The sequence below is a fragment of the Castanea sativa genome, chromosome 12 (genome assembly GCF_040712315.1).
Source record: "Castanea sativa cultivar Marrone di Chiusa Pesio chromosome 12, ASM4071231v1".
Taxonomy (NCBI): domain Eukaryota; kingdom Viridiplantae; phylum Streptophyta; class Magnoliopsida; order Fagales; family Fagaceae; genus Castanea; species Castanea sativa.
In genome coordinates this window covers 8,856,969-8,929,057 of record NC_134024.1, presented here as the reverse complement: position 1 = coordinate 8,929,057, position 72,089 = coordinate 8,856,969, and the positions used below count along the sequence as shown (strand labels likewise).

General features: G+C 34.2%; 3 protein-coding genes across 9 annotated transcripts in view; all 3 read right to left on the bottom strand.

Moving 5' to 3' along the window:
- The window catches only part of LOC142619964 (putative trehalose-phosphate phosphatase D), a 14,836-nt gene extending 959 nt beyond the window's left edge, over positions 1-13,877 (bottom strand). The window contains exons 1-10 of one of the 3 annotated variants that reach the window (XM_075793376.1): positions 13,739-13,877; positions 3,393-3,462; positions 2,948-3,109; positions 2,642-2,782; positions 2,361-2,432; positions 2,130-2,255; positions 1,808-1,861; positions 1,403-1,504; positions 164-241; positions 1-75 (exon numbers count right to left, since the gene is read on the bottom strand). The exon at positions 1-75 is cut by the window's left edge and continues 69 nt beyond it. In XM_075793376.1, coding sequence (XP_075649491.1) covers positions 1-75; positions 164-241; positions 1,403-1,504; positions 1,808-1,861; positions 2,130-2,255; positions 2,361-2,432; positions 2,642-2,782; positions 2,948-3,106 — 807 coding nt within the window. In that variant the 5' untranslated portion in view covers positions 3,107-3,109; positions 3,393-3,462; positions 13,739-13,877. The remainder of the gene's footprint in view (positions 76-163; positions 242-1,402; positions 1,505-1,807; positions 1,862-2,129; positions 2,256-2,360; positions 2,433-2,641; positions 2,783-2,947; positions 3,110-3,392; positions 3,463-13,738) is intronic. The other 2 variants (XM_075793377.1, XM_075793378.1) reach the window with 2 other exon arrangements.
- Positions 13,878-32,019: 18,142 nt separating this feature from the next.
- Positions 32,020-40,001, bottom strand: LOC142621160 (uncharacterized). 3 transcript variants are annotated; one of them, XM_075794477.1, is made up of 3 exons: positions 39,871-40,001; positions 33,748-34,672; positions 32,020-33,666 (listed from the first exon to the last, which is right to left on the bottom strand). In XM_075794477.1, exons 2-3 carry the CDS (start codon positions 34,562-34,564, stop codon positions 32,225-32,227), a joined length of 2,259 nt encoding a protein of 752 aa, XP_075650592.1. In that variant the 5' UTR covers positions 34,565-34,672; positions 39,871-40,001; the 3' UTR covers positions 32,020-32,224. The 3 variants fall into 3 exon arrangements, with proteins under 3 accessions (XP_075650592.1, XP_075650589.1, XP_075650590.1); XM_075794474.1 differs by adding an exon at positions 35,469-35,654 and having other exon boundaries at positions 32,020-34,672; positions 39,871-39,987; XM_075794475.1 differs by having other exon boundaries at positions 32,020-34,672.
- An 8,097-nt stretch (positions 40,002-48,098) lies between these two features.
- LOC142619613 (putative protein phosphatase 2C 76) lies at positions 48,099-56,163 on the bottom strand. Of its 3 annotated transcripts, none has more exons than XM_075792772.1 (9): positions 55,831-56,163; positions 54,558-54,853; positions 53,835-53,962; positions 52,987-53,085; positions 52,538-52,696; positions 52,242-52,328; positions 49,251-49,342; positions 48,892-48,966; positions 48,099-48,560 (listed from the first exon to the last, which is right to left on the bottom strand). In XM_075792772.1, exons 2-9 carry the CDS (start codon positions 54,809-54,811, stop codon positions 48,402-48,404), a joined length of 1,053 nt encoding a protein of 350 aa, XP_075648887.1. In that variant the 5' UTR covers positions 54,812-54,853; positions 55,831-56,163; the 3' UTR covers positions 48,099-48,401. The 3 variants fall into 3 exon arrangements, with proteins under 3 accessions (XP_075648887.1, XP_075648888.1, XP_075648886.1); XM_075792773.1 differs by having other exon boundaries at positions 55,843-56,129; XM_075792771.1 differs by lacking the exon at positions 48,099-48,560 and adding an exon at positions 48,582-48,754 and having other exon boundaries at positions 55,831-56,129.
- Between the last annotated feature and the right edge of the window lie 15,926 nt (positions 56,164-72,089).

Below are 72,089 nucleotides of genomic sequence, written 5' to 3'. Positions count from 1 at the left end.
AAAGCCTAAAGTGTCAAGTAAATATTCCAATGCATGACCTTTGTTCCATTCGATAGATGGTCGTACCTCCAAAACCTGTAAATAAAATTACATGCCACATTGAGAACAAGAAAATCTATGGCAAAGCAAGGGAAAATTCAAGATTTAAGGTTAATCCTCTTACCTTTTTACCCTCAGTTACGTGAAATTCTTGGTATGTTTCAACTACAGACTTGACCGTCTCTTCCAACATGCCATAATCCTGCTCGTGGAAAAATAATCCATATTTTGTAAATGTCCCACTATATTTTTTTATTAAGCTTCAACAATTTCAAATGTTCTTAAACTACTAGATAATCATAGTCGGTGATAACTTCATTGTTATTATTGCTATTGTAGAACCGTACACAAGAAAGCTACTTTCAATTAAATTTTTATATTATTAAATGTAATATATCATTATAAAAAAATAAAATTAATTAATTAAAAAACCTTCGCTCAAGAGCTTTGGTCTCTACTTGGATCCAATGAAAAAAATGGAATCACTTTTTATCATTATGGACTCGTTGTGAATAATTCTTGAAATTCAAATGAATTTTACTTATCTATGTATCATTACATTTCATCTTTCTCAAGTAATATTACTCCCTCCGCTCCACTTTGTTTGACTCCTATTTCACTTTGCGATGTCCCAAAATATTATTGTGTTTCTAAAAATAGAAGTCATTAATTTACTAATGTTCCTATTATGCCCCTAGTTTATTTTCAAAACTATTTGAAAAGAAAACCCCTATTTTTGATATTATGCCCCTATTTTATTTTCAAAACTATTTGAAAAGAAAACCCCTATTTTTGATAAATTTATTTAAGGGTAGTTTTGGAAACTTATACATTTTTAAAAGGTTGACAAGACAATAAATGATTTTCCCTTAAAAAGTTTGACTTTTCAAACAGGTTAAATGAAATTTACTTATCTATGTATCATTACATTTGATCTTTCCCAAGTAATATTACTCCCTCCGTCCCACTTAATTTGTCCTCTATTTCATTTTAAGATGTCCCAAAATATTATTCTGTTTCTAAAAATAGAAGTCATTAATTTACTAATATTTCTATTATGCCCCTATTTTATTTTCCAAACTATTTGAAAAGAAAACTATTATACCCCTATTTTTGATAAATTTATTTAAGGGTAGTTTTGGAAACTTATATATTTTTAAAAGGTAAACAAGACAATAAATGATGTTCCCTTAAAAAATTTGACTTTTCAAATAGGACAAATAAAGTGAAAAGAAAGAAGTATTACAGAGTGACGCTCTTCAAAAACATTAATTAGGTTTGTAATAGGTAAATTAATAGGTAATTCTTGTGATCTTTAAAAAATAAAAATAAATTTATGAGGATAACAGCCAAGAATCTTTACCTCTTCTCTCACTTGCCGATAATGTACAGATATGCAGAACCTATTATCCTCTACCCTGGCACCTTGTATTGTCTTTGTTTTTTCCTCTAAAATTCTGTATATCTGTCAGGAACAGAAGAAATTGATCTTATATATGAAACTTAGTCTGGCAAAGTAAAAGAAAAAATAAAAAATAAAAACTTGGGATGGTTTTTAACAGAATATCTAATACACTACTAGTTTGAACGATTTGATGGTGTGTAATTATTTCTATGTAACAAAAAATATAGACACGCTCAAACATGCATATACACACATGTATTGCATAGAAAACTACCCGATGGCATAAAATCTACTTAGATGTGATCAATCTTCTTTGCAGTTGGTTCATTGATTAGGAGAAATAACCGTAGAAAGTTAGCTAACCTTTTGAATTGCAGGCAAGAATTTCTTAGCGGGTTGGAAGAGAACTTCACTTCCCTAAAAGATGGGAATTTCATGTTATTCGAGGAAAAAATAAAATAATTATTACTTTATTAAACACTATTCAAATTAAAATGATATAGAAATTTTTTTCATCATATCAAATGTTACAAAATTTTAGAAAATTGAACATGTTGGTTGAAAGGGCTAATCATGTTACCACTCCAAGTATTCCCTTAATCATGGTGTTACCTTGGGAACCCTATCACTTTCTAAAATCATGAAATGCGTATGTAGAAGAAGAAAAAAAAAAGAAAAGACTGACCTTTTTGTCAGGGGCTATGTTATGGTTCTTGCCATCACTGGACTTAGCTGCTCTTGGTGGAGCCATTATATCCATCCCATGGCTCCCAGCATAATAAACATCATTCAACTGAACAAATTCTTTTACCTAAACAAAAGAGATCCAAGTAGAAAAACACAGTTATAGAAACCTCAAAGAGTGCACAATTAGATTGGCAAACAATTAAAGTATTTGTAGTGATTAGATTACTACCTTGTCTCTGCACCTTCCACTAATAATGGCTGTTGGAAATCTTTTTGCAACTTCACATACTGCTTCACGCATCTGTTATTAATTATAGTAAAGGATAAGATAAATAGTAAAAAATTGGTCTTGTAATTATTATATTATGGTAAAGAATAAGATAAAGAGTAAAAATTAGTCTTGTAATTTTTATATTATAGTAAAGGATAAGATAAATCTATGTCACATAGAGTGAAGTGCAGAAGTAGACTTGTAAATTGTAATGTTTCAATTCTTACAGTGCTATTTACCTCTTTAGACATGATAGCGAGATCAGGGTCATTTACAATAGGAGAGAGGGTCCCATCATAATCTAAAAACACGACAATTCTCTTCCCTTTTATGGCTTTCATCATACGATCAAATGAGCGTAGTGCAGAAGGGTGTTTCACCTAATATTTTGTATTCAACCAAAAAAACAAAAACAAATTAATTATTTAAATATAAGACTGAGTTTTTTTCTTTTTCTTTTTTTTTTTTGAGTGTAGGGAGTACAACTTTCAAGGTCATATAAACTGTGCCTAGTTCAAGTATACAGTAAAATTTTAATAACGTACACAATTGAAGCTTACCACCCAGGAATTATAACTTGAATCCAAGAATATAGGTTCATTTGTAGTAGAATAGCCATTGACTTTGTTCTCTTCATTTTTTGTTTCTGGAATAGGTTTAGGTTGGACGTTTGGTTTATTGGAAGGTGATCTTTGCAATCCCATTGCCTGTGTAAGTGTCCAAAATTTCTCTTAATCATCACCAATAGAAAAATTGAAAGGAAGAAACTAAAAGGAACTATAATATTAATTGTTGAATTTTGTTTTTTGATGCAAATCAATTAGGCCGAAATGTAGTGGCCCTGGTGGGTATTAGTTCATGTAATTAAAGCCCATTAAAGCCTTGGGCCTAGGAGCCAGAAAACCTAAGCTCAAAAGTCCATAATCCATATATGCCTATGTCATCTAACCAATCTGAGAAAATACAGCCCAGAATGAATTTGATAGGTACCTGTAATCCAAAAAAAAAAAAACCGCTGGCTGATCTGGTCAGTGTTGTAAACTAATAATTACCTCCAATCCTGCAACAAAACCCAAACTATTAATACATAATTCCAAAAGGGAAAAGGAAAACCATCGTCAACTTTTCAAATAGGTAAAATGCAAGTCCAAAACAAAAGATCAAAGAACTAAGAAAAAGGAGAAAAGTTAAAAACACTAAATCCATTTTCAAATAAGCAAAATGCAAGTCCAAAACCAGAAAAGTAAAAATAAATAAATCAAAGAACTAAAAGAAATACTAAATGGGGATTGTTAGTGATTATTAGTCATGAGCTTAGGGCAACTCAAATGGCCAATAATCTCTAGCTACTATACTATACTATGAGAACCTTATATGAGAGATTGATGATGACCCAGATGATAGAGCTGAAGCTTAGCGAGTTGGAGTGTAGCTCGCAAGCTGTTTTTATAGGCATCGTTTCTATTTGTATTAGATCTTATTGGCCCACAGTATCAGGTGGTGCGCATGACTATCAATCAACTCGATGTTCCTGCACTTGATGCTTATTTTTTCTTGTTTCTTTTTGGTTAAACTTGGACCATATTAATCATTAATAGTACTACCCTGATGGGAATGGGAGACAATTACAATTTACTAATCAGAGTTTAATAACCACACAATAGTGCTTTTCAATGTCACTATTGCATGTGTGGTTTTATCTGCTACAGCTTGGTTTAATTAATTAGTACAATTTTTTTTAACTTCTTTTATTTGATATAATTATATTTTTTATTCAATTTATATTTTAAGTACAAATAAACTAGCCAAATTAACAATTATATGTTTTCCATTATATGGGTAAGCTTTGATTCAAATAACGCAAGTCTAGTAAAATTAAGTGATGAATTCAAAACCCATAGGGTATATGCGAAACTTACTTCTTCTTCTTTTTTATCATTATCATTATAACTAACCGGGAAATAGCTAGAAACTTATAAAAAAAAATTTCTTTGTCGAGTATAATTCATAACAAAGACTGAAAAGTCTCATCAATCTAATTCTGTATGCATGTTCCATGTGTTATAGTGCCTCTATTGTTTCCAGGGTCATTCTTAATAATAGGACTGACTTGTATCTAATACTCAATAAATTTGACATAGACACAACACAACACGTGTTTAAAAATATTCACGCCTGACAAAAACCTTACCCCATAAGAATTGAACTTCAATCTTCTATCCATCCTTAAAAAAACTAATTACAATAAGTTGGTTAATCAACCTCAAACTTAAATTATTCTGTTTTCACATACTAATATAATTCATGCTTAGAATACTGTCTAATCTTCTCTTAAACATTTTATTTTAATCCCTCTCTCATGTAAGGAAAATATTCAAGCTAAGATTTCAATGGAGGTTGGTGGTATATACCATTACACGTGGTTGTAAGAATTAATTGAATATCATGAATTAGTTTAACAAAGTACTAGACTATCACAATTTTTTCTTTTTAAATCAAGGTCGTTTTCACCTAAATTTAAGTTTTTTTCTTTTCTTTTCTTTTGGTAAGGGAAAAATAATAAATTTAAAAACACAACCATTTTGACAAAATTTATCACAATTACTGACATAACAAATTGTGATTAAAATAATATTATTTTCAAATAAATCCACTACTAATATTTCTTTTAATAGCACCAATCACAAATTATCAACTCAAATTTGTTAGGGGAGTAATCTCCTTAAACCAATTTCAGTGCAACCAACCATATATAAAGTGACATGTATTATAACTAGTTTCAGTGGGCTCCGTTAGATTCATAGAGTTAAAGAAAGGTCCTTTTCCAAATATAACATTTTTAAAAAGAGCAACACACAGAAACAGTAGGAAAACAAGGGGAGCAAATTTCATTTTCGACCATAATTTTAAAGACGCTATGACTTGACTTTATACACTTCAGACAAATGAGGTTTTGTAAGGTTTCAATCAGGCTGATTCAGATGACACTGACATTTGCTAGTGTTAAAAGAGTGTTAGGCTCTTAGTTAACATCGAAATAACTTAATATACAATGAATGGGAGATTTGTTGTCTCCACGTTAGGGTCCGTTTGGTTGGAAAAGTGAAAAAGTGAGAGAATAGAAAATAGTAGGAAGATAGAAAAGTGGGAGGATAGAAAAGATTTTATTTTCTCTCCTATTTGTTTGGTTGGGAGTGAAAAAGTGGAGGGATGGAAAAAATAGGTTTGAATAAATTTACTCGTATACCTTTGTTAAAAAATGATGTCCAATTAAAACAAAAAAGTGAAAAATAACCACAAAAAGAGCAATCATCCAAATCTAGTAAAAAATAAAAATCATGTCCCAAAAAAAAGTCACGTCTAGTTAAAAAAAAACTATCATGCCCTGGCCCTAGAAAATCAATAAAAGAAAAAAAAAAGAAAAGGCAACAAAAAAAAAAAGCAACATTGCTGCCCAGAAGAAGAAAAAAAAATGAAAAAAGAAAAAGAAAAAGACAGGCCTAGAAATATAAAAATAAAATAAAATAAAAAAAGAGGCAACGTTGCCCAAAAAAAAAGATAATAACATGAGCCAAAGCATAGAAGAAAAAATAAAATAAAGGCAACTTGAAGAAGTGTGTATGCACGTGTACTGGACAATTTTGTCAATCAAGAAAATATTCACTCTTACTTAGTTTTCTCTCTATTTTTGAAAGAAAACATTTTAATGGACTCGGGAAGAAAATACCTCAGCCCCGCCATTTATTTTCTTTTCTCCCCACTCAACTAAACACACTTCAACAAAGTTTTCCCTCATGTTTGCTCTCCAAAATTTTCCATCCACCCTGTTTCACCTCCAAACAAACACACCTTAATACCACTATGCCTCAATCTAACTCCTTCCGCCAACTGAATTAGAATTTAATGAATTGTTTAAACATAGCCTAATCAATATTTCTCTCATTATTACTCCCACTTGATTGATTAAAGGGCACTAACTAAATAGATTAAATTTTAAATTGACTAGTGGGGGCTCATGGGAATAACAGTAAGCATATGCATGAGGAACAGAGTTTAAAATCTAGAAAATCATGAACAATGGAGCTAGAAATTGACTAGTGGGGGTTCATGGGAATAACAGTAAACATATGCATGAGGAACAAGGTTTAAAATCTAGAAAACCATGAACAATGGAGCTAGTTTACATGACAAGCAAGGACAATTTCAACATTGAGGACTCCAAGGTTTTCTAATTTTGTGAAAGGATCAGTACATGAATATGTTGCTCGAGCATAATAGGGTGTGTATTACAATGACCTTATTAGGGTTTATAAAGTGGCAATAGTGTCTAGGGTTAGATGTGGATGGATTTGTTACATCATTGGATTCCTTGGGCCAATACACAAGAAATATAAAGCCCAATATCTTTAACAAGACAATACGAGAGAAGTTATTAATAAGTATCTTTACCATTTAAGACACTAATTCTCATGCTCAAATCCACAATATGTCGATTTGGGTCGAAAATACTTATTATTGCACTAAGATCCAACCTTTAGCTACCATTGGACAATGTAAATTTAATATAATAACTACAAAGAGTTTTTTCATTTGAGGGACATTAACATGAGAGAGAGAGAGAGAGAGAGAGAGAGAGAGAGAGAGAGAGAGAGAGAGAGAGAGATTGTCTAATTTCAAGTAAAGACTTTCATGAAGACAAATTAAGCCCTCATTAAATAAAGACAAAATTGATTGTGGAAAAAGATAACAAGAGCATTAACATTATTTTAATGAAATTTAGGATGTGATATGCAATAAAAACTAAAATATTACTACCTCCAAAATTGACCAAAATAATTTTTAATCATATGGGGGCATGCATCTAAAAAAGTTTTTTTTGTCGTTTCTTCATAAGATATTTGAATCTAGATTCTCTTTTATGGGATAACAGAATATGACATGTAATAAAAACTAAATATTACCTCCAAAATTAACCCAGTTTTTTATTATTATTATTATTTGGGGTGCATGCATCTAAGAAAGTTTTCCCCCCTTAAAACGAATTTGAATCCAAATTCTCTTTTATGGGAGAAGTAGATTATGTCATTGAGTGGCTCTCGGTGCATCTAAAAAATATTAAAATATGAGTTAGGTTCAAGTTGTATCTAATATGATTTTTGTCAATATGAAATCAATAATAAAATTTGTTTGACAAATTTATCATTAGATTACATATTTTGCTCATAAAAAAATAATTATATATTTTCCTATAATCTCTATGTTTATCACATATTAAGGTAATTAGAGATTAAGAACTTTTTCATCTTTAAATTATAGAAAATTTTATAGGTTGAGTACAGCTTATTCAATGTGTTGTTTAGGATTCAGGTTTATTGGACAAGTTCCTTTATTCTCTCTGTAAAGGTAGTTAAGGATATTGAAAAAGCTCTTTAATTCATACTTGTGAAGTGGTTTTGATCAAGCTGTTCATAAGGCCAAGGTTTCTTGGAAACAAGTTTGCTTGCCTAAATCTGAAGGAGGTTTGGGGTTAAAAAGAATTAGAGACTGGAATAGATCTACAGTCACAAGTCACATCTGGAATTTACTAATTCAAGCAGGATCTTTATGGGTGGCTTGGGTTCATAAATACCTCCTAAAAGGGCAAAACCTCTGGGAGGTTAATATACCCCAGAATTGTTCCTGGAGTTGCAGCCAAATTCTGAAACTCAGGGAACTGTAATAGGTTTTTTCAAATAAGGGTTTGTGATAGTAGCAAAATTCATCTTTGGTATGAAAATTGGCATCCTTAAGGGGTGCTTAACTTTAAATTTGATGTTCAGGCGATTTTCGCTACAGGTAGTTATCCTTCTGCTAAGATATCTAGTGTCTTGGTGGATGGGCAGTAGCATTGGGGACTCCCTAGAACTCTTGATCAAACGATTTCCATCAAGATTGCAAGCTTGTTCAGACTTGTGAGGAAGAAACCTTGGTTTGGGTCCCTACAGCCAATGGTTGTTTTTCTTGTAAATCTACCTAGGAAGCTATTAGATATATGTGTGCTGAGGTAAATTGGTACAAGTTGGTCTGGGATGAAGCTATTATGCCTAAGCATGCTTTCCTTGTTTTTAATTAACCATACAAGAAAGACTCTACTTGTGTCAGATTAGCAAAATGAGGCTGGCAGGGTGATTCATTGTGTTTTCCGAAGAATCAATGTGAAACAAGAGAGAATTTATTCTTGGGTTGTGTTAATGGGCACTGCAAGGTGCTAGTTAACCACAATATTTTTTACTTTTTTTTGACAAAAATTTTGTTTTCTTTTACAGTTTGTCATTTTTTCAGTTTTGTAGGTACTATTTGGTGTCTTTATTGATTTTTTTTGACAAATTTTTTTGTCTTCTTTTGTAATTAACAAACATCAAACGATGCTTGTCAACATTTCCCTTTATTCTTTGAATGTTCTTTCTCTGGTAGGATTTGGAAGAGGGTGGTATATATGGGTGTTAAAATTATGTGGTTAAATGATTAAATTTATCATATCACAATAGTTTAAACTTTCAGGACAATCGGTAATTTAACGTAGTATCAAAGTAAGAGGTAGGTAATTTAACAATAGGATTGTCTTCAGCAGTGAGTGTCCACTGGCATGAGGTAATCAATTGGGGTCAACAGCTAGGAAGGAAATGTGTTTGATCTAGAGCGGGAAAAAATTAAAATGTTAATTAATTGCTGCTGGTGTGTATCATTTATGGAGACAGAAACAATGTTAATTTTTTTGACACTCTCTGATGACTGAAGACTAATGGCAAAAGGCATTAAGAATGAGATAAAATAGAAAATTGAGGGTGACTATTTGAAAGAAAAAACCTACAGAGTTGTAGGGCCATCTTATTAGCCTTTGTTGAGTCTTAGTTGGTTGTTAGTGTGTATGTTTATTTGTAGTGCTGCTAATAGTTTTGTATTGTGAGTTGTTTCTGTAGGCAGGTCTGAATGTACAGCTTCTTGTTGCAAGTTTAAGTGGTTTGATCTATTGTACTCTATTTTATATTCTTTATATATATACTGGTTAGAAATGATTTTACTGCTACCCAAACCCCCCTCTCCCCTTCAACTTAGTACCTAGGCTAGGGAGGTACCACTTGGACCAAGTGTCCGGTTCTATGGGAGGTAATTATATTCTTAAAAAGTACAAATTAAAGTTGTATAAAATAGTTCTATATATACATTTGTGTGGAATCACTTCTGACTTCTTTAATATTTCCATTAAGACATTCCAATTGTTTAGAAGGAAACCACAGATTGGTTGGAAAGAAAGAGAGAGTCAAGAAATTTCGAGGCACACAGTTCTCTACTTTATATATATATCAAATTATCAAGCAGCTACTTAACTAACCTATTGGTGTCTAACACTGAGCCTGTTTGGTTAGGGTGTTTGATTAACCGTTTTCAGCGTTTAAACACTAAAAACTGTAGGCCAAAAAAAACAATGCATTTAATAAGGGTGTTTTTAACTAAAGTGTTTGAGTTAAGTTGCTCGTTTTAAGGTGTTTAAACACTAAATTTAGAAAACTCTTCTTACCAGTTTTCAATTTTCAAATAACATTACTCAATGACACTTTTGTTAATATGTTAAAAATTATGGGATTCACTTGATTAGACAACACATAAACTGACTTCTCTTTCTCCTCAAATAAAAAAAATATAAATTTGTACTGTGCTTGTCAATTTAAAAAAAAACACACACACACATACCAAACACACAATTATATTTTTTTCACACACAAAAATATGTTATTTGAAACATAATACCAAAACATTTTTATTTTATAAATATAAATACTGAAAATACATATTCTCACAACCCATTTTAAATCATAATTTTCACATTATTTTAAATAATAATACTAAAAATTTCTAACGAAACGAACACGAAAGACGCAAAACAAAAGAGACTCAAAACAAGTTCAAAACAAACCAAACTCATGTTCAATTAAAAAAGCAACGAAAAAGGCAAAACACAAAGCCAAGGCAGACAAAAACCCAGGAAAGCCCACACCGCACATGACACGTATCAGAAAAACACGTACAAATCCAACTGTCAACTGCCATCTTAACCAACTAATAATAAAAGTTAAAGTGTAACTGTAACCCTGATAGCCTGACTTTGAAACCGAAAGTGCTAAAGACTTGGTGGACAATTAAAAAGGTTTCAATTAGCAGACAAAGTACAAAAGACACAAATCACGTGTCAATGGGGTAATGGCTAATCCAACAGCTTTGGACATCTGGGTTTTCTATGGTGGACGCGTCTAGAGTCTAGACACTGTTCTAGACTCGTAAGAAAAGCCCAAAAGTCGAGGGCACCTTCTTTTTTTTTTTTTTTTTTATAACTGTGCCATGAAAATGTGTTATTTTGTATAAATGATGATTAACGATTAACTTACGGTTTAACACGACAAAATTATAATAAAATAATTTGTGATTTTCAAATTAAGATATTCAAGACACAAAGGACAAAGTGTCAGTTCAACTCCGAAGAAACCACCTAGAAGTGATGTTGAATATTCGTAGGAAACAGTACCTAATTTCAGAAAGCTAAAAACATATAATATTACGTTTATGGAAGTATTAAGTCATTACTGTATTAATTTAATAATTAGAAAGGGTGATCAATGCCTGTTTTTTGTTTTTTAGTCACTTTTTTGTGGGGTTATGAAAATTTTTATACTAAATCTTATTCTGTTCACTCACACCTAACTATGAAGTGAAAATTGATTATGGACCAAGCAAAGTCTAACATTGAATATTTTAAAATTATATGCAAACGAAAAAGAAAGGTTGAATAAGGTACATTACCTGGTATATATGCTTGTCTCTTAGTTCAAAAAAATAGTGACCACCACCTGGTAATGGTTTTGATTTTGAAAACCGGATTTAGAGCCGCTGATTAAGATGTTACGATGCTATAAGTACTTTTAAAATAAGTAATTTTTTATGAGTGAGTTTTGATCCAAACCAATGTGATAATTACGTCAATCAAATTATAAGAAATTAGCTTATAGTCTTTAAACATATATGGCTATGGTAGTAATAGGAAAAAACAAGCAACATAATATTCAATAAAGTTTGGCAATTTACCACTCCATTAAGATAAAACCAACAGATCATACAAGCAACCCTTTTCTTGTTCATCATTATTTACAAGATTGGGATTAATTGAATATTATTATTGTTATAAGAGCTAAACTTAAACGGTTGCTTGTTTATCATATAAGCAATCTGTTAAGAAGCTTATTAAGGAGGATAAGGTGTTATCAAAATCGATTTGAAGGAATTCACTTTTAACCTATTAGGTGGTGATCTCAAACCGTCATTCATATAATTTATTTTTTTTATATAAATAAAATAGTATTTCAAATATATAGCATTCATTCTATAATGATTGTTTTTTATCATTAGACTAAAATACCAATTAAATTTTAATATAGGCAAAATATACGTTGCTACTAGCCAGCACTTTCCTCTTTCCAATGTCATTACATATGCTTTATGATGGAAAAGAAAAGTCTGAAATTTCAATTAAAATATATATAAAAATGTCTAAAGTTAGCAAATGCCTCTTTTAAAAACAAAGAAGTTAGCAAAATGCCAGCCTAGGAAAATGTATGTTCTAATATTTTCCATTGCCACCAAACAACTCCCCAAGTATTATACTGCATCTATATGCTTTAAGCCTTTAACCCCTTTTCAGGTACCAGTGCAATCCTTAACTGGAATGTGACCTTCCAAGGGGGGTGCTAATGTCAAAAATAGTAATTTTAGATCCGACTAAGACAGCTTTTCTCTCAACTATTTTACATAGTATATTGTTATTAACTACCTATCACTTTTATATGAACTCGTCAATTTTTCACTACCACTCACAATTTGTTAGCTACATAATTGCGGCAAAATTGTAACTTAGTTTGTGGTACTAAAATTTGTTTCAAAAAATATTTTCACACTTTAATACAACGTCTCTCACAAAATTTGTATCCCTAGCTAAATTAAATTCTTTCTTAACACAAAATAAATAATTCAAGGAATATGGTGGACCCTAGAATCTAATTCGTACACATGGCACTTCCCAGTTCCCACGGATGACAGCTTCTTGGTTGTGTGATGCAAACTGGGCCCAAGGTCTTTGACTGAAACCATGGGCTTATGCTATATTGTACGTACGGCTGGCTCAACTGGGCCCTCTTGCCCAGTCAACTATGGGCCTTAAGAAGAGGCACGTGTTCGGTCGTTAACCATACACTTCTAAAACAGACATAGAAAAAGACCATTCAGTAACCGAAAAGACTATTCAAAAACCCACCTCAAGGGAATTGACCAGAGAAGAATACTTCCCTTTGTTTTGTTTGGTTGGAGGGATAGAAGAAAGACAAAGGGAAAGTATAGAGATAGCCCCATCTTATGACCCATAAGTTAGAACTGTAAGGTTTGTTTCGTGATAATTGTTTTTTATCATCAATTTACTCCTCGGTTTAAGGTTGGCAAATTTCAACCTCGAGAGTCTTTTATTTTATTATAAAAAATTTTACCAATTGAAATAATTAAAATGATAGCTTCTACCGTAAGAGTTAAATCTCTATAATTTTTTATTCTCTGTTTTATATAGAATAAGATCATATAAAATTAGAGATGGTAAAGTCTGTTATTGTGAAATTATTCTAAAAAAATTTTAAATTAGAAAAGCTACCAAACATATCAAACAAACACACCATCCTGCAATTTTCTCTTTCTTTTTTCTTCCCCGTTCCCTTTCTATTCAACTAAACAGAGAGTAGGGTCATGACCATCGTATCACGCACTTGATCTCGCGTGAGAAGATACAGCAATTCATAAACAGATCTTCCGACAACCTTTTTCGATTCCTTCGCCCCCAGAAAATGAAAAATAATAATTATTAGGTGTTCCGAAGTATAGTAACATCGTATATTATCTCCTCAAATATTCCTACCGTCTACCGAAGTTCAAAAAAGGAAAATTATGGCAGTTAAAGAAAGAGAGACGTGAATGGAAGAACTTGTCCACCGATTTCGTCAGTTACTAGAAACGCACATTTTAAAGTAGATTCTATAAATGGCAAAGAATCCAAAACTTTAACATCTTTGACACAGTTTCTAGCTATGTGAGTCAAAAAGGCATGCAGGAATGACTGTGAAACATAGAAGAGAACAAACAAGATGATGATTTACAAAATGGGTATTATCAAAAACATAGTATTCTCTGCCTAAAAGCTTCAAAAAAGTTTTAACATAAAAAGAATTGAGAGAACAAAAGATTGCAATGAAAATGAAAAAAGAACTCACCAAATTAGATGCAACTTGATGTGAAATATTCTTGATTGCTTTGCCTAGTGCTTGAGAAGGAAAAGAAATGAGTTAGGGAAGCTTTTGGGAACAAAAGAGAGAGTTTTCTGTGTGCTGGAAAAAGTTTGAGTGGTGAATGTAAAGGTTGTGGAGATATAAATGGACAGCGAGAGAGGTCAGGGGTTTTATTTATAGAGGCAAGAAATTGAGGGGTTTAGAACTTTAGATATGTATTGGAAGTTGGCCAGGTGCCACATGCACAATGAAGCCATGCATCTCATTGCATTAAAAGATCCTCAAAGCTTTTTACCATATTTGAAATTCAATATGTCTAATTAGCGAGAAATGATTTGTTCACAATATTTTTGTAATATTTTTACAATAAATTTTAAGTGGCAGGTTGTTACTAGTTATTATTGTCGAGACAAAAAAATAATTTTCGTGTTAGGTTCAAATTTGAACTAATAACAACTAACCACCTGTGATTTGTTATAAAAATGTTGTGAACGTAGTATCTCTCCTAATTACCTAACAAATTTCATAAAAATCTTTTAAATTATTGAGGCAATAAGTTGTAATTTGTGATCATCAAATGATTTTGTAATTAACTCCTCCTTTATCAGGAAATTCGGGATTCAAATTCTTTCTCCCATAATTGTAATTATGGAATTATTTTTAAAAAATTGTAATTTGTGTAGAATAAAATTGATGTTAATAATTTTTTTATAAATACGATAAAATTTTAATATACGGCTTTGCTCTATAATAACCAACATATAACCCGTACATATGCACAATACAATTAAAAATAATCATAATTACACACATATATGGGTTCAAATTATACTTAGTGTAAGAGTTACACATTTTTTAAGCCATAGATATATACATGAGTTTTACTCTTTTTTGTTTTGTTTTTTAGATATACATGAGTTTACCTTTTTATTGGGTTTTTTATGATTTATTTATATTAGATTTCTCGTTTTTCGCATAATTAACTCATTTAGAACAAATATATATATATATATATATATATATATACACACACACACACATATACACACATGCGCATACTAGCATGTAACCATGTATAAATATGGATGCATTTTAAAATTAAACACAATTTTTATCATAAAAATATAAACAATTAGTCAAATTATGTTTTTTTTTTTTTTAAACAGCATGTTACACATGAATACACATAGATGCATTTAAAATTAAACACAATTTTATTGTAAAAATATAAATAATTAATCAAATTATGTTAAAAAAATTAAATGTAATTAGTACACAGCGCAATAAGAACGTGTGGTGATCTTTATTGTGTGGTGATTTTTATTGAGTATATGTGATTGGTTTTTTTTTAATTTTATAGTTTATTAATATTAGACTCTTAGTACTTTGTACTTATTAACTCACTTAGCACAAAGATTAAAAAAAAAAATGAAGTGGACACATGGCACAAAATTAGCTCACAATTGAGTTCTAATTTAGAATCTAATTGAATTTTCTCTAAGATTTGACTTTAATTATATTTATTTATTTATATATATATATATATATATATATATATATATATATATATATATATATATATATATATAAAGAGAGAGAGAGAGAGAGAGAGAGTTTTTACAACTATTGATATGGCAAATTCTTACTAGTTCTAATATGAGTCCACCACTAACATTACATTTGTATTTACCAATAATTATTTGGAAAATACTAAAGTCACATCAGAAGTTTGTAAAAATGATATAAAATAATGTGAAATGCTAACGGATGCCCTTAGGGCAATGATTAATAATCCATTTAAAGAAAAAATTTTATAGGAAAAGGAAAAAAAAAAAAAAACACAACCAATATTTTGACAGCTTTTTCATTTCCCATAAAAGTGATGTCAACACTTTCCAAAAATGGATGGTTAATTATTGCCTTAAGGGCACCTATTAGCATGACCTAAAATAATTTGCGTCAGTAACATTACTCATATATAGATTAGACTCTTTGTCTTTTGCACAACATTAACTCACTTTAAAAATTAAAAAAAAAAAATTTAAATAGGACATATAGCGCAAAATTAGATAACAATTGGAATCCAATTTAGAATCTAATTTGATTTTTTTTTCAGCTTTGACTTTAATTATATATATAGGTTATTGTTCTTTATCATCAAAGAAAAATACCAATTGATTTTTTTGGTGTAGGCAATATTTGAATTTCAGATTTTTTTAATTTAAGGACAAAAGACTTTATCATTTGATGTTAAAATTATTAAATATAAAAATAATTTTATATTAATTATAACCTACCGCAAATAATTTGTTGTATGTGAGGAGACAAAATTTGCTGGAGATAATTGAAATGACTAAAATAGATCGTAGCGGTCGTGTAGCATGGCCTGTGGCCTGTGGCTATGTGCCTGTGTGCCTGTGGAAATGGCTTTAAAAATTGCCCTTTGTTCCTCGAATTCTTGTCCTTTTGTTCCCAAAAACTACTCTAACCGACGTCCCCTTTGGTTTTCAAAGTCTAATATAGACCACCCAATTTGTGGATCATGTGATGTAATTTTTACTATTATATATGGAGTCAAAGAAAAATGAACCTAATCCCCCCCCCCCCCCCCAAAAAAAAGAAAAGAACCTTTTTCAACAGCCCTTAGATTTATATTTTGTTAAGCCATAGTTAGATTATGTCTTCCACGTTAATCCAATATAAATGGCTATTTGTTTCGCAGATGTTTCAATTAAAAAAAAAAAAAGTGAATTCTTTAATAGATGTGGTTTATTTTTTTTAGAAATTTATTAGATGAGGTGGATCTTAGCTTTCAATTATTTAGATTTTGACAAGCATAATGAGCACATATAAATGTCGCTAAACCTGGAAACATGTCGATTTTATATAAGTTACTCAGGTTTTTTAGTAAATAAATAAAAACATATAAGTTACTCAATAATGTAAGTGAAAAGAGGTCCATCAAATGTAGGGATGGCAAAATTTGACACAACCCGCTAACCCGACACGACACGACACGAAATTAGCAGGTTATGGGTTGATGCTTAACGGGTCCGTGTCATATTCGGGTTGACACAGCTGACCCGTTTAATAAACGGGTTGGGTTAGTGTTGAACACATAGAACCCGTTTGATCTGTCTGACCCGTTTAATTAAATGACATTTTACCAATATACCCTTCAAACTCTAGGTATATAAACTTATTAGTTGTTGTGATTTATTTTCTTTGACATATTGTGATTGATTATTTGTGATATTGGGATATGCTTTAGTTTTGAATGATTATTTGTAATGCAGTTACTCATTAGTTTTGAATTTTATATTAAAAATATTTATTTGTTTGTTTTTTCATTAATTTTTATTTTTCATTTTGATAAAATCTGATAAATAGGTCGACACGACTGACCCGTTTAATAAATGGGTCGTATTAGGGTTGAGAAATCTTGACCCATTTAATAAACATGTCAGGTTAGTGTTGACCTATGCAGTCGAATACTCATGACTTGACACGACACGAACCCGGCACGCGAACATGAATTGCCACCCCTAATCAAATGTAATTTAAATTTGTCTCTTATATATGTCCTTTTTGCTTAATGAGATTTATTTGTATTTTCAACAGAAATATCAAGAACACAAAAATGCTTAAAATCTCTTTTAATTTTCCCACTTAAAATGTATTCAAAAATAATTTGTTAAATTCTTTCTTTTATTTTAGTCCAAAAATATTTTTACAAAATTTGTTCAGCTTAAACAATTTCATATTATCTAGGTTTTTGAGATAAAAATGTGTGTGCGCGCAATATATATATATATATATATATATATATATATATATATATATATATATATATATATATATATATTTAGTTCATTTTTAAGATTAATCCAATTGAAAAAATCAATCAAAACAGCAAGCACAATTTTTTTTTTTTGAATGACATTTGTGGGGTACAAGAATTTTTTTTATAAAAAGGGGTAACTGCGCCACGTATCATACCCACGGCCGAGGCGGCCATTATCTCACCGAGGAGGTCACACCCTCAGGCATTAAGGCCACATCAATGACACGTTACCAGAGGAGGTCATACTGTGGAGAAAGAGTTTCGGGAAAAGAGTTAGTCCTGACATGACTAAAGGGATGGTGACTGCCACCCCATTTAATGCATCCCACCAAATTTCTTGGCTACATTTATGTGGAGAAGACCCCTGAACAGTACTGTCTTGACTGTCACAACTCACAAGCGATTTAGGAAGGTGTTTAATAGGACAAACACTTAAGTAGTGGCCTGGACGATCAACAAATGAAAGGTCAAGATCATTTAAAGGGAGCTATATAATGTAAGAGACCCTTCAGGGTGAGGGGATCGGAAAATTTATAGAGAAAAAACTATAGCAACAAGAACTGAAATTGTATCCCAATTTAAAAGAAACATAGATAAGGACCACTCTCCTTGGATTTTCCCAAGGAAAGTTTTCTTTGCGCAAAGCTTATTCTTCTTTACTTTCTTACTATTTTTGATTCACTGTGCGTGTTGTGTGATCCATTGAAGCCTAGTTTTTAAGTCCACTCTTTACAAATTCATTGCATTAGGCTATTTGGGCCTTAATCCATTCATCTTTTGGGTTTAGGAATGAAGACCTACCCTTACAACATCAAAAGACAAATATATTGTAATTGAGAATGCAATCTAGGCTGCCATTTTCCTTGATTTTTCGACTTCATTTCTCTGGCTAATTTTTTTTTAAATTAAATTCCATCAAACATCTTAATTTTTCATTATCAGAGATAACAGAAGTTGTAATCAAACAAAACATAAGCATAAGAGCACTAGCATTGGGGGGTGTAAACACCCCCCAATTGCTATTTTACAACCAAAACTTCAAAAAACACTTCACATCTGGGTATGGGTTTCTAAAAAATTTTGTAACCTGTGAACACTTGGTTCTTATATATAGAACCAATTGTTCACTTGGATGTAAGAGAAATAATATTATTTTAATGGAATATATCTTTTCTTTCTCTTCATTCACGCTACAGACCACTCCTCCCTCTCTCAACCACTCTTCTCCCTCTCTCAATCAAGCCAAGTCTCTGCACCTTACCTTTTTCTTTTCTTTTTCTTCACTCTTCTTCCTATTGCTCTCTCCCTAGACCGAAGATGGTCATCTCGCAGTAGAATGGGCGATGATAGATGGGTTCGGATTGGCGGCAGATGGGTTTGAATGGTTTGAATCAACGGCAGTTTTGATTGGGTTTGAATCTTTTATGGTTGAATGAGTTTCGGGTTGCAAGTTGTATTGCTTTTAGGGGTTTTGGGTTTGAATGGGTTTCGAGTTGTAAGTTGTTTGGGTTTTGGGTTTGAATCAGCAGGTTTGGTTGTGAGTGGTTTGTTTCTGCCTCTTGGCAGTGGTGGTTCATGGTGGATTTATGGGTCTAGTGGCGGCTGATTTGTGGGTTTTTGTGAGTTAAAGGTGGTGGTGGTGTGTGTATGGTGCGGTGGTGGTGGGGACCATGGGGTTGCTAGTTTTTTTTTGGTTGCTAGGGTGTGTGTGTGGTTGTGGGGTGGCAAGTGGCTAAGCTCGGCTTTCTCATATGGTGGTTGATGTAGACATAGAGATAGAGGAAGAGGAAGAGATGCTGTAGAGATTAAGTGAGCGTTTGGGAAGCGCATTTTGCGCTTCCCATGTCCACGTTTTTTTTTTTTTTAAGTAGTGCCTGGTGCACTGTTCATAGGATATGAACAGTGGAACAAGGCATATGAACAGTAAAAAAAAGAGTGAACAATAATTTTTTATTATTTTTTTATTGTTTTCAGTTTTCAACAAAATAAGTGGTATCCAAACAAACCCTAAGACAAAGAAAGAGAGAAAAGATAGAGATGAGAGAAGAGAGAGAAATGAGTTTTTTTAGTATTATTTTATTAAGTAGTTTATATTATTTTATTGAGTTGCATGTAAAAATAGAAACTGGAATGTAGATTGAGTTATAAAATGAGATGGTATAATAAATAAAGTAAGTTTAAGGTTATAAAATAGAACTTTTTTGGCCACCTGACTACTAATGCTCTAAGGGCGTGTTTTGTTGGGGTGAAAACAAGGAAAATGGAAAATAGGGAGAGGAAAATAGAGTGAAAAATGACATTTTTCACTGTTTGGTTGAGAGGGGGAGGGGGAGAGAAAAGTAATGGGACCCACAAGTTTTCTCTCCTCCCCCTTTAAAATAGTATCTCTCCAAATTGGAGAGAAAATTGAAGTGAAAAGTGAGAAATTTTTTTTGACAAAATTACCCCCACTTTTCTGGCTCTTTTTTTTCTTTTGACTTTTTCACTGTAGCGGTTTTTTTTTCCTCTCTTTTGACATTTCCGTAACGTTGGTTTTTTTTTTTTTTTTTTGCTTTTTGCTTTTTTCTTTTTTCTTTCTTTTGTTTGGTCCGGTGGTGGGTTCTTTTTTTTTTTTTCTCCTAATTTTATTTTTATTATTTTTTAAGAAAACATTTTTGGACGATTTCTTATACTATTTTTTTTAAAATGTCCACTTTTATCTATACACAATTTTTTTTTAAAGTATAATGTATTACTTTTTCTTCTATTTAAGGGGGATATAATGATAAATTTATACAAATTTTATTTTCAACTAAACCAAAAAATTTTCCATTCATCTATTTTTTCACTCTTTCAACCAAACACAACTGAGAAAAACTAGAAACTTTTCTATCCTCCCACTTTTCTACCATCTCTCTATTTTTTATCCTCCACTTTTTCATCTTTCAACCAAACTGACGGTAAGAGTTTGGCTTTTCACTCATTTTCTTTCCATCCCTGATGGATGACATGACAGTAACAAATAAGAGCCTACATCAAGCACAATTTTTCTTTCCCTCTTTATTTCTTTATGAATAATTTTTCTCTTTCAAACACTTTACCCTCCCTCAGACAACTCAACCACCACCACCTGTTTTTCACCGACCATTAAAACCTTGACTACCAATAATGTCAAATGAAGTATATTTTAAAGAGGGTTAAGAAATAAATTTTTTTTTAAATAATAATAATGATAAAGGTAAGGTAAGAGGTAATTAACAACACCAAATATTCCATACCCAAGAAATTTAAAGGAAAGTTGGCACACCCCCAAATCAACCAAAAGATTCAATGAATCAAAACATAACCTTTTTCAAAACAATCTTTGCTGGTTCTATAAAAAAAATCAATGCACGCTGACATGATATATAATAATTAATAATTTGCAAGATTTGGCATATTGACTATAGGTAGCTAGGGTTGTGTTGTTTCTTGGTCATTATTCTTGAAAACCCAACCAAAATATACAAGGTAAAGTGGAGGGTCGGTAAATGAAACCAACAGACACGTAATTAGCTAGGCTTTAGGGGTCAATGACTCAAAAAGCCCTATAACTGTGGGGTCTCACTCAGAGGAAGCAACTGTGGGGTCTCACTCAGAGGAAGCAATTTGCGTTTTTGTCATAACACTATGACAGAGATTCCAATCTGCACTGGTCTTTGTTCTAGAAGTGAAAAAAAATTTAAAAAGCTCTCTCTTCAATTCTTTGAATTTGACCCATAGCCCATAGGGAAATGCCAATGAAACTTCGTTTAGGACTTTTATATTAGCTTGCAGTCTTTGGCATCATATATGCATATGCATTTAATAAATTAATTAATGGTATAGCAAATGCTTTAAGATTCTTTGTCCCATGTCGACGGCTTTGCATGAATGTCTTCGGCGAAGTTACGTGGTAATTAACTAACTACAGAAACAAATTTCGATAAAAAAAAAAAATAGAAAAACATGTATCAATCCCTAAAAACAAAAGCCAAGATTGTCGGTAAATATGGTATGAACTAGAATTTGTCTTCATAAAGGAATCAAAACGAGAAAGTTATTATTTTATTTTATTTTATTCATTATAGTATCTACTAGTTGTGAGAAATTTTTTACAATTTTTGAGGTAACACGTTATAATTATTAGTGCATAATAAAAATTATTTAAAAGTGATGGTGTACCAACTATAATTTATCTTCTTCTTTTTTTAAGAAACTATAATTTATCAACATATTAAGTTATAAAAGAGAAAAATAGTTACGTTAACCGATACTTTAATGACATTGGTTTAAGAAATTTAAAAAAAAAAAAAAATTTATGGGAAAAAAAATTTAATTCTCTTTTTTTTTTACAACTTTTTTATATTTTTCATGAAAATGATATCAATTTTTTTTAAATGGTCAATTAACAAATGTTTTAAAGGCACCTGTAAGGACAGGTTTTGGATCCTAGGCCCAAAAAGCAACAGGACTAGGGCCCAAAGAGCCCAACGTAATGAATTTGTAGAGAGTAGATTTATAGGCTGTGTGCTTCAATGGAATGACCAATGCGCACAATGGATTAAGGATAGTAGGAAAATAAAGAAAATTAAGCTGTATGTGAAGAAAATCACTTCTTGGCCAAAATCATAGGAGAGTAGTTCTTAAATATATTTCTTTTAAATTGGGATACAATTCAGTTCTAGTTGCTACAATGTCTTCTCTACCAATTTTCTGATCCCCTTCCTCTTGAGGGCCTCTCACATTATATGGCTTCCTATAGATGATCTTGGCTCTCCAGTTGTTGGTCGCATAGGCTACCACTTGAGTGTTTGTCCCATCAGACACCTTTCCAAACCCCTTATGAGTTACATCAGTCAAAGCAATACTGTTTAAGGGTCTTCTCCACATAAATGCGGTCAGGAGATTTGGTGGGAAGCATTAAATGTGGTGACAACCACCGTCCCTTAGTGAGGGCTGGCCCTTTTCCCAAGGCTCCTTCTCTTCAGTATAACCTACTCTGGTAACGTGCCACTAAAGTGACCTTACCGTCCAAGGGCATGATCTCCTTGGAGCTACAGGCCTCCTCTGCCTCAGGTATGACACTTGGTAATATAGCCTTATCAAATTTCTATTCCCCACAGCACCCGTTAACTGAACTCAAAAAAAAAAAAAATCAAATCTTAATATAGTTCAGCACAAAAATGTTTGTGACCCTATTTATAGCAAAATCTTGAATTCTTGCTTTTTCATTAAAAAAAATCTTGATTCTTTTATGGGCATGAAGAATTATTGAATTTTTTAGTGTAACACTTTTTCTCATATCAGATAAATGACAAGTCCCATCATAAACTTAATTAGTGAAACGGACATTTATATGAGAGGAATAAACATTATCAATGGAGTACTCAATAATTGCTCGGACTCTTTTGTGGGTATGAAGAATTATTGAATTTTTGAGTGTAAGACTTCCTCTCATGTCAAATAAATGGCAAGTCTCATCATAAACATACATTTATGTAAAAGGAAGAAAAATTATTTACGGAGTACTCAATAATTACTTGGGTCGTGACAGAGCCCTTGATCTATAGAAAGGAGTTACATGGTTCCATTAGGACAAAATGTCACAACCCAAAAAAAAAAAGAGCAAGAGAGCAAGAACAAAAAGACAAAAAAACAAACTATTTCTGCTGAATCTGAACCAGTAGGACAGTAAAGAAAGCATCCTGCTTATTTGATCAACCCTAAACCTATTCACTGAATGACAGGAGTATTATTAGATCGCAAAATTATTGGTCATTAAAAAACAACAAAGATAAATAATAATGCAATGGAACTGTGCCTTTTCGAAGAATAAAAAACACTGGCAAGTCATCTTCATTGAATGCACCATTTTCCTAACATGTCAGAGTGATTTTCTTCTCTGACCAAGAAAAAGAAATTTGATAATTTCTTCTCATTATCAAAGCCTCCACTAGCTAGGTTAGGTTAATATTATGAAGTGGACTGAAAATTGTCTTTAATTGAACATTTTCGAAGAAACTTGCAAGAAAGTGCGAACAACAATTGGAGGGTTCATGCTGCTGGAAAAAGTGACTATTATTCTTCAGTCTTCACACTGTGAGAAAGTTTTACTTGTATCTCTCAGAATCAGAGTATTATATTTTCTTTAACAGATATACCCCCATACACATTAATTGAACCACGTAGAAAGAATAGACATATGGTCAATGGTGAAGAAACAAAACAAAAGATCTTCCTCGCTTTCCTTAGATTTTTTTTCTTCTTTAACTTGCATCGTAGTTTCGAGACTGTCAGTTTGCACAAGTTTCAATTTGTCAAGGTAGAAGGTACGTGTTATTTGTAGACTTGTAGTTTTCATTTAATAAATTATTTTATAATACTTTTATAAATTATTAACGTTGAAAAGTCTTACAGGTTTTCGTATGAATTCATTGCCACCATAATATTTTTATTTGTCAATAATTACTTATAATATCAGCAGTTTACAACATTCGTAATTTATAAAATAATTTGTGATTTTTAGCATTTTTTGAAATATATATATATATATATATATTTCTGACAGTTCACTTGGTGTATAAAATACTAGTGAATGTTTAGACCTCCAATTTCAAAATTATCAACACAAGCTTATATTCAAACCATGTATATGCGGAATAATAAATATAAGTTATACCCAAACAAGTAAACTACTCTAAATTATAATTTAATCACAACATAACAGTAATTAAAAGTAAAGAGTAAAGGTTAAAGAGATGCAAGCACAAGATAATATCGACACGTGTTATCGAAGAGGAAACCGAAGAACTCGGGGAAAAACCTCTCCGCCATCCTCCAAGCAGTAAAATGATCCACTAGAAAATTAGTTGGGATACATGAATAACAATAGACCCTCCAAGCCTAATCTACCCAATGCACCTAAGTTCTCAAAGCTTCTTGCTCCAACAAGGTTAATCCTAACCTTGTCTTCTCTATCTTACTGGATCCCGCAATAAACTCATTGCATCAACCAAATGAATTGGTCCTCTCTGAACTGCTTCCCAAGCATTAAATAACATTTTCATTGATATGGGTATGATGAGATAAGGATTTGGCTAAATGCCTTCTCAAGGGTATGTCAATGGAGAGGGTAAGATTAGAAGAATTTGAGAATCAAAAGTATAAGATTGTGAATGAGTCAATCTTGTGTTTCTCTAGGGTTTCTATCTCAAAATTCTCTCTAGAAGCTCTCTACATTTCATGGGTATAAGGGTATTTATAGTAGGGTATGTAAAAAGTCATTTTTCTGCATAACAGGGGGTTTTGGCAACTTGACTCGCAACTGGGACTAGTCGTGAGTTTCAGTCGCGAAATAACTAACTGGCTAGACTGTTCTTTTTGTCCTGTAGTGCTCCAGCTGTCATGACCCTTCAACTTCCTGCATACTTCACATGTGTGACACTTCTGGCGAGTCACCACTCGCGAGATCTAGTCGCGAGAATCCTCTTGATTGCACATACACTTGAATTCTTCACACTCTCTCACACACAACCCTTATATGATTCCCACCTAAATACAAGGTATCTAATTGCTGAAATACAAGCAAATTTGATATGGAATAAAGCCAATAAATAGTTGAATAAATTCAACATTACAATCTCAAACAACAAATCCAAATGGGCTAAAAGCTTTGACTTGGGCTTGTTGACCCAACTCTCCTAACCATAGATTAAGCCTTAGAAAAATCATAACGCTTCCAAGTCAAATCGAATCATAAACCAAATCAAACATAAAAGCAAGCTCCACATGACCCAACACAAAGTTAATTATTAAAAAAATAATAAATTTAATCATTTAATATAACACTCCCCCTTAACTTATGGGCCGATCTAAACCACCCTTATTAAGTGGAATGGAACATGCGGAATTTTTTTTTTATATGGAAAGTAAAATAGAGAAATGGTTTGAATTCAGGAACTCCTATTTTTAATACTATAATAAATTAATTATTATAATTCCAAAATATTATGAATTTAATCATTTAACCTAACATCTTTCTTAATCAATTAAAAGGCTATACATGGAAGAGTGACAAATGTAGCAGTAAAAATATTTTATGACAATTTTTCTATTGGCAGTCGTCAGAAAATTGATAGAGGTAACATGAGGGGCTCGAGAACTGTAGTATTTAATTTTCAAGTTCCAACCCAAGCCAACAGAGTGGAGTAGCACAACTTATGGACAACCATAGAGTCAGTTAAGATAGAGAGCTTTGTTGAGGTTGATTTTACTATTTCTTTTCTCTTTTGTTCTTTCTTGCGTATTTGAACAAGTTGAAGAATTAAAACAAAACAAAAAACAAAAACAAAAAAAAACAAGTTAAAGAAGACCAGGATATATATATATATATATATATATATATATATATATATATATAACATTGGGATTTGGGACTGTGGCTGTTTGACTTTGACCATATATGCACCGGCACCACGTTGATTGGCTGAAGCACAATTAATGTAAGCAAGTGCAAGGAAACCGTATTCAAAAAAGTGATTGGAAAAGAAGAGAGCATGCAGAAAATAATCTTAACATTGCTACCTGCCAAGTGCCTAGCTAGACAATTTAGCAACCGTGCATGGCTTTATTTATTTACAATTTACATAGTCTAGTATTACAAATTATTTCACAATTTTTAGGTTATATTTGGATATGGTAGATTGTGAGTAGTTATCCATTATTTATACATAATCTTACTATTTTTTTTCACCAATCATATTCTGTCACATTATAATTGTAGCAAGAAGTTGTGAAAAAAATTTGTAGTCTAGAATTTTTTTTCTTTACATCACCCTTTCTTTCCTTAGACCCAATATCCACCACATGATTTTGGTTTGAAAAATTGAGATATATTCAAGCTCTCAAACTCCACTAATTAATGGTTTTTATTAGATTCTTTAAAACCCCACCAGAATTTTCAATTTTCTAGTCAAAGAATCCAAGTGGTTTGTGATGGATTTTGAACCCTCTACATCACCTTTGTGAATATGCTTGTTTACTAACCCTCCCTGGTATGATAGGTAAGAGCCAAGATATGTGACCTTTGAAGTGAGGTGGCCTTGATTAAGTCCCATATTTGCAATGAGCAAATTTCTAGTTTAGGAAGAACATTGCTGCTAAAGAAAAACCTGAAGGTTAATAAAATTTATGAGTTTAAACTTTCTTAAATGGGACGAGCATCTTTCTCAATTGCATGAGCAAACATAATTTTGTGCCATAATATTATTATTTATCTTTAATATTTCCACATAGATATCTCATTTTGCAACGACTAATGACATAGAACCACAGTCGCAATGATGAAATTATATCTATTTTCAAAATGGAAAAGGATTATCACTCTTGGGCGCAGCTTCTATCCAGTGCCTCCAATGCACTAGATCCGCTACGATCATGACATGTGTCCATTTTTTAACATGTGCCATGGCCCATGATCACAACAAGTCCAGTATCAGAGGTCACTGGGCAGAAGTCACACCCATCACTCTTAGTAAGCCCAAAACAAAAATGACTAATCAAGAGAACTGATTCAGAAAAGCAATGTGGAAAATTCATGATATACACAGTCAAGCACAAACCACTTGGATTCTTTGACTAGAAAATTGAAAATTCGGGTGGGGTTTTAAAGAATCTAATAAAAACCATTAATTAGTGGAGTTTGAGAGCTTGAATATATCTCAATTTTTCAAACCAAAATCATGTGGTGGATATTGGGTCTAAGGAAAGCAAGGGTGATGTAAAGAAGAAAAATTCTAGACTACAAAATTTTCTCACAACTTTTTGCTACAATATTGTGATGTGATAGAATGCGATTGGTGAAAAAAAAAAAGTAGGATCATGTATAAATAATGGTTAACCACTCACAATCTAACATGTCAAAATTATGACAAAAAAATTACGAAATAATTTGTAATACTAGACTACTATGTAAATTGTAAATACAAGCACATATTATATTTCATTATAATATTGAGCAATGTCATTTACGGAATGGAGGCGACCCTCTTATCTTAGCACACTACTTTTTGTCTAGAATAGTATGCTTACAATAGGCTCTAACAAAAAAGCTAAGATTTTCTCTTCTTCTTCTTTTTTTTTCTTTTTTATATTGGGCTACTCTCATGGTTAATCACTTGCCTATTAGGCCAAACACAGTGCATGCATTTGTGGGCAAAAAACTCTAAAACCACTTCCTATATAAGAAAACAATAAGCCAAAATAATGGGAGACCATGAAATCAAAGGTATTTTGGGGAATGCAAGTTCTTCACCAAGCCACAAATGTCAAAGATTGTCAAGAACTTCTAATGTTACTTGTGTCATTCAATCACACTTTCACATCTTATGGACTGCAAAAAAACCCCCTAAGTCAAACCAAATGTTAGCATATTGACTGCTTTGAAGAAAGGAAGCGAACAACCACCCTTTCTTGCCCCTTTGATTGGATTGATGAAGGCATCTTCATCTTCCTTAACGGAAGAAAGGATAGTGAATCTCGCACTTCCCGAGCGTAGGAAAGAGACAATAACCAAAAACCTCTGACTAAACTTTTGTCTTTCAAAGCCCTTTTTTTTCACCCATTAAGGTTTGCATAAAACTCTTACGTGAAACCAAGTGTTAAACACTATCGAAAACCTCGGACGCAACTCATGTCATTCAAACTTACGATTCACTCATTCACATCATAGGGACCATCGAAAACCTCCAGCACAACTTGTGTCATTCAAATGCATGCACTTGTCACACGTTAAATACCGTTAATAAATCGATGCAGCTTGGATGGAAAATGATACTCCCCCATAGATGACTAGAAATCAATTTTGATGTTGCTAAAAATTAAAAAAAAAAATCTTTTAATAAGGACTAAAAAATCAAATGCCTTCCAACTTGTGTATTGAGAGATTATACTTGTATTTACTCTTCCAGATCATTTTTAGCTATAAATTTTTTCAAAACTATGCTTTACAATAAATCGAAGATCATTTTCTGACAAACTCTTTAAATTTGTATTACAAAATTTAATACAAAATTAATTATATATGACTCTTACGATTTTAAAAAAAATTAGAATTCCATTTTGATAGGTGATTGTGTTGAAATGTATTGAAAATAATTACTTTATGTCTTTTTCTTTTATTTATATTTTGTTAGTAATGAGTTTGTGTTAATTTTTATTAAAAAAAAAAAGAGTATCCAGATCATTTCTTCAAATAATTTACTATTCTTTTGAGTGTACACATTCCCCCAGTTCTATACACACTAAATTATTGAGGATGATCCCAAAATACAGGGACATAACTAGCTTTGGACTGAGGGGCAATGGCCCCCCCCCCTCCCTAAAGTTTTTTTAAAAAATATTATTATATATATGTGTACTAATTTTAGTAATTTTGTTCTATAAAATTACATTTTTTTTCCATTAAATAATATCATTGATTCTTTGAAGAGTAATGTTATACTCACAAATTTTTTTACAACATTTTTACAATCTATTTTGGTAGAAAATTCTTATTAGTTCACACATGGACCTACCACTTACATCATTTTTTTACTTACTAGTAACTACTTATTACATCAATAATTTATAAAAAAAGTTTGTAGTGCTAGCATTTTCCTCATTTTAGTGACTATAAAAAAATTTATAGATTTAAAATCTAAAACAAAATATACAAGCCAAAAAAAATAGTTCAACAACAAAAATTACTAATAATAAAACTTTTTAAAAAATTAAGCTCAATTAACCAATTTTATTTAAAATAAACAACCCTGTCATTTAAAACAAAAATAATTTTTTTCTTACCGACACAAAAAAAAAAAAAAAAAAAAAATTCAACATCTATATAGTAGCAAAGTCAAAGATTAAAACTGCAGCATACAACCAATAGTAAAGCTACCCTCCTTAACTCAAAACTCTGGCTCTGTCCCTAGCAAAATACTAGGTAAAGGTTTTGAACCCAAAACCTATATATATATATATATATATATATCATGAGGCCCTAAATCTTAATTTCTAGTTTGATAGATTATTGAGTTGAAATTTATTTATAAGTAATTATTTTGCGTCTTTTTCTTTTGTTCATATTTTTTAAAAATATAATCAGTAGTCTTTTTTGTTTATATTTTTAATACAAAGTCTATGTTACTTTTATTATTTATTTATTAATTTAATCTTGAATCTTAAGGTGTGTTTGGATACTGTTTATTTTATTGAAAACTAAAAACACTGTAGCAAAATAATTTTTAAATGTGTGAATAGTGTCGTGGGACCAATTTTAATGAAAAAGAGGTTTATGGGTCCCGTGAACAGTGCACAGGACCCACTAACAGACACATTTTCTGTGAAATATTTGCTGGTCAAAGAGGCAGTGGGTCCCATGCACAGTGCACGGGACCCACTGACAGAACCGTGTCCCACGTGAAACACGGGTCTCAATTAAAAAAAAAAAAAGGAAAATGCAAATGTAGCATGGAGAAATGCAATCCAAACGCATACTTAATGTATTTCTTGTTTTTAAGGAATTTTTTTTCATACTTCAAACCGCAAAGATGAAATTTTGATTCCTTCCTTGCCCCTCTCCCTTTTTGTGGCGGTCTTAAAAAAATTGTATATTGAAGGGTGCGAGAGAGAAAGAAAAAAAAAAAAAAAACAACAACAACAACAACAACAATAACAACAACACTATAAGCGTATGATGAACAAGAGTGCCTTAACCAAATCCAATAGTCCCCAAAACCAAAGAAAAGGTCATCTATAAAAATTTAAAAAAAAGAGAGGCAAAAGTCAGTTCATTCTCCTATTCAATAAACCTTTCAAGATTATTTTTGAGAGAGCAATAATTACCTTATGCATTTAATAATATATATAAATAAATGTCCTCTCAATTATATGAGCCCCCAACTATATAGACCATATATATTGTAAGAGAGAATCTGCATAGAACAAACACAAAATGCCTTATTATCGGGGAGGAAAGAGAGAAAAGAAAAGTATTGAAAAATTTGAAATACGACCTCACAATCATTTTTCTTGTTCCTTTTCATTTCTCCCACTTTTTAATTGTACAAAGTACAAACCGTCCATAAAGTTTTCAATTACAGCCACCAATGAACTCTAGCTTAACTGGTCGGCACACACCAAAATATATATACTTTAAATATAAAAAAATAAATAAACCCCTTCAATCACGGTCATTTTTCTAACACCTTTGACAGTTGAATATAAAATTAAGATATTGATCCAAACAGATTGTTGCAAGCTACACCAACGTGACAAGTGTAAGGCCTCACATATGTTGGGGGAGGGCCTGGCCCAATAAATAAAATAAAGGTTGTTCCTAAACTAGTAATCGTTTTTTCCCTTTTTAATTTTTTTTTAAAAAATACCAGATAAAAATTTTACTCTAAATTAATCTAAGAGTATATGTGTATGAAACTCCCGGCCCTTGCCTCCTACACTCCACAAGCACTTATATTTATGGAGTAACCATCGCACCAATGGTATGCGATAATTTCCTCTCTATTTTTAAGTTTATATATTATAACCTCCTTATTTTTAAGTCTATATATTATGAAAAATACAACATTCACAATATTTTCACAATACTTTCACGACAAATTCTAAGTAGTAGACTGTTATTGACTGTTATTAATGGGTAAAAAAGTCATTTAAGTATAGATTCAAATTAGAATCAGAAACAACTAATCACCTATAATTTGTTATAAAAATGTTGTGATAATATTATGGATATAACATTTCTTATATATTATTTAACCCATTCAATAAGCTTCCGAAAAACAAGATATTGATCAAAACCGGTTGCATGGTACAAGAACTTGCCAAGTTGCAACAGAAAATCAGCTCTCTATGATCTATCACACACACTGCATACAAGTTTGAATTTAAGTCATTAAATGTGTTTTTTAACAAATTCACCGTTAGAATAGATTATCTTTTAATGGTACATATGCATGCAAAATATCAAGATAATAAAAGATTAATAATTATGCCATCTATAAATTTTTAGATTTTTAAGCTTTTGACTTTAAAATTATGTACAAAACATGACTTTATAGGTCAAAAGGTAAATGACATCCAATTGACATGAAATTTGGTATATATGTAAGAACATATGTAATCCAGTAATGGCATTTTCAAAATATTAATATAATAAAAAGTGAGGTAACATTAAAAAAAAGTATACTAAACTGGAGGGAAGCACCCACCTTTGGCTCATGAAATGCCCAAGAACTCTGTACCATTTTCTACTAAACTATCTTTGGCTGGCAGAAAAGATCTGATGTTGGTATTCAGTATGGTCATGCATGATCTTTATATGAAATTTAACTGCCACAGTATTATGCAGCTAACAAAAACCAAAACAAAAAAAAAATCTGGACCATTTCAGATCCATCAATAGCCAAAGAAGCAATTTCTGCAATTTCCCTCAGGTTTACAAAATATTAAAAAAAAAAAAAAAAAAAAAAACTCACCTAAAGGGGGTGTATCCAGCACTATCCACATCCTAAATCTTAGCTTTCTCAAGCATCAGTTACGCATCAGCTTCCTTGACTACCCTGCCAGCACCACTATCTATCATCATGTTTGGTTTGCTCACCATCTTTTACTATCATCTCTTCTTGTTTATCTGTTGAAGAAATCTCCACCATCTCATCTAAATCTATTATCGGGGTACTCTTTAATATTTCTTCCTCTAGTTTTCCACAATTCTCCTTTGCAGGCTCCTCATTAGCTTCTGTCATAACCTGAAGGAGTTCCAAAGGGGTAGCTGCAGGATCCAACTCCCTACAACCCTTCGGAGCGTTATGAGCTTCTTGGCCCGTAAGCAAGTAATTAGGGACCTGATGAGAAAAGCAAAACATTTCTTCCTTGGAAATCCTCCTAACTTCCTTGGGGTCCATGTGCTTATTAAACACAGTCCTGAAACCAGCAACCTTGACAAGGGGGACAACAGACACACCTTGTTCCACATTAAAGTCATCAAGCACTTCCACCATGTCATATTTGTGTATCACATCATCTGACGTATGCTCATTCCAATCTGAGGACCAGTTTCTATAAAGAGCCCAGACTTCTCCCTTTCTAGGATATATGCAAATGACCCCACGAGTGCCTTTTGTCCATGCAACCTTGTGCGAGAAAGAATTTAATGTTTCAGTAGTTTCCTGTTTGCCAATCCTGAAATCCCCACAAGTTTTGGAAAAACCAGAACCTATCCAGTCTAGTGGACCCAATTCACGGTTGCTTCTTGAGTTAAGCCAACTAATCCGCATCTTAAACGGCTTTAAAGAGATCACCTTGTGAACTCGAGCATAGTAACGAGGCATACCATCATCATTATCATACGCAGCCCAGACCTGGTCATCCCCAAAGGATCTTTCAGTTCTGTCCAGGTCAAAATTGTGAAAATCAGGATCTGGAACATTGATTGTCATTGGTGCAACAGCACCTTGAACTGTATCATTATCCGTATTGTTAGACAGAGACTTCTTTTTTTGCCATCTATTATTGGTAACAACTGACTCACGATCCTTGTGCAAATCATGTGTGTCACCATTCACCACACCCAGTTGTTTCTTAGTCTCTTTGTCTTTCACCTTCTGTTTCTCTTTGTTCGCAGCCTTTGCTTCAGTTAGTGAGCTCCATTCTTTAAGTTTCTTGCGGATTTCAATCTGAGCCTTCCCCATCAGCATGTGTTTTATTTCAACTATTGATAATTCTCTCACACTGTTAGCCTTATTAAACATACCAGAAATAGTCCTTTCTGTTCCAAAATTACCCTTTGCTGGTTCAGATACACCTCCCAAGACAGCTCGTCCATTTCCCATGTGACCTCCATAACCATCAATACAATTATCATCTGGTTTTCTCTTCTTCAAGGAACTACCCATTCCCTGATACATATGACTCTTCCCCCATTCGGTAGTGGCTGACTGTGCTTCCTCACGTTCTCTCTTCACTTTCTCACTAGCCTGCTGAACCACAGTTGCAGCTTGAGCAGCTGCAGAAGCTGATGTAACAGTGCAACCAAAATTAGGTGCTGTGGGGAAAGGTCTCCAGGTGTAATTTGTGTTATTGAATGAATTGATACCTGCAGAACCCCCAGGTCCTGAATTTTGAGCAACTGAGGAATTTCTTGCAGTGCTGTAAGGGTCACTACTTGCAGCACGATGTCTTGAATTCTGATGCTGTTGGCGAGAAGAGCAATTGGAAGACTTAAAAACATTTGGAGGTGGAGGCTTCTCTAAAGCCATAAAGGCCTGATGACAATTAGGACAAAGCAGAGTGTGATTTAAATACATCCTGAGATACTCATAATGCGTCTTGCATCGATTGCAAACAGTCCAGAAAGTATCTGCTTTAACCTGTGAAGGAGGCGGAACGGAGGTGGGACCAACCCGAGTATTGCTATGGGGATTCCTTGTAGTTGAAGCAACATTATGAAAGCCGTTTGCTCTGGGTGGCACTGATGGACCACTCCGGTGTGAAACTTTCTGCTGCTGGGATCCTTTCAAATTCCTCTTCTGGTTATATGCTAGTCTCTGAACCCTATCAGATAACAAACTCCAGGCCTCAGAAACCAACTTAAATGCGCCTTCTGCACCTAAGCACTTGTTTTTATCAGGATGAAGAACAAGAGCTAGCTTCCTATATTGTTTCCTCACAGTCTCTTCGTCAGCCATGGGATTTACACCAAGTACACCATACCAATCCACCTCTCCACTTATTTTATTTTCGGCAGCAATATAAACATCAAGTGTGGTCAACATTTGGGGGAGCCCATCAAGCCCAGGATACAAATTTTGGGCCTTCAAAGCAAATTTTTTTGCACCCGAATAATTTTTTTCTGTCAACTTCCTCTCAGCAATTTCTTTAGACCTGACCGCCTCATCTTTATTGCACTCCATAACACTTTCTTCTTCAGCTAGCAACTATATAACCAACAACCACGGGTATCAAATTCTAAAACCTGGCACTCTTTTGCTTAAGATGGTACCTTCATAATAGATATAAACCTGACCAAAAAAGAAATAAAAAGTATAGCATTGTCATATTTAATAAAGAAAACAAGATATTCTTTTCTTTTCTTTTTTGATAGGTAAGAAAACAAGATATTCATATTAACTCATAACCAACAGTATTTGAATGCAGCATTTGAAATCCTTTCAAAAAGAACAATCAGATACAGATCTCTTTATTTTTAATTAGACTTTGAGGTCCATGAATCCCAAGAAAGCTCTACTATTTTGAGCAGGACAATAAGTACAAATATTCTTCTCATTTAAGTAGATGATGTAGTGATACAATTTAGTAAAATTCAAATATTTAATTGAAAATTTTGAGTAAGCCACAAACCACACTATCCTTCTGCAATGACAATTTTCCCTTTGACTTCTTGTCAGAATTAAGCACTTCTTATTAGACCACTATATCCTTCCTCAAGGTGAACTTGGGCTCAAGACCATAGCAGTTTATTGGTTAGGTTTTTCTTATTGGGGGGATGAGTGTTTATTGGTTAAACTTCTTATCTGCAATTTCTATTATTGTCCAAAAAGAAAGGGGGTGGGGGGGGTGGTTGTTGAAGCCCATGACATGCCATTGACCTAATTGAACTCTTCTGCAGTATCAGCCCTTTTTAACAAAATACCTTGGGGTTTAATGACATCTAATGATAAAAAATAAAAAATAAAAAAAAAAGCCAGCCAGTTGGTAACATACATGGAGGGAGAGAGACAGAGAGAGAGCATATAAAAAATAATAATTAGTTCCCAAAATCATAAAGTAACTGAATTCAAATTTTATAAGCCTTACCCATTACAGTATGTGACAGGGAAACATATCAAAGAGAGAGATGCAGATAAGTTTCATTTGATAGATTTGAGTAGCTTTGTCTCCCCCGCCCCCCCTCTCTTCTATTTTTCTTTATGTACTTGTTTCTTTCAGTAGTCAAAGAGTAACTTTGTCATGAAATATCCATCTTATGAACCCAAATACTCTCTGCCATCATTGAATTTTACAAAAGTGAGAATCTGGTACCAACCAAGGGAGGCCAATGATATTATTTACAATACTTAGTAGTGAATGCCAATCATTCATGAAAGTTGTAATTTGACTAACACAGCCAGCTCCCCAGGTTCCGGACATGTGGACAATGTCATAGGTGTTTTCAGGTAAAAAAAATATGGAAAACATAAATTCATTCATGTCTTGGTGTGAAAGTACCGAAGCAGTCATCTTTTTTTACAACAACATATAAAGAAAAGAATGCCACTAGGATAACAATCCATCAGGACCTGACAGTTCAACAAGCACTGCCAATTGAGACAGCAAATATCCTTGTTTGTTCAAGATGCTAAATGCTAATATTAGCAAATGGTTAGAATACAGGACTCCTAAAATTATTTCATAGTCTAGGAACAATAAATTAGTTGTAAATGTCATGGTATTTTCTTTTACAGGATGTACTCTAATGTTGCAAATAAATCATAATATGATACTCCTAAATTTTGTTTCACCCACCCACATATAAATCCTTTTTTTTTTTTTTGATAGGTAATAAGAATTTTATTGATAAGAAAAGATCAATGTGTTTACTATTGTAAACTCACCCACATATAAATCCTTCACACAATAAATCTAATACAGCCCATCCTGGAAAGTCGGACCAGGATACAGCAAGGTCAATCTCTCTTCTTGTTTTTTTTAATAAGTAAAAAATATATAATTAGAAAAGGAGAAAGGGAATGGCACATATATAGATGTGAACAGGCCCAATTCAAAGAATACAAATCACAAGGAAATCCAATAAAATCTATATAAGACATCAAAGGGATGCTGCCTAGTGCATGCATCAAATCTCTTGTATACTAAGCATTTTCAACTCAACTCAACTAAACAGTAGCCACAACTAATTCAGGTCAGCTATTTGGAATCTTGGATCCCTTAACCACTCAGCTATATCCATGGTCCTGTCCCCAATTACCTCCAATCCACATCATATTTTTCCTCCCTTTTACTCTTTTTGCTAGTTGAACTCTAATATGATCATTCTTTCTTATGGGTGTATTTGTAGGCCTCCATTGTACATGTCCGTCCAAACCACCTCTCCCTTGATTGTCAAACAGTCTGACCCATAAAACATAGATGGCCTTATGAGAATTCCATAAAGTTTTCCCTTTAGTTTCACATGGATCCTGTGATGGCTAGAACCCAAATGCACCTCCCAACTTCATCCACCTTCCCTTAGTTCTATAAGAAACATCCTCCTCAGTCTTCCCATCTATATGTATAATTGAACCAAGTTATAAAAATATGACCATGTTTCATATCTCGACCATACTGCTTGTATTTTCAAATTACTTATAGTAAATTGAAGGTAAGAGCCTTACGTATGATAACTTACCAAAGGGAACTTCAAGAAAAAAAAAATCATGCAAATATCACACCTACCAATTCCCACAAAAATAGAAATGAAAAAAATCACAAATCAAAAACATTAAGTAATCATTGCTACAAATAAATAATATAAGGGGGCAAAGAGAACCCCTTTTTTTGTAAAAATGAAAATATAAAGTAGCATTTCATGACATTTGTACCCTGTTTTTATAAGTACAATAACAACAACAATGACGACAACAAAAACAAAAGCCTTAGGCCCAAACTTTTGGGGTCAGCTATAAATCCTCAATAAATTAGCTAGGGTATGTATTCTTTTCCTCCATTCAATTCTATTTGAAATCATGCTCTCCGTTACTGCTTTAATTGACATGTCATTTTTTTATTAATTCTACTAATGTTATTTTTGGTCTTCCTTTACCTTTTTTTGTTTTCTCAACTTGGATCAACTTACTCTTTCTCACCCGTGCATTAGTCGCTCTAACATGACTAAACCATCTCAAGCGAATCTCCCTTATCTTTCCATCAATAGGGGATACCCCTATCTTTAAGCGGATTTCCTCATTTCAAATCCTATCTTTCCTTGTATTTCCAGTCATCCATCTTAACATTCTCATCTCAACTACAATCATTTTATGAGCATATTTCTTCTTAACAGCCCATCTCCATTCCATTTTTATAAGTAACAAAGAAATTTATCAAAGAAAGGAAAGCTCAAATGGTGAGCTTTGAGCTAAATGAGTTACAAGATACCCCCAAGCATAGAACAACATTCATATAAAAGGCACTAGAAGATAGAATTGATCACAATGATAGATCTCTCAACTCCTTTGAAAGTTTGGTTGTTCTACTCCCTCAAAATTACCCACAGCAGACAATGATGAGCCACATTCCACCCATATAACCCTTTCCAGCAAGACTAGACATCTATCATCCTTTTCACATACCAAATGCACCATAAAAGTCACACAAAAAAGGACCACAAATCACGAGCAACTGAGCAAAAGCAAGAGATGATCCAACACTAACCTTGTACATAAAACAGCAATTGATCAGAACTATATTCCGCTTAATAAATTTGTCTATAGTCCATGTCTATCCAGAGCAACCATCCTCACAAAAAAGGCCACATTCTTAGGCACTTTGCCACTCCAAATACAATTCCACAGGAAATGTTTTCTACTAGCCTTTTATAAAGTATTTACACCCTCGACTTTTAGGTGTTTCTAATCTTGGAAGGATTCTTCTTTGCCAAGTCTAAAATCTCAACTAAAAAGGAAAAACAAAATGAACACTAAAAATCTCCCCTGGACAAGTGCTAACAAGGGGGAAAGAACAAATGAAAATAAACTATGTCTTTGGAAATCCAAGTTTCATGCGCTTAACAATAGCCATGAACCATATGACTAAAAGTGTTAATAATTTGCATCAAATTTTAAACACTCACTTTCTGCTAATAGTACCTTATATCATCCACCTCCACAATGTCCTTTATAGAAGATAATCTGATAATTCATTGTTGACATGAGCTTGCCCTTGAATTCAGTTAGGCTTTACAATTCTATTTGTATAAGGATTCCCCAACTATGCTGATATATTTTCACTTATAGAAGTCCATAATGCCAACTCTAATCATCTATTTATACCAGGCCAAACTTTAGTTTTGAAGAGCCTTTTTAATCTCCTATTTTCTTAGTGAAACTTTCTCCTCATTGCCATCTATGGATGGAGGCAATTTGCCGAACCACATAAATTATTGTGCTCTCTATGTATGTGCTTGTTGATTTGTTTTTGTATTCACTGTGATTAGTTTAAATCTTGGGAGTGTCATTGCACAAAATACATTAAAATCACAACAGTTCAATAGACTAAAATAACCAGTCGAAGAAAGGTTCCATGGTGTAGTGGTTAGCAATCTGGACTTTGAATCCAGCAACCTGGATTCGACTCCCGGTGGGACCTCTTTCACTTTACTCATTATTTTTACTTATCAAAAAAAACAAAAGACTAAAATATCCAATCTCCAACACATCAAAACTTAAAATCGCAACAGTAACCCAAAATTCAATCTAAATTATGAGAAAAGATAAAATTAATCCATTCATACAAATACACAAAACGACCCTTTTTGTTTTATAGGCACATACACAAATCTATCATCATTGCAGGATTTTTCTCAGTCTTTGTTATATTTAGAATTGGATCACAAATCCAATCAGAAAACAAAGATTAATAAATCAGCTCACTACCCTAGTCCTATAAACTCAATACTCAATCCTCAACTCCAAAAAGTTTTTGAAATTACAACCAAAAAAAAAACCCAGATAAGACTGAGAATCATATCAAAAAACAAGTAAATAATTATTTTACACAGAATTATAGCAACCATGCAAAATGCCCACAAAATGTACCAAATCAAATCTCACTTTTTTCTCTTCACCATTTTACTTTCCCACACACCCTTTTCAACATACTCCCCAAAACCACACAAAACCGACGAGTAAAGAAACAAAGCTAAAAAGCATTTCACAGACTCAATTCACCAACTTCAGACTCAAACTTTTTTTTTCCAAAATTGAACAAAAATTAGTTGGCCATGGATCTACAGGAGCAGAGGATTCAGAATACTCTTAACGGTCAAATTTCAGTAACACAATTTGAATTCCAATCATTCAATGCTTTTCAAAAAAACTGAAAACCCTAGATTCTGTGATATTCTCAGACAGTACACACAAATTTATAAGCCAAAAAAGATGTGTTCTTTGAGGCAAAAATGGAAAAACAGAGAGTTTAGTAAATACCCATTTGGAGAAAGTACCTGTCTTGAAGAAATTTGGAATCTGAGAAGACCATCAACCATGCAGAGTCACCCATTTGTCAAAACCGGTTGAGAACATGGGAGAGTGAAAGGAATTCTCAAATGCCCAAATAACTTTTTTTTTGTTTTTTAATAAATAATAATATTAATAATAATAACAATAAATAGAAAAATAAAGTAAGTATGGGTTTGGTTTAATATATATTTTTTTTTTTGGTTAACCCTAATGAAGTTTATTTTATGTAGTGTTGAATCTAAATGCTTAACTAGGGTTAAATTTTAACTCTGGGATTGAGTTTGCAGGATGCTAAAAATTGTGAAGCATTCATGGTTAATTTTTTTACGAAATTGAATTAATAAATATTTTTGTTTCCTTTTCGAAGATTTATATTTTTTGAATTTTTAAGATTTTTTTTATTAAAATAATAATAGTATAATACTCATGTAGGGCCTTTAAAAGTATATTCCAATAAAAGAATGTTTAGGGACACATCAAATGCCAAAATTTTTGTCACAACTCTAAAGTGGTCCATTATAAGAAATGTTATAAATATATTTGTCATATATATAATTTTTCATATTTAGTACGTGTATACTGTTTTGAGACTAAATTTTTTTTTTTTTAATTTGATAATAAGACTGTTTGTTTTGTATAGATGTGAAATAATAGTATGAATTAATTAATTAAAAAATTATGTGAAATGAAAAATTATATATTTGCAAATATTATGATTGATGATTAATATAATCAAAATAAATATTAAATTGTATTTTAGAGTTCTTGAAATTTGTAAAAATGAAATTTTAGTGTGGGTAGGATTATAAATTTTTTTGAAACTAGATAATTATCTCATATAATATAGTTTTAACTAAATTAAACCGTCTCAATAATTAAAAAAACAATTAAATTTTAGTTGGAGTGGAATTTTTAATTTCTTGAAACTTAAGTAATAGAATTTTATCCAAATTAAACTATTATAATAATTAATAGAATAAAGTAATTTAATTTAATGATTAATGAGTGTAGCCACTTATTATAAAGATAAGATAATTATTTGAGGCAATCATGATACAGATTCTAAGTCTTAATAACTTCTACAACTTAAACTTTTATTATTATAATATATAATGTATCAAAAACTTCCAATTATCTCAATTGGTAAAGTTTTCATTCTAAAAAAAAAAAGGTAAAGTCTCTGATGGTCGAATAAAAAATCTAGGGTTTAGTCTTCGTCTACATAAAAAACTAATTGATGTATTGGTCTGATGATAAAAAGTTATTATTATTAGTGAACGTTATAAGTTAAAATTATTTTTTAAAAAATCTCTCAATCATATAGGAAATTATGTAATTAATTCAATATTTTAATGAATGTACCAAAAGAAAGAATTTATCAAAGAGTAATTATTCAATATTTTGAGAATAATTTTTATCCACGCATATAATAGTAGATATCATTAACTAAATTTATCATGAAACCCACAATTCATAACAATTAATAAAATACATTAATTTAATATTAAAGAAAAATTAATGAATATGTTAGCATTTTTTTTTTTTTTGGTTTTCTTACATTAAAATATCACTTAATATACACATAAATAATTTTAAATATTTCATATTTGTCTCAAATACCATATTATATTCACATGCGCATGCACATATTTGTAAATTAGTTTTACTAGTAGAGTCAAATCCTAACTTTGCCAATGATTTGAATTACTCGATTTGAATTTATAAATAGGTGCAAAATGGGTTTAATTAAGATACGTAAATTTAATAACAAATAAAAAATAATGAATATGTTATCATTTTTGTGGGTTTTCTCACATTAAAATATCACTTAATATACACACAAATAATTTTAAATATTTTATATTTGTCTCAAATACCATATTATATTCACATGCACATGCACATATTTGTAAATTACTTTTACCAGTAGAGTCAAATTCTAACTCTGCGAATAATTTGGGTTACTTGATTTGAATTTATAAATAGGTGCAAAATGGGTTTAACTAAGATACATTAATTTAATATCAAATAAAAAATAATGAATATGTTATCTTTTTTGTGGGTTTTCTCACATTAAAATATCACTTAATATATACACAAATAAGTTTAAATATTTTATATTTGTCTCAAATACCATATTATATTCACATGCACATGCACATATTTATAAATTACTTTTACTATTAGAGTCAAATCCTAACTTTGCCAATGATTTGGATTACTCGATTTGAATTTATAAATAGGTGCAAAATGGGTTTAATTAAGATACATAAATTTAATAACAAATAAAAAATAATGAATATGTTATCTTTTTTGTGGCTTTTCTCACATTAAAATATCACTTAATATACACATAAATAATTTTAAATATGTCATATTTGTCTCAAATACCATATTATATTCACATGCACATGGAAATATTTGTAAATTACTTTTACCAGTAGAGTCAAATCCTAACTCTGCCAATGATTTGGGTTACTCCATTTGAATTTATAAATAGGTGCAAAATGGGTTTAATTAAGAGTGAAACTATTTTTCATTGTGCAAGACTTAATGATTCTTAAAATATATATAATATTTTACCAAAAGTAAAAATATATATATATAATAAAATAAAATTGTGCAAGACTGAACAGCCTGCTCGATCAAAAATCAAGGCTCACTTGTGCAAAATTGAAATTCTGATAGAAAGTTTTGCCGGTCTTTGTTCAAGGATATCACAAATTTTATTATATAAATTTTACAAATTGATATGTAACAATAGTAACCTATCAAAAAATAAATTTAAATATTAATTTATTATGTTATTAAAGTATATTTATCATATTATTGTAAATTATAACATTTTGTTGTAAAATTTGTAATAATTAAATTTTGGCAATTTCCTTTTTATATTTATGAAAAATTTTAAGTTTTAATTTATGTTATAAACCTTAAGTTTTTTTTATACCATAAAATTGGAAAAATACTGTGAAGGACATGTCACTTTCGTTCACTTTCTAATTACTTTCTCATTCTCTACCAGACTTCACAGTTCACACCGCTAACCGCTTAAACTTTTCACAAGTGGCAGTGTTGCACTTGCATTCTTGCACCACTCGTAAACAAAAAAACAAAAAACCAAAACCTGTTCTTCCATATTCATAATCATTATCAAAAACAACTTAAACCCAAGAAACAAAGAGAGAAAGAAAGTAAAAGCAGCCATTGAGTTCTTCTCCTTCATTGCTTTGCTTTTGCTCTGAAAAACAAAGAAACAAGTACAGTCCAGAACAAAACTTTCCATAATATTTCCAAACCAAAACCAAATTTTCACTGAGCTGGCTGGTACATTCTTTCTCTCTTGACTGTGTTCTGTTCAATGTGTGCCTGTGTTTGGTTGCTTATATAATCATAAAAGCTTGGGAAAAGAAAGTAAAAGATCTTTTTAATGGGTTGTATTTAGTTGCTTGCTGTCTGTATGAAGTTCTTTGATTTTTTTTTTTAAAGTTATTTTGAATTTTCTTATTTACAATAAGAAAAGGAAAAGAAAGATCACATTTCCTGGCAAGACAAATCTTGGTTTTAATTTTTGTTATTTTATTTTATTATTTCTTTTTTTAATTTTAGATGGGAGCATGAGCTATGAAGTTATGTTATTCACAATGAGATTATCCTTACAACTTTAAATTTTGAGGAATAAGATTCGTAAATTTAGTGTTTTTTATTATTATTATTATTATTATTGTTTGATATGCTATTGTCATGACTAAGCTGATAAAGTTGCAGTTTGTGACTTTGTGTGATGCAAAAAAAAAAAATTTAATATTTTTCTTGGTTAGCCAGTGTGACTTGGCATCGAAACTTTACAGTTTTGTTCCTCGAGCTACCCAATTGAATTCAAAGCTTTTGGGGTCGCTTGGATATCTCACGGAAAATGAATGGGGACCAATTTGTGTTGTGCATTGCATTGGAAGGTGTAATCTTGTAAATCATCATCAAGAATGGTGCATAGATGAGAGTGCAATTCATTAATACAGGTGATGGTTTAGGATTAATTGTAGGTTGTCTTATGTAAATGCTGCCATTTTAATAATTGTTTTATTCATAGCAATGGGCAGTTGACTTCTAATGCTGTGTAAAGCACAGTGCAAGCATTCATTTTTGTTGTGAAATTCAATACACCTTTAAGGCATCCCTTTATATTTCACTTATCTCCCCACCACCACCCCCCCCCCCCCCAAAAAAAAGGGAGTCCCTTCATATTGCATTACTTGCCCACGTGAATATTTCTATCAGTTAATGTAATTGGCAGCCAAGAAGAGATCAACTGCAAACATATCAGATTTTTAATTAGTTCCTCTGAAAATAGAAGGGATATTTTCTTGGGGTATAGTTTTGAGTGCGTTGATGCATGAGAGGCCCAAGAAATAATAGCGGTTCCTGCCCAATTTTCACAATGATAATTTTGATTCCATGTCACCCATTTTGGTTATTTACCAATTCTTCTCTTCATTAAAAATTCCCTAATAATTCATCAAGATCCAGTGGATGGTGTTTTCTAATTGATAATCCATATTTGAAATCTCAGATAGGAAAATAAGCTACTCTTTTGGTATATGTTGCTATTGTGTGGTATAGGCTGTTAGAGACTTTGCGCTCTTTAATTTCTCTACAAAAGAAGGGAAAGAAAACGTCATGTTCCTTAGATGGTTCAACTTTCCATTCTTAATGTTTCATAAGTAGTGTTTTTGGGATTGTCAATTTTAATAATATATTTTTTTTAATCCACACGTATTATTATGTATAGCCAACAACATTTGGCACTGATGCTTAGTTGAGTTGAGTAGCTTTCTGTGTAAGGTAACATGTGTGTGTTCTGACAATCCTTATGTTCATTGTATCTATTCTTGGACAATTTGGTTGAACCACATAATTCATCATCTTTTTTCTAATGTTTCAGGTAACAACTGACTTGCTGTGAGATTGTAAGTTTTTGTCATCAAATTATTTAGTCTTGGTTATACATCTTGGGCAGCTTCAAGGAAGATCAAGAAACAAGATATAAAGAAGCAATCCTGATGCTTTGAAGTGAAATGAGCACCTTTTTATTACCCTTATCTTAGAATTAGTAGAAGATATACAGTTCTAAGTTAATCCAGTGGGCACCGATCCCTATATTGGGTTTTTGGAACTAAGACTTTTACTTTCAAACTGATGTTTATCTGTTAATTAGAAAATAATAAATGAAATGAAAAACTGTTTTTTAGCCAAAAGACAAGCTATGTTACTTGGTAAGCTAGCTGCTACTACTACTGTTTTTAAGGCAATTGCGCAATTGGCTTGTGGTGAAATCACATTGTGGCAGGAGTGCTGTAATTGTTATACAGATATTTAGTGACCTGTAAAGCAGAAGGTTGGATGAAGTTGACTTGGTTTCTTGTTTTTTAACCTGTGGTTGTTGGCATTGTTCAAATCTCTCTCCGGGAGTCACTTTCTAAAGCTTTGGTATCTAAACCAATAGAAATTTTGAAACTATCTTACTAGTTTCCATTGGAATGAATTTATTCTAAAGATGAAGACTATTCTATGGCAACCTTTGAAATGAAAGTGAGCCCTTAATTTTGATGACATCACTGACCGTGCTGCATATTGATGTGAAGTTACAAACTTCAGGTGGTTCTGAACTTGTTTACTGCTCTTCATCCAGCTTTCATTGAAAAGCCTAACTAGTTCATCGATGATTTTCATGGATCATTGTTTGCTATGTATTTCTTCTTCATGTGTTCCCACGTTCATTATCAGGGTGTTACCTGAACTCATGAAATCTTCTCAATACTTGGAAAATGGCATAACTAGACACTTGTTTTTCTCATTGCTCCAAAAATCAAGTGCTTTAATCTGTGGGAGTTCTGGGTTTGTTAAACTCTCTTAAAGATAAATTTAAGGTTTTGCAGTATGGAATCCAAGAAGGAATCCATTCCATTATATCCTATTCGAATGTTTGGTTTGGTTAGTTGGCTAGGAATGCTAGGTGGAATCACTTGAAAAACTTAAACAGCTTTGTACAAACACAAATCTTAAATATAGCACGATATTAAATTATAGATTACCTTTTTGTATTTTCAACCTTCAAATCCTTCAGATGACTCTAAATATAGCACTAGATGGTCTTAATACATGTCCTTAATTGGTTTTTCATCTGTCCAAAGTGATAAGAAACTTGTAAAATTTTTAGAAAATAAAATTTCATGAATCTTATGTTGGAGAAAGCGGAAGATTATTTCATTGTAAGAAAGAGTCGTAGAATTGGAGCAGTACTGCAGTGTCTAAATAAGATTGTTAGATTTAATTTTTAGGATTCTAGGAAACTTGTTCCTTATCTTCATTCTTGGCTGCAAAATGTCATCATAATCATTTATGCATGATGTTTGGTTTTGTTAAGGATGGTATTCCTAATTATTGTTGCTTATTATTACATCAACTTAGGTTTCACTTAATTTTGGTTAACCTAGAGGACAACTTAGTCAAACTTGTTTTAGCTTGTTTTAAACACTACCAGTGTAGGATTTCTTTTGTTAATATTAAGGGGAATGTTAGATTGCAAATTCCATCATTTGCAAGGTCAATTCCAACCTCCAAATTGTATTATATAACTTTATTTGCCATAACTAACAAGATAAATGATACGGAGCTTTTGATCAACTTCCAAGATTCAATGAATGTATTAACCTTTATTTTTTTGTATCATCTCTTCCATTGATGCTGATGGTCTTTTCCTTGTTTCAGCTGAGGATTTCATAATGTATGCTGACCCTGGCTCTCAGCTGAGGAAAAAAAAACCTTAGTTGAAGCTAACTCTTCTACATTTGAGCCTTTCAGTTAGGGTTAGGTGGGATTAATGTCAACGTACTACATTTCCTGTCATCATTTAGATAAGGTGCTTGGCTTGCGTCTGACTGATGAATCATTGTAAATTTTGAGGCTTGAGCTGTTCAATGCATAAGCCATAAAGTGCATGTCATATGCATAAATTACATGCCTGAATGAGTGGAATTGTTGCCCTACACGGTGTCAGTGAAAAACATTGTTTAGAAAAACAGGTGTTCAAAACACACAAAGTAATGACTTTTGCAGCTGGATGGCCTATTCAGGGGGGGAAAGGGGGAGGGGGGTTAGAAAATTCTTTCATATAATTCATTGTACTTTAAGAACACGTATAGTCTTAGTAGTCTTCTCATTCTTTTTTGCATTTTGTCCCTTTGCATCTCTCTTTGGATATATAAGGGACGCTATACTTTGTAAAGAAGAACAAGGAACAATAAAAGTTCTTTCATATTTCCATAATTGTCCTCTTTGTCTGTGATTGGTATCAGAGAAGAATATAAACATGTGTTGCATATAGATCGTAAATCTGACAAGTACTACTATTGGCACCTCTTCACTAAACAAGTACATTTTTAGTTAAAAGTTAAAACGAATTGCATGTTTTCGGCTAAACAAATTTGTGGTAGTCCATAACACCAATTTTCTTCTTAAACAACTTCACACAAATTTCTTCTGCAATAGACTCGTAACACATGTTTTTTACCCAAAAATAAAAAGATGAATTGTTAGTAAAAATGCAATTTTGCTTCCACATTATAGTCCAATACCCTACAACTTGGACCACTTCCTTTCCCCATGACAAGAGGGCATATAGTGTAACGGGCATATATATATATATATATATATATATATATATATGTGTGTGTGTGTGTGTGCGCGCGCGCGCGCCCTCCCTTTCCTCCACCCCTATTCAGTGTGAGGGCATATGGTCTAACAAATATATTTAACATTCGTCTCACATAAATATAGATCTTAGGCTTATGGGGTCTACTCCCATGTGAGAAAGGCATTACATTGGCCAAATAATCGATACCCTTTCTTCCAAGTAGAAGGCATCACATGGCATTACATTGGCCAAATACTCAATACCCTTTCTTCCGTTTAACTTGGGTAAAATTCATTTTCTCAAGTATGCCTCATTAAATGGCCAGTGTAACATACCCAGACCACATCTATCTATAGACCGTGAAATTTCTATACATTGTGTCACAGTATAAACAGCAACCTGCGTGCCCAGGCTCAAGTCTTTTTGTCACCTTGTCACCAGTAAATATTTCCAGATTAATGGGAATGTAAAGACATGACAGTTTGTTACACCTAGTCTTCCTTATCCAAGAAACTACTATACAACATAAATCTCCTTAATTTTTTATTTAAAAAATCTAATAAAAGAGAAAGCATCAGGCCTTTGTTATTAAAATTAAAATACCCAAATGACACCTCTACAGACAAAAACCAAACCAATTCAACATACAAAATGTGGAAAGTCATAAAGACCATGTTCTCAATACAAGCAGATTTGAAAATGTACCTAATGAATAAACAAATTGCCTCTGTTGATATGCACATTCAGCCAATATGCAAGTGCAGATTTGAAATAATTAATCATCTAAAATGCTAATTAATCTACACATGCAATAGAAAATTTCTAATCATGCTGGGGGCTGGCTGGATCTGCTGTGTCACGGTGAAATTTAACCACAATGCATGTTATATTGTCTGCACTGCCACGGGTAAAAGCAGTCTCTGTTAACTTCCGAGCTGCTGCCTCAGGTTCTTCTTCAGTTAGGGCAAGAGATACAGCATCCTGAACACAGATGACATGTCAACTAGTTTCGAGCTATCACCCTCTTATGAAATGAAATTGAAAAACCTCAAGAGCCCTTATCTTTTTATTTTTCCCTTTTGCCATTGTCTACTACACATTATTGGAAGACCCAGAAGACCTCTTCTTTGTTTATTTTAGGTAGAGAATTAAATGCAGGACCACTGATTGGGTATCTAATATCCACAGGTCGATCATCAGTCACATAAGCGTGTGCAAGTATGCACATGCAAACTCATGTGCCCTGTGGGTGTGGGTGTGCCACAGCGAGAGAGAGAGAGAGAGAGAGAGAGAGAGAGAGAGCTGGGCTTACATCATTGGGTACGACATCCCATAGTCCATCACTTGCCAGCACAAGTAATTCAAATTCTTCATCTATCTCTTGATCCTGGGGGAAAGAACATATATACATTAGGAATTGCTAAAATATTTTATATTAGGATATCAACTCAAAATCCAAAATTAATATAACTCTATGATTTAGGTGGATGCCAGTCATTTTGAGCATGACAAAATATTTTCCTATCCAGGAGAAATTCCTGGAAAAACTAGAAAGGCATCACTGCTAACAGTTGAGTCATTGGCAGTTCCCTAGAGAACTGCAAGAATTTAATGAGATCATTAATCCAAAAGATACCTGTAAAAAATCAATCAGAAAATTTGAAGGATCACCTGAATTTCAGGCTCTGCAACAACAAATTGCTTCAACATGCGGTTACCAAAAGCGCGAGACATAGCTAATATGCCTCCTACCCTCCAAGTTCCTAACAACACAATCAAAAGATTAAGTTCAGCTATTCAGAAGAATTATCACTCCACCATATACAAAAAGTAGACAAATTTATACACATAAAATGGCATCTTTAAACCGGACTATTCTTGAGATACATTCTATTGGCCTAGGGTTAGAAAAGAATAACACGACATGCAATTGAGTATTTGAAGAATGTCCTTTCCTTCTGGTGAAGTTTTGATATATATTGAACACCAAAAGTATCCCAAGCATGCAACAGAAAATGATAAGAAGACAATCAGAGGGTTGACAATGCAATTTGTCTTTATATATATATAGTTTGTTGGGGGGGGGGGGGGGGGGGGGGGGCATTATCCAGCCTACCTACCTAATACTTGTCTTTATTTCCCATTCTTATGGGAGTAGCTCGTCACACATAGAAACTACAAAGGGATTTCTTGTAGGGTGGCATTGGAGATGAGTTTAGGTTTCACCTGGTAAATTGGAGTAAGTTTGTGAACCACTCCTGGTTTAGGTATCAAAAATTTAGTCTTGTTCAATAAGGCTTTACAAGGGAAATGGCTTTGGAGGCATGCAACTAAGAGGGAGGCTTTATGGAGGGAGGGTGGTAAATCACAGTTATGGCAGTATTCCAGGGTTCGAGGGCCACACGGGGTGAGCCTGTAGAAGAAAATTAGGGCATAATTGGTATATTTTTGACTGGTTCACTATAGGGTGGGTGATGGCTCCCACAAAGTTTGGCATAACTCTTGGTGTGTGTTTGGGGGGGGGGGGAGGAAGAGGTTCCCTAAATATTTCAAATAGCACCTGATACTATAGATCATTTAGTTTTTTTTTTTTTTTCAGGGGAGACCCATCATTGGTATATCAGTTTTCTTAGAATGGTACAGGACTGGGAGCTAGAGTCCTTTGTATCATTTATGGATCTCATTTATTCCAATCCTGTAAAACAGAGAGTGCATACACTTTGCTGGAATCAATCTCCAAGGAATGCTTTCAAAGTCAAATCCTATTATAAACTTCTTTTGATAAATAATATTATTTATTCAAGATGATGAACGCATAGTATCTTACAAAATAAAAAGAAATCATATAGGAAAAGTTTATGGAAGCCTAAAGTCCCAACTAAGGTAGCTTTTATTCTTTGGATAGCAACTTTGGAGAAAATCCAAACTATTGATAATCTCAAAAAGTGACGGGTAGTTGTTAGAGATTGGTGTTGCATGTGTAAGTTGGCTGGGGAAACTACAGACTGCCTACTTCTTCATGGCCTTGTTGCTCAAGAGCAATGGAGTATGGTATTTACTTTGTTTGGATCCTTTGGGCTATGTCAAGGGGTGTGTTGAAGCTTTTCGCAAGTTGGCAAGGCAGGTTTGGTAGATGCAACAATAGTGTGATTTGGAAAGTGATCCCTCACAATCTCATGTGGTGCATTTGGTGTAAGAGAAATGATAAAACTTTTGAAGGATATGAAAAATCAGTTCTAGATCTCAAACTTTTATTCCTCAAATTTCAATTTGAGAGGATGACTGCTTCCAGTCTATTCTCCTTTACCAATACGTTTGAGCAGCAGTACCTTTTGTGCTTAATGTTGGTGTAGCTTTTGTACACATCTTGTGTACAGGGGTTGCGCCCCTTTGCATTTAATCAATGAAATATTTACTTATAAAAAAAAGGTTATGTGAGGTTTCAATCCTTCTATTGCCTATATAAAAGCCAAAATTGTACTAAAAAAAGGAAAAAAAGTTAATGCTACGTCATTTATTTATTTATATATTTGTTCATTTGTTTGTTTATTGTTAGGTATACACAATGGTCACACTTGCCTACCCCTAATTGGGGCTAATGCTTTGTTGTTCTAACCACACAAAGGTCTCACTTGAATTTGGAAACAATGACAGCAGACTTCATCCTAAGTCCAGGGAGGAGGAGATGCCATTTGGTCCAAAAGTCATTAGCAAATGCTACTTCATTTTTATTACAAATAGGGATAGCTTAATATGCTAGTTCATTTATTAATGCACATTAAATGCAAATATGAAACAATTTTTTTAAAAAATATTAATATTAATGATTTAAGTTTTTTTTTTTAAAAAATTTGATAAATGGGAGAAGGGGGATCTGAACCCTAGCTGCTTCCATTGAAAACACTAGGAGGTTCCAGTTGAACTATAAGGCTCTTGGTTATGATATAAGTTATATGCAAGTTAACCTATATAAACAGGTTAGTTGAGAAAACTACCTGCTTCAACTTATTTCATACCTATTAAGAGTTTGTAGCATATATGATGGATCAGGTTTGATATGGATGGGATTATCAGCCTGGTTCTGATTTAAGACTTGTATGGGAAGAGGAAAATAAAATCAGATAAAGCCATGGTTGAGTATCACCATATCAAACCTTCCATCTCTAGCTGCATTAGCTTACATCAGCTAAGGCACCCATCAGCCAAAGGATACGACAATTGACTAATTAAGCAATAACAACGCAGAATAAATAGGGGAGAAAGGCTTGTCATTTGCACTCCAAACATTAATGCGCCAATTCATTAGTCAATCCAGTTATCCTAGAAATCTGCAAAAGCTTCTATTTACAGATTACCAAACTTCTCTCTGACCATTCAGTAAAAGTACCAGCATCTCCAATTTGTTTGACAAGCCTGACTCTTTGCAGAAGTAACTAACTTAGAGGTAACAATGGCAGCAACAAAAACAATAAAAAAGCCCTATTCCTAAAATTTGGGGGTAAACCCAAGGAACTCAAAGGTAAGATCCATTAAAATATTAACCCATGTTTTCTAGATCATTTGCAGCACATACTGTGCTGTGAAAATTATCATCACAGCTAATACACATAGAATATCAGTTTCTTTGTTTCAATAAGATAGATTATATGCAAATAACCTTACCTGCCCACATTATCATGCCCCCAGCACTTTCAATTCTCTTCCGCTCATCAATTCTATTTGGTTTATGGTCTTCAGAGAAAGGGATTGCTGTTGAAAAGGAAAAAAGCAGCTTCCTTTAGAAGTCCCCCTCACGGCTCCACAGTTATTAATATTCATTTAGATGTACAGTTCATGGAGTAATTGCTAGAAATCATCAGTGTTACGGCTCAACCATCAAACTAGAAACTGGCTGCCATTAAAATTTCAATCAATATTTTACATGTATGAAGTGATGCAGATAGAGTTGTAAGTATTACCTTTGCCAGCCTTAGATACTATTGTCCTTGAATCTCCAACATTGGCAACATATAGATGGTTACCAACCAAAACCGCTGTTGATGCGGTAGAACCATCATCCCTGTATGTATCTCTTTCAGAATCCAAAAAAGCAGCATCAGTCTGTTGATATGTTTCACCTGCAAGCTTAACCGAGTTACCAGTTAGAATAAAACAAACCCACATCAAAAAGGTGAAAAAGCATTCCATGCAGGACCCCACACCCTGTGAACCAGTGGCATTGACAAAGAGAAGAAGCCATTTGCTTCAGCCAGTCTGAATCAGAAATTGAACTTAACATCTCCAGCCACATGGGATCCTGCAACAGAACACCAACAACAAGGGATATGCAGCAATTGCATAACCCTGTTCTTTCACATGGAATGGTACATAAAAATAAGGGATCACTGATCAGAGAACTTGAACTCACTAATAGCCAATTTGGTGTCAATTATAAATTTTGGATGCTTCATGAGATTCTCAAAAAGATGCTCCTTTAAATACTCAGCTGCACGAGAACCCCCATGACCTGTAAGACATGTCATATTTGTTATAGAAACTATATCCTACTCATATACAAAGTGGCTTCAGTCTCCAGCTGGTAGTTATTATCCATTAATTGAAATGTTGGGATAGTGGATTATGTGAACAGACCCAGAGTCAATACCTTATAAAGCAGAAACTCTGAGGTCCATGACCAAACATCACTGTGGCTTGACAAGTTATAACACACTTACACACATTTTAAACAACCTTACACACATTGCAACACACATTGCAACACACTTTTTCACCCACACATATATCAAAAACACCCAAACAACATAACTTAAACTACTCTCCCAAACACCCCCAAAATATCTAGGTTTTACGGTTCTTGGATGCTTCTAGTTTTTTAAATACATGGCTACTCAGACAGAAACAATAACTGACAGACTTGGCCAAAGTTTTATAAAAGGCAGTTTCTAGGCGAGAACCAATGAATAACCAAATCATGATCCAAAACTCTAGGTTCACTCCACATGTCCAGACATCCTGAGCTCAGATTATGATTCAATATGCATCAGTCAAGACAAGAACCGCAGACACATAATGTCAATAATTTGCCTTGTTGGTAACATGCATATGGGAAAACATTCAGACAATAACTCCAATGTAGCGGTTTGTACTCATGCTTTAACATGGAACCACACAGGACACCTTATGTATGTGCTAGACAATGATTTCCTACAAATTGTTGTATTTCTCTAAGGCAAAAATGAAAAGAGAAAATCTAACCATCAAATATTCCAAATAGGCAGACTGTTTGCCCATCAATCTTGGATGTCTTAATGTCATAGAAATCCTCCATGGTTGCCCTCTTTCCTCTAAAACTTGAATATCCGCAGCTCAGTTTTGCATCTTCACTGTCAATTAGACAAGAGACTCAAGATTAGTGCATTCTGATCTCACAACATAATAGGTACACTGATAGCACAGAATGCAACCGCTCAAACATATTTAGATTGATCAGTAATAGAATAATTGTCCCTGAACATGAGATATTTGTGTCCATTCACTTCAGGGTCAGTCAGTCTGGGAGAAAAGCGAAGGTGATTTCATCAAAACGAAACATAGAGATCTGGAAAGATAACAAAATAATTCTCATTCCTTTTTAGGATAGAGAAAGAAGGAATAGAATCATTTAAATTCTTATGATTGAGATTAATTTTGCTCCACAAAATTCTAATAATACTCACCTGGCTCTGTAATAAAAATTTGGCCATTCAAACATGCCATAAAATAAAATAAACAGGTCAACAAGAAAGGCACATGCACTAGTACATACAATTAGATCACTGCACATATTTGGTCTTAACTAGCAAAATATATGCAATCTATGATGCCAAAAAAATGCTCGAATGGTTCTACTTAACCTCAATGAGTACAAAGAATGTTTGTTGCTATAATTCAAAACAAGTACATACAAACCACATATGATAAAGAAGGACCAGTATTAACCTTTTCCACCCTCCAGTAGCAAATCCACCATCTTCATCCTTCTCATGCAACACATCAACAATGGGTCGCCGTTCTTCCGTTGCACTCGTATCAACCATCATTCTTAAATTAGTTCTAAACTGGCGATTCCACAAATAATTTAATTCAAGACCCACATACAAACTCCTCCTCCTACTACACAATTGCACTATGCTTTTGGAAAATACTCCTATACACCCAGCTTGAGCAATCACATTTCTATGCAACAGTTGCATAATCAACCTATCTGGCCTCCAGCACCAGATTTCTCTTGTACACTGCAAATAACATTATGAACATTACTAAATCATATACCAAATCACCCAAAACAATAATTGACTACAATGTAAGTACATGCTTTGGTTCACATACAATTCGTTGGGGTAATTGTAAAAGTAATGTACATGCAAATATTTTATCAAAAAAAATTGAATCTTTCACTTCTAACGCACTTGAACATAATTTTCTACAATCAAAATATCGCCTTCAAGCCCAATAACAGCAATATAATCATTGAATGAACTACAAAATGAGATCAAAAATGCAAAATCTCCACAAATGTAACACAAAATTCAGTTCAAACACAATCCATGCACTTAAAATTTTCCATTAGAGCACAATAACGGCAATAGATATAACCCTTTGAAAAAAAAGGCTCTTCATTCAATCAATTACGAAATGTTATTAATATTATCTCCCAAAACAATAATCGACTACACTGTAAGTACGTGCTTTGGTTCACATACAATTCATTGTGAAATTGAAAAACTAATGTACACGCGAAAATATATTATCAAAAAAGTTGAATCTTTCACATCTAATGCACTTGAACATAGAACACTACAATCAAAATATCTCCTTTGAGCACAATAACACCAATATAAACATCGAATGAACTACGAAATAAGATCAAAAAGGCGAAAACCTCCACAAATGTAACACAAAATTCAATTCAAACACGATCCATGCACTTTAAATTTTCCATTAGAGCACAATAACAGCAATATATATATTTCATTAAAACTTGTTCATTTTGAACATTCACTAAATTGAGCTTCATAAAACCGACCTAGCATTATTGAGCTGAGATTACACAAAAGCAAAACAGCATAAAACATTAACACTCCGCATTTTCAGTCTTGTCTACCTACAATTTCCAACAGTTTCTCAGCAACCAAACATATAACGACGAAAACAATTGAAAGCAAAAATAATAATAATAAGTTAGAACTGGATTGAATTTCAATAAAGATACCCGAATTATTACGGGTTTATGGACGGACAAGACTGGTGGTACGGCTCCGATAAGAGATGGATCGGATCGGATCGGATCGAAGAAACCGGATCGGTGTTAAGCGGTTCGGGGTCCGGAGCATGTGGAAGAGATCCGAATCTGAGAGGCGATAAGAGGAAGGGATGAGAATCAGGATGAAGAGCACTTTCTCTCTCTTCAAGAGAGAGAGAGAGAGAGTCGAGATGGTGAAGATTGATTGATTGATAGAGAGAAAGATATTATGAATGAATGAGATTTCCAAGTGAGAGAGAGTAAGTGACACAGACAGCAAAAAAAGAAAGAAAGAAAAAGAATGAATGAATGGGTTTTTTGGCTTTTTTTAAAAAAAAAGAAAAGGTTGGCACCGCAGAGAAGTGGCAACGTGGCATTCACTGCTCGTGAGGCACGCGTCCACCTATGCCCGACTAGGACCACCTTGTGCGGCGTGGTTCAGGGTGGGGATTTCTACAATTTTACTCATGATTTGTATTTAAAAAAAATGTGTGCAGATGAAAAAGTATGTGAAAATACGTGTAATGTTTAAATACTAAAAATCGTTGTTCAAAATACATTAGCAAACATGGTGCGCAATGCTTATTGCATAAAATCATGCATACACTTTTTGTATTAAAATCGTGATTTTTTTTAATTGAATTATTAACTGTAACGTTCTTTATGAATTATTAATCAAAGATATCAAATACCCTCGATATTTGTAATCTCTATATCATCAAGTCTTATAATCTTTGTTTATACTTTAGATTTCATCTATCTTGTTTAAGTTATATATAACCAAAAACTTTTAGATTACAGAGTATCTCTCTAAATTTATTTTTAACATGAGGTTAATATCACGTCTAGTTTAACTAAAACTATATCATCCACAAAAAGTGTACAACAACGAACTTTTTTGAATCACTATAATGAGCCCATCCATAGCTAGTATAAATAGATCACTTAATTAATGTTGATTAATTTCACGTCTAGGTATGTATTGTATCAGCCCACGGGAGTGAGTTTGTTTCGATTAACAAGCTACATACCTTTAGTGCCTTGGGGGATCGAGAATTTCATTTGTTTGCTTTCTCTAAATCAATAAAAACCATATGAAAATCTTTAAAGATTTATTTATATTTTTTTCATTAGACTTCTAAATAAGTGTCCATTTGGGAACAACTTATTATGTGTTTGGCAAAAATTAAAAAAACCAACTTATTTTACTATTCAACTTATTTTTCCTATTATTCATAAGTCTTACTGCACTTTTTGATATTATTCATAGGTCTTACTGTACTATTTTAGCTAACTTTTACTTTTATCTACAGTACTTTCAGCAAAAAAAATTTAGTTTTAGGAAAATAAACAAATCTCAAACAGACCATTATTTAGCTGAAACTAAAAACTTTTTGCTGAAAGTACTATAAATAAAGATAAAAGTTAACCGAAATAATATAGTAAGACCTATAAATAGTGTCAAAAAAGTGTAATGGGACCCATAAATAGTAGCAAAAATAAGCTGAATAGTAAAATAAGCTGGCAAAAATAATCAATATCAAACGCACACTTAGTAAGTAAAAGCTCTCGTGCAAATGCAAGCTTTACTGCACATTTAAATTTGTTTAGCAATTTTTTCAGGGTGTTTTATTATACTTTACTTATCATATAAAAAGCACTTTTTATGGCACAATGATCTATAAAGGAAACTATTTTCTTAGTGTGCGTTTGGTATTGATGAAATTTGCTAGCTTGTTTTTGCTACTATTCATAGCTTCATTACACTTTTTGGTACTATTCATAAGTCTCATGGTACTATTCATAAGTCTCATTGTACTATTTTAGCTAACTTTTACCTTTATCTACAGTATTTTCGGTAAAAAGTTTTCAGTTTCAGCAAAATAAACGAATCACAAACAAACCCTAAGAGAGAGAAATTTTTTTTTTTTTTTAAGAAAAGAGAAAAAAAAATTATAGTTTAAAACAATCAAACATCACATGCTAAAAAAAAATATAAATCATTTTGCTTTCATACTAGATTAGAGAATCTACATAAATTAATCTCTATATGTAACTGTACATGAAAACAATTTTCTATAAATATGAAAGAGGCACTAGTTTCATATATAATTGTTTTAGCTTAAAAGGTCAATTTATTTTTTCATGTTTAAAGTTTTACTAATTTTAGATACAACGAATAAAGTTTTTTTCTTTTTGAACATAAGACCAACCAATCGTGGCATGACAGCTTGTGGACAGCATTTTCTGATTCTAATGGCCCAACAGATAATAGCAATTTTTTAAAATTTAACAAATATTGTTGTCCCCTTAAAGATAAACTCATATAATAACACCGTGAGTCTGTGAGTGGATGATTACATATATATGTGCAAAGCTTGTTCCTTTTTGGTACATTGCGACCTGTCTGCATCATGCAGAATTCATAGTGGAAATAAGAGTAAGATTTGTGGGGTTTGCGCATAGGGAGTGCGGACTCCGTAGTATCTAACTCAGTCAGGGCCGGCCTTAGGCTCTGATTAAGCCATTGCCTAGGCCTTTGGGAGCAAATTTATTTGTTTATTATATACAAATATTTTTGAAAAATATTAAAATATTTTAGTTTATATTTTTTTTTTCTCTATTAAGAAGACCCAAATAATTAAATAATGCTAAAGATAGAGATAAAACAAATTTAAATAAATAGGTCTTACAAATAGACGTGTTACTAATCATAAGTAATTCAAATAAAAAAATGTTTAAAATACTATAATTTTTACTACATAACTTTTATTTATTTATTTAATTATTTTTATACAAGATAAAAATTATACTCTAACTTAATCTAAGTGTACATGTATGTGAAACTCTCTTCTAGAGACTTAAATCTTAGCTATTGCCCCCAATGCTCCATAAAAACTTATACTTGTGAAGTGATCACTATGTCAAGGGTGCGTGGTGGTTTCCATAACTTTTATCATTTGATTTCAACAAATTACTGAATGCATTTTTTAATGAATATTTGTGATTGATAAGATATCTTTGTAATTCTCATATTGTAAATTTTATAATATTTCTAATATTTTTGTAAGCCTCATGTCATTGATCACATTCATTACAATACCAGTTTGTAATAAAATTTGTTATAACTTTAGCATTTTCTCAAAAAAAATCATATTAGAAAGTAAAAAAAATGGATTTTAAAAAAATTATTATATGAAATGTTAGTTAAATATTATTTAAGTGATAACATAACTGCCCCATTTGAAGATTTCGCTTTAAGGTTTCGAAATGCTTGGGCCAGCCCTAAACTCAGTTCTCAGGTGAGAATATCCTAGGTTAGCTCGTACGTGAACTACATAAAATGGCATAGTAATTTTAAGACCAAGACTTTTTTTTTGTCATAATTTTCCTATCACTCTTATTTGTTAGATTAATACACCTGGATGGATTAGATATATGAGTCTTTCCTCTCAAATGGGGTGACCCTATACTTGTGGGGTCCACCTCCATTGGAGAGGAAGGACTCATGCACTCGATACATGGTATACTTTCTCGTGAATGACTGTTTATCCCTTTCACATAATTCACAACTTTTTTTCTACCACTCACAATTTATTACATCATAGTCTCAGAATTTCTCAAGATGGCAAGTAAACTTCATCCCTTTAGTTATAGTTGTAAGTTCAATTATGTTATGCTAATCTTCACTTGCACATATAAAATGAGATCATCTGTGGCATAAATGTGTATATATTTGTTTTTATTTAGTATATATCTAATTATGTAAAAATGGAAGTTCAAAAACTAAGATTGATTGTAAAAATATTATATATAGGTTTTAGAAAAATTTCCAAAATATATGAACGAACAAATAACAACCCAAAAGAAAAATAAACACAAACATGGGATGAGAACACTAAGGATTAACGTTATTTGGCCTTTGGCCTATGTCTGTGGGGGCCGAAAACAAGAAAATTCTACTAATAAATTTGGAGAATAAAAAGATAGTGTAGAGACACTCATAAAACTTAAATCTCAATAACACCCAAATAGCTCTCTCTCACAAATATAAAGATTTGAGGTATCTCTCTTTTATAGTATTATTCTAATAAACACTTGGCCAATTGATCCATGCGCTCTTATATCACTTGTTGGGGAGATAATGCTTTTAGAATACTTCAATTAAGGGGTTCATATGTTATATTAACCATTACTTTACTCAAAAGTTTAAGTTAACGGGTTGGGATCCAATTATTTTATATTAACCATTTATTATTTTTATTAGTATCCAATATGGGACTAATGGATTTTACTAACTGCACTACTTACGTGAATATTCCAACAATTTATAAACATAATTCAATAAATTTTTTTTACATAACCTATTTACAATTTATTGTTTGTATATTTTTTATTACCATTACTCAAAACATTTGGTTTCTATTTAATGTTGAAGTCACTCATCGAGTATGGAAAAATATCCATCCCACCCCCAATCCTCCCTCAAACCTGTCATTAGACCTTGCCAAATTGGACCCAAAATTGTTAACCCAAACAGAATACCAAATAAATTCCCGCCCAGGCTTGAGACTCTTTTTTAACTCAAAGTAAAAATGGGTCGGCCCAACCCAACATGTTTAAATCGAAGTCAAGTTAGGTCAACTCGTTGGTCAAACTTATAGACCCATTTTTTAAATATTAATAATAAAAAAAAATCAGACCAAATGGGCCAAATGTGGGGAACTTGGAAGAACTTCTAGAGGGCCGACCACAGATTTTTTAGGTGCCAGCCCACTGGGTTTGTAGATGTAAGAAAATTGAATATTGTATCTAATTGAGAGATTCACTGTCTATTGATGAGTAATCCTGAAATTTATATTATCAGAACTTTTATCAGCCAATGTGAATGGCATTATAAGGTATAACTTGAACTTGTGCTTTCTTTTATGACTTTGATTTAATAGGAGAGGAGCCAAGCTTGAATGTTCTAAATGTTGATTTGGGCTTGGGTTAAGACTTAAGACTTCACTATTGTCTTCAGCAGGGGAAAAGAAGATATGACAGATTGTCTGAGTTGATATTGGTCTGTATTATGACTTTCCCAAATTAAAATTTCATGCTTGATTCCAGTTGGATGTATTATAGGCTATTATTGTTTGTTTTTTTTTTTTTTTTTTTGATACAAGGCTATTATTGTTTTAAGTCTATGCCAACACAGTCCAAGTTGTGACCCTTTTTAAGGGCATGGGGGATCTTTGAACTTTCTTCATCAAGGTCAAAGTCTTATGCAATGTTGAAGAACCTTGAAATACAGATTGAAGGACCAGCCATGAAACTAAATTTTTGCACCAAATACTAACATTCTGGTGCGGTCAAATGGTGGCTATGTTTACACATTTTTTATTTTTATCTTTTATAATTTGATAGTTATAATGAGCAATTTGAATCACGAACATCTCAATTAAAAGTATCAAGAAGTATTGCTTGAGCTACAATACTTGAACATATTTACAAGATTCTTATACCTTTAAAATGTAGAACTTGTTCCAGCACAACTAGGCGCTATCAAGTCAATTACGCTATTTTAACTATGGATGGGTTTGGATTCGGCGTCTACGTTTTGCGTTTGCCCATTTCGCGTTTTCAGCTTTTTTTTTTTTTTTTTCCCCAGCCGCAGTTGTTGACCAAGTCTTTCGTGAACAGTGCATCTGTGCACTGTTCACGAACCCACAAATTTCACATTTCAGCAACTTTTTTATTAAAAATAGGCACTGCGGTACTATTCACATATTTTAAAATTATTTTGCTACAGTGTTTTCAGTTTTTAATTTTCAGTTTTCAGCAATAAGTTTTATCCAAATAGACCCTATGGCTGCCATAACTTGACAAGTTACTTTGGGTTTGTGTCGCCACTCAGTCCAAACAAGTTGGCCATAGATCTAGCTTCGATAAGTTTTTTTTTAATATATTACTAATCACATATGTGTCTAAAATGTTTGTAAATGTAGGAAACACATTTTACTTTAAAACTTTAAATTAGACTTTAAAGAAAGTAACGAAGAAAGGGTCAATACTTTAGGGTATTTGTTAATAAACTGTTTAAGAAAGTTCTGATATTTCTTTCATGGTATATATAAAAAACTGTTAAAAAAATTGTTTTTTTCTTTTCTTCTAATTTTTTTTTCTTAAACCAAATTAATCAATATTTTTAGGACAGTCATTAACTTTTCTCATGAAGAGATGGTTCTCAATAAATACATACTGATTTAAGGAGATTTAGAAGAAACTAGTGATGAAAATAATAAAAACTAAAAGAAATATTTTCTATTTAAAAATTAAATTGATTTAAGTTTTAGAAGAAATTGGGACAAATAATTAAATATACAATTGAAGGGGTATGGGGATTAAGTAAGTTTACAGAAAAGCTGCAAGCTAAATTTTTGTACTAACGTTTGCGTTCCGGCATTGTATGGTGGCTACAAGGCCTTCATTTGGCATGCACCTTAAAATAACAAACTTGCTTCATAGATTCATCACGTTATCTATTGGTTAATTATGATTTGTGGAAGATTATTCGTCAACTAATTTTTCATGGAAGAATCTTATGCCTTTGAAATGGATTCATTTTATAGTTTAGAGTAAATATTACAAATTTAGAAATGCATTAGTCATTCAATCATGATTTTTGTTGTATACTTGTATCTATTCTCTCAACAATGTCTCTACGGGAAAGTACCTTTGCCCTAACAACAAATAAATATGAAAAGATCTAAAAAGTTTCCACATTTTATCAAAAACTATAGCTCCTCCTGAAGAAGAAGAAGAAACAAAAGGATTTTATCTTATACAGTTATACTATTCATGCTTTTAAAATTATCGAATATGTAAAGATTGATTGATGACACCTCAAGGTAAACAAAAATTGAGCACTAAATTTTCTTCTCAAAATTGAGGGAGCTCATCTACTACCAGAAAATGAACTTCTATGTTTGAAATGAATTCATTTAATGGTTAAGATTAATTAAATATTATAAAGGTTCTGTTAATGGGTGCCGTCCTGTTAATAGGTATCTTTAAGAAATTTGTTAATAGATATTTTCAGAAAGTTTTAATACTACTTGCATGGAAAATATTAAAAAATTAAAAAAAAAAAATTCAGTTGCCATTTTTTTTTTCATAAAAAATTTCTAAAAAAATTCTTAAACTAATATCTTTAAAACATCCATTAACTTTTCTCATATATAAATCTAAAGATGTATTAGTCATCCAGTTTGTGATTTTTGTTGTCTCAATTCACTTAACAATTGTGGGGGGTAAAAAGATCCTGGTGGGAATGTGGGCCTTTTGGGCCGTGCTAAGGAAGGCCAACCTTCTCCTGGGTTTAGAATTTGTTAGTACTATTGGTCGGCCCATACGCCGAGGATCCGAGGAACCAGCCGAGGATCCGAGGAACCAGCCGAGGGTGAATTTACCCTCGGATGGACACCGGAGAATTCAGAATTTCATGGTAAAGATTAGGGAATGACACGGTTAAGGCCAGTGGTTAAAAGGGGTGAACCCTTGAATGCCCTAGAAGCACTGATGTTGGAGAAATGTCAAAGATAAAGGCTGCTACCTCCACATTAAAGACCCTGCACCTACCACCCTGGCCGCATTAATGGGGAAGTGACACCTGAACAGTGGAAGAGAAATTTCTGGTTACTATTCAAAGGCACTGAGAAAAGAAATATCTAGGCTAAGGGGAGGTGGGGCAACACGTGTACAAAGTATTCAAAGGAGTAGTATTTAAAGAGCAATCTAAGACAGAAAAAGGGGGACGGACTTTTTGTAACCTAAAAAAGAAAAGAAACAAAGAGAGAGATAATATAAGAACAACTTTCGGCTTACGTCCGAGGAAGCTGATTTACTATATTCCTTGTTGTTTCCAAGTATTTGCAATCTTTAGTTTGTCATTTAATCCTCACACACTTCTAACCTGGGTTTCAAGCCCACACTCTACAAATTCATATTGTTTAAGGCTCATTGGGCCTGAGCCCATAACTGTTCTTGGGGCTAGGTGCAATTGTGCACTTACAATTGGCGCCGTCTGTGGGAAATCTAGTCTAGAAGAGGTAGGAATATTATGGCAGGCTTAGGCTCTCACCATGCAGAGTCACAGAGATCACAACCGGAAGACCATTTCGAACGTCTTGAACGTCGAAGGGATCGTGAAGGGAATGTCCATACAGAATACCCTGGCGCTAGCCATACTCATGGCGAGGGTAGCACCACCCACGACGAGGGATCTAAATCCATGCAGAAGGAAATCAATCGTTTGAAGAGGAAGTTGCGCCGTGCTAAACGTAAGTTTTCACCGTCCTCGTCTAATTCTTCCTTGGAGAATGATAGGGGAAGTGGCTACGGTTCAAGGTCGCGCTCCCCCACCAGTGCAACATCCTCCGGTGAGGACGACAACCAGCCAACCCGCAGACGTAAAAAGCTTCGTTCTAGGGGCTTAAGCAACGATGCCATGAGTAGGGCGTTGCACCAACTCTCTAAATCTCCGTTTTCACGGAGGATTGAGAGAGGGAGGCTTCCCAGAAGGTTCACCCAGCCCACCTTTACCATCTATAATGGCCGGACTGATCCGGTGGAGCACGTGAGTCACTTCAACCAGAGGATGGCAGTGCACTCTCACAATGAGACTCTGATGTGTAAGGTTTTCCCCTCCAGCTTGGGACCTGTGGCTATGAGATGGTTTAACGGTCTCAAATCGGGGTCTGTAGGCTCGTTGGGGAGCTAACTAGGGCATTCGCTTCGCGGTTCATTACGTGTAGTAGAGTCCCTCGGCCATTGAACTCCCTGCTATCCATGGCCATGAAGGAAGGGGAGACACTGAAAGCATACTCCGACCGATACTGGGAGATGTTTAACGAGATAGATGGTGACTTTGATGAGGTGACGCTTAATACCTTAAGGTGGGTCTTCCTACTGACCACGACCTACGAAAGTCTTTGACGAAAAAGCCTGTCCGCAGCGTACGCCGCCTTATGGATCGTATTGATGAGTACAAGAGGGTAGAGGAAGACCAGCAGCAGGGGAAGGGAAAGGAGAAGGTTATCCCACAGGAGAGAAGGGATTTCAGGTCGGATAGATACCATAACAACAAGCCGAGGAGGGATTACTTCGGCCAATCCGGCTCGGCAGCACCTCAGGCAGTAAATACTGTGTTCCGAGAACCAGTGCATCAGTTACTAGAGAAAGTTCGTAAAGAGCCCTTCTTCAGATGGCCAGGAAAGATGGCAGGGGACCCTGCGAAAAGAAACCAAAACCTCTTTTGTCAGTACCATCAGGATGTGGGCCACACTACTGAGAATTGTCGGACCCTCTGGAACCACTTGGAACAGCTTGTCAGTGAGGGAAAACTGAAGCAGCACCTGTGCTACCCTAATGGGCAGGGCAGTCAACCTGTTTCGAACAACCAAAGGAACAATTCATCTCGGCCTGCATTAGGAACAATTAATGTTATCTTCGCTGCACCTGGTAGGACCGGCTCAGGTCCCACTAGAGTGATGGTGGTTTCCCATCCTCAGGCCGAGGATGTGGGTAGCAGGCCGAAGAGGTTGAAGGGCACCTTGCCCGTCCTAGGTTTCTCCGAGGAGGATAAGGTAGGGACTATTCAGCCCCATGATGATGCTCTTGTGGTCACCCTCAGAATAGGGAACTATGACGTGAGAAGGGTGATGATAGACCAGGGCAGCGGTGCAGATATCATGTACCCTGATCTATTCAAGGGGTTAAGATTGAGGTTGGAAGATCTTACTCCTTATGATTCGCCGCTCATAAGTTTTGAAGGGAGAGCCGTTGTGCCGAAGGGACAAATTCGTTTGCCCGTTCAATCCGGCTCAGAAACGGTTGAGGTGGACTTTATTATGGTTGACGCGTACTCTCCGTATATAGCCATCCTTGCCAGGCCATGGCTGCACGCTCTTGGAGCTGTCTCCTCTACCTTGCATGTTAAAGTTAAATTTCCCTCAGGGGAATGTGTTGAAGAGGTCCTCGGCAGCCAATCGGTGGCCAGGCAGTGCATATCGGCTGTTGTCCTGCATCAGACGGAGGCCGAATCTTCAGCCCTGATCACTAAGGAATTATAGCAATTAACTGCTCCTAGTTCATCTGGGATGGTGACAGGGGAGGAGACATATTGTGAGGGGTTGGAGAAGTTTCCAGTAGCCGATGACCCAGAGAGGTTCTTCCAAGTCGGTGTACTTTTGCCACACCAAGAGAAGATGGAATTGTTAGAATTCTTGAAGGACAATGTTGATGTTTTTGCGTGGGATCCTTATGAAGCTCCAGGCGTTGATCCGAGCTTCATTTGTCATCACTTAAATGTCAATCCAGCTATCGTTCCGAGAAGGCAGCCACCTCGGCGATCCTCCATGGAACATTCCGAGGCTGTGAAGGAAGAGGTTCTTAAGCTTAAAAGGGCTGGTGCTATCAAAGAGGTTTTCTACCCCGAGTGGTTGGCCCATACGGTTGTTGTGAAAAAGAAGAATGGAACGTGGAGGGTATGTGTGGACTTCACTGATCTGAACAAGGCCTGTCCTAAAGATTCGTTCCCAATGCCACGTATCGATCAACTGGTGGATGCCACTGTCGGACATCCTCGGATGAGTTTTTTGGACGCCTTCCAGGGTTACCACCAGATTCCCTTAGCATTAGAGGACCAGGAGAAAACTGCCTTCATAACACCGACGGGGAATTATCATTATAAGGTCATGCCATTCGGCTTAAAGAATGCTGGGGTTACCTATTAAAGAATGATGACCAGAATGTTCGAACAGCAAATGGGGAAAACCATTGAGGTATATGTTGACGATATGGTGGTGAAAAGCAAAGCAATATCCTCACACGTGAAAGATTTGGCCGACACTTTTCAGATACTGAGAAAGTACAAGTTGCGCCTCAATGCCTCAAAGTGCTCTTTCGGCGTGGGGTCGGGAAAGTTCTTGGGATATATGATTACTCATAGAGGCATAGAGGTAAATCCGGTGCAGGTCAAGGCTATTCAGGACTTGCAGTCTCCTCGGAACCCAAAAGAAATCCAGAAGTTAACGGGAATGATTGTTGCGTTGAATAGATTCATATCCCGGTCGGCTGACCGGTGTTGCCCTTTCTTCCAACTGTTGAATAAGTGGAAAGGGTTTCAATGGACTGAGGACTGCGAGTTAGCTTTTCAACGGCTCAAGCAATATCTTTCTCGACCACCTATTCTGTCTCGTCCGGAGGCACATGAGATTTTGTTTGCTTACCTGGCAGTGGCCGTCCACGCGGTCAGCCTGGTCCTGATAAGAGATGATGACGGGGTGCAAAGACCGGTATATTATGTTAGTAAGTCTTTAGGTGATGCCGAAGTGCGTTATCAACCTTTAGAGAAAGCGCTCCTGGCCGTGGTTCATGCCACGCGAAAGCTTCCCCATTATTTTCAGTCCTACACGGTGGTTGTTCTGACTCAGTTGCCCCTCAAGGCAGTGCTGCGTAGCGCCGACTACTCAGGAAGGGTGGCAAAGTGGGGGACCATCCTGGGGGCTTTTGATGTTAAATACAAGCCTCGCACCTCGGTGAAGGGCCAGGTCCTCGCTGACCTGGTGGCGGAATTTGCCGAGCCATTGCTGGAAGAAACTCTGAAAGGGGCCCACATGGGTGAAAAATCAGTTGAGGCAATCACAGTTGCGGTGTCTCCGATTTGGGAAGTGTATGTGGATGGGGCTGCTAATCAGAGAAGGTCTGGTATTGGACTCGTTCTAATGTCCCCTGAAGGAATTGTCTTTGAAAAATCTTTAAGATTGGCCTTCTCAGCTACTAACAATGAGGCCGAGTATGAAGCAGTCTTGGTAGGCATGCAGATGGTACGTAAGATGGGTGGTAAGGAAGTCCATGTCTTCTCGGACTCTCAACTGGTGGTCGGCCAGGTCATGGGGACCATGGAGGCTAGAGACCCCAGGATGCAGGAATATCTGGCCCAGATCAAATGCCAGCAAACTGTGTTTGGTTCCTTCGCCTTAACCCATATCTCTCGGAGCGGGAACACCCATGCAGACTCCCTAGCCACGCTGGCAACTACCTCGGCTCAAGGTTTACCTAAGGTTATCCTCGTTGAGGATTTACTAAAACCCTCTGTTGTCATTGCCGACGCACCCCGCATCCATCTAATAAGGCCTGGACCTAGCTGGATGGACTCGATCGTATCCTTTCTTAAGAATGACATCCTTCCCGGGGACAGGGCTGAAGCAGAAAAGATACGTCGAAAGGCGCCGCGTTTCTGGTTGTCCGAGGACCAGAAGCTATACAAACGATCATTTTCAGGACCGTACTTGTTGTGTGTGCACCCTGAATCAACAGACGCATTACTGGAGGAACTGCATGAGGGAATTTGTGGGAGCCACACTGGGGGAAGGTCCTTAGCCCATAGAGCCCTGACTCAGGGTTATTGGTGGCCCAATATGCAGAGGGAGGCTCAGGACTATGCCAGAAAATGTGATCAATGTCAGAGGTTTGCCCCTAATATTCACCAACCTGGAGGGGTTCTCAACCCTCTCTCCAGTCCTTGGCCTTTCGCACAATGAGGCTTGGACATTATAGGGCCATTTCCGAGGGCTGCTGGAAACAAAAGATGGCTTCTCGTGGGAACAGACTATTTCACCAAGTGGGTTGAGGCCGAGCCCTTGGCAAATATTAGAGATGTTGACTCCAAGAAGTTCGTCTGGAAAAACATCGTCACTAGATTCGGAATACCACACACACTCATCTCAGACAATGGAGTCCAGTTCGATAGTAAGGCTTTTAGGAAGTATTGTGGTGACATGGGTATCATAAATAGATATTCCACCCCAGTTTATCCTCAAGGAAATGGACAAGCCGAGGCCGTTAACAAGGTCATAGTCAACGGGCTCAAGAAGAGGTTGGACGATGCGAAAGGTAGATGGGTAGAAGAGCTCCCTCATGTTCTGTGGACGTATCGGACCACACCGCGCAGGTCCACTGGAGAAACGCCATTCTCAATGACTTATGGAGCTGAGGCGGTGATACCGCTGGAATCTGGTTTTCCTACCCTAAAGACGAGTTCTTTTAGCCCAGAGAATAATAAAGGACTCCTAGAAAAGGATCTTGATTTACTTGAGGAACGGCGTGAGGCAGCTATGGTCCAAATGGCTTATTATCAACAGAAGCTAAAACGAGGGTATGACGCCCACGTGAAACTAAGACCACTCGCGCCAGGTGATCTTGTACTAAGGAAAGTTGTAGGCACTTCTAAGAACCCAGCTTGGGGTAAGTTGGGACCCAACTGGGAAGGCCCCTATCGCATTGTTTCAGTAGCCGGCATAGGGTCGTATAGGTTAGTTGACCTAGACGAAAGAATTGTACCACGTCCATGGAATGTAAATAATCTTAGAAGGTATTACTATTAATGAAATGTGCTTTTGTTAGTTGACATTCCAAAGTCGTGAGTAGCTCTGTCATTTGAAATTATCATTTTTAAGAATCAAACAGAAACTTGGTTAAGTGCAGTCCTCGGACCACAAACCTTGTGGAAATTGATGTCTTGTCATTTGTTAAACAGAACCTTAGTTATGCCGGGTCTTCGGACCTCCTGCTTTGGAAAAATTAACATTTGAAATTATCATTTTTAAGAATCAAACAGAAACTTGGTTAAGTGTAGTCCTCGGACCACAAACCTTGTGGAAATTGATATCTTGTCATTTGTTAAACAGAACCTTAGTTATGCCGGGTCTTCGGACCTCCTGCTTTGGAAAAATTAACATTTGAAATTATCATTTTTAAGAATCAAACAGAAACTTGGTTAAGTGTAGTCCTCGGACCACAAACCTTGTGGAAATTGATGTCTTGTCATTTGTTAAACAGAACCTTAGTTATGCCGGGTCTTCGGACCTCCTGCTTTGGGAAAATTAACATTTGAAATTATCATTTTTAAGAATCAAACAGAAACTTGGTTAAGTGTAGTCCTCGGACCACCAACCTTGTGGAAATTGATGTCTTGTCATTTGTTAAACAGAACCTTAGTTATGCCGGGTCTTCGGACCTCCTGCTTTGGGAAAATTAACATTTGAAATTATCATTTTTAAGAATCAAACAGAAACTTGGTTAAGTGTAGTCCTCGGACCACAAACCTTGTGGAAATTGATGTCTTGTCATTTGTTAAACAGAACCTTAGTTATACCGGGTCTTCGGACCCCCTGCTATGGAAAAATTAACATTTGAAGTTATCATTTTTAAGTCTTATCTTCGGACCACGATTTTGATCAAAGTTAACTCCATATTATGTCTGGGTGTTAATGCGTTACTGTTTATTAACTCGGATCTTAAACTTTATATCTTTAAGTGTTAAGCAAGTTTGTGTAAGGAATGATCCTCGGACCTTACATCCTACTAGAAACGATGCTATGCATTACAAGGGTTTAATCGTTATATGAGGTCTTCTCCTCTTTTTAATCGGGGCATTGTTCAAATGTATCAACCATGCCACCTTTTGTTAAATCTTTAATAATATGCGCATGATTATGTGGAAGTTATGATTATGCAGTCCTTGGAGTTAGATTTATTTACTATGAGAAACTTTTGCTATGTATTAATGGGAAACTTTTGTAATAAGTACAAAAAGAATAAAGTAAAGACAGATACAACCCAAGTGAAAAGCAAATGAAATTGTTCTTCATTAATCATTCAAATATACATTACATATAATTCAAATATGGAAAAAGAGAAGTCCTAGAGATGGGTCCTAAGCTTTTGGAGGGGGGTCCTGCTGAGAGGTACTAGTGCCCTCGGTCTTTCTCAACTCCAGCTCAAAAGGAGTCAAGACTTGCTTTCCTTTATCTGCTGTCTTCATTGGAAGGACGTTGGGTTCCACTGTTTGGCACAAGTCCTTCTCTACATCCCCTCCTCTTTCCTTCTCTTTGTTGGAACCTGAAGGTTCTGTAGGATCAGGAATTTGCTGTGGGACCATCAGAGGCAGAGCAGGGAGAGTTGGCTCAGGGGTAGGAGTAGCAGCAGGAGCCTCTTCAATCTCCTGTATCTCCAAGGGAAGCCAAACATTCTCGGATTTCCTCAAATCCGAGGATAGAGGAACTTTAGCTGTGTTTAGGGCTTCCCCCCAGACCTTCTGACAATACTCCCGGCACAAAGCCGCGAAGGCCTCTGTCAGTTGCTCTTCAGTTGTTGCTACCCCTTCCTCGTAGCTCGTCTGCTTGGCAGCCTCTAAAGAGCGTTGGAATGAGCTGGCTTCTTCCTTCATCAATGTAAGCTCCTTTTTCAGATCCGAGCACTCCCTTTGGGCTTGGGAGAGCTCTTCATCTCTTTCGTGAAGGAGTTTGCGCTGCCCTTCTATCTGGGTCTTCATCGTCTTCAGATTTGCCTCGGCACCATTCCTCTCCCTCTTTAGATTAGCCACCTCTGAGGTCAACTTCTCATTCTCAGCAAGGGCTGTGCCCAAGGACTTCTCAGTCTCCAACCTGATTTCAAGCTCCGAACTGGCCTTCTTCCGAGTTTCTTCTATAAACTTCTCGGCTACAAAGACCTCCTGAATGGCCTGTAACAAAGTATGATGGAGTCAGGAATAGTAAAAAAAAAAAAAAAACTTATAAATATTGTTAGAAGTGGAATCTTCCTAAAAAGGGAAAAACTTACCAGCACTAAGTCTCTTTTTAGTGAGAGGAATAGTTGTGGCTGGCTCATTTTTTCCAAGGTCTCCATGTCCTTGGGCAGCAGGAGAGGGCGTTCCAGCACTTCGGCCAGGTGGTGGGCATGGCCTTGTTGAACCGCCCTTATACTGGACTGGCAGGAGATGGGTGCGCCGTCCAGTCTTAGGTCGGGGGACCAGGTGGTCGGTGCTCGGCGCACTTCTGCCTCATCCCTGATTTCCCCGCTTTTAACTGAGCGGGCCCTACCCTTGCCTTTGTCCAGCTTCTGCTGCTGAACTGGTGGGAGTTGTTGTCGTGGTTTCTTGGGGTCCTTATTGATCGTCCCTTCGGTATCCCCCTTTCTCTTCTTTTTGGGATCCTCGGCGGGAAGTTTTGGCTCAGCTGGAGGAGGAGGAGGAGGTGGCAAAGTTTGAAGAACTTTGGACCCACCCGTCTTTTTCCCGGCGACCTTCGCACCTCTCTTGACTAAGAGATCTTGCATCCTATCCATGTCTTCCTCGGCTTCGTCTTCCGGTTGTGCAACTACAAACCCTACAATTCCGGAGGCCT

What these genes read in the sequence shown, in the direction of transcription:
- LOC142621160 (XM_075794475.1), bottom strand. Translation starts at nt 34,564, where the DNA reads ATGGAGTGCAATAAAGATGAGGCGGTCAGGTCTAAAGAAATTGCTGAG.
- LOC142619613 (XM_075792772.1), bottom strand. Translation starts at nt 54,811, where the DNA reads ATGCAACTGTTGCATAGAAATGTGATTGCTCAAGCTGGGTGTATAGGA. An exon ending in GCTACTGGAGGGTGGAAAAG is followed by an intron (nt 53,963 to 54,557) that starts GTTAATACTGGT and finishes TCTAATTGACAG; the next exon opens with TGAAGATGCAAAACTGAGCT. An exon ending in CCTATTTGGAATATTTGATG is followed by an intron (nt 53,086 to 53,834) that starts GTTAGATTTTCT and finishes CATGTCTTACAG; the next exon opens with GTCATGGGGGTTCTCGTGCA.